The sequence below is a fragment of the Melopsittacus undulatus genome, chromosome Z, assembly GCF_012275295.1.
Source record: "Melopsittacus undulatus isolate bMelUnd1 chromosome Z, bMelUnd1.mat.Z, whole genome shotgun sequence".
NCBI lineage: Eukaryota > Metazoa > Chordata > Aves > Psittaciformes > Psittaculidae > Melopsittacus > Melopsittacus undulatus.
The window spans coordinates 3,229,694-3,296,640 of NC_047557.1; the positions used below are offsets into that span (position 1 = coordinate 3,229,694).

Here is a 66,947-nt window from a genome sequence, read left to right on the forward strand (position 1 = left end):
GGGGGACTGAACGAAATCCTCATGATCGTTACATGCCTGTTCAATAATAGCACACCCTGGTCACGTCTTCTTGCGAGCACATTTTGTTGGAATCACTGAGCAGAAGCAAAGAAGAGCTGACGAATATGTGCTTCCAACGCAGGTTGCCGGAGCCCTGTGTTTGCCATTGGCTGTAGTTCTCTGGTTTATTTGCAGCTTCCCCCATCTGGAATTTGAAAATGGGATTGAAGTAGATAATTGCTAGCAGCGGGTTTTCAAGAGAGGCTTAGAGGGAACAGAATGCCTCTTGCACAGCACAGGCTGGTTGTGCTGAAAGAGCACTGACAGACGATTTTAGATTTTACCCACATCTGAATCTCCTGGAAACTTTACCATGGAAGCAAGCCATTACGCACAGTCCTGAAGTAAACATCCAAAGGGGCAAGGAAGAGTCATCAGGGCTAAACAATGGGACACCTTGTCCTTGTATTGCTCACGGAAAAGCCAGGAAGCATTCCTCTCTACTTCCCAGTGAAAAGAGCATGAAGGTGACAATGAACTGAATTTTCCTGAGTAGCGCTTCAGTGGCTTTTAAGAAGAATGGGATACTCTGACCCTTCGTCAAGCAGGGATTTGCTGGGAAACAGAACTTTGTTCTTCATATTCATCTGCGCCTTTGCCGTGGTCACCTTGCTGCAGCAGATCCTCTATGGGAGAAACTATCTCAAAAGGTAAGGGGGGGATTTTATGGAATAGGAAAAGTTGTCTGACTGGGCTGAGCTGAGGTAGAGATCCAGCAGCACAATTATAACAGTTCAAATCACTTCTGGGTGTTGTGCTGACAGTATCTTATCACTTCAGGAAGGTGCATCAGGCACCGGTAATGTCTGTTAGATTATTAATGAAGGAGAAGGATGGGGAGAATATAATGATTACTGTGTTTCTTAGATTGTGTTTTAACCCTCAGCTGTTGTAAAAGTCCAGGTCTTATTTAGCTTAAACTACATTGACTTGCACCACCTGAGTGTTTGCCCCTGATCTGACCCTGATACTGAGGCTTTTCACCCTATATAAGTTTGGGCTGAAATGGCTTGAGAGGTTAAGGTAGTATGCTCATTGCTTGAACTTTAATGTCTTTAGAAATAAATGTGATGTGATTCGTAAAAACAAAGTGGCAATATTAATGTTTCAGGTAACAGTGGGAGTGCTTCATTTTTCACTGCTGTGTTCTCATGAATTACTGCTGAGACTGACTTGCTGTAAAGCACATCAGTCTTTGATCTAAAAGTGATGCTGCTCTTTTTACAGCAAACACCGGTGGGGATCTTCAAGTGTTTAACCTTGACCCATACAGAGTTTATTTTACCTAAACCTAGTCTGAGTTGTTACGGCTTGTACAGTTTTATAAAAGCAAGTGTTTCTCTCACATGCTTTGAGGTAAGTGGGTTTCAGTAGTGTAGGCAGCTGCTGTGGAATTTTTTACTGGATTTTAGCTGCTTTTTTGCCAGGAGAGATCAATGGTTTGATTCTTGCTTGGGTTTCAACTGATGTACTTGTTTGCCTTGTGCCAGGAGCAAGCAAAATACTGACAAATCAGCAAATGTTTCTTGCTGGGAGGGAACAGCAAGCATGATATTAATATGTATAGACAGGAGTGTTGTAGTTATCCACAAAACAATTTGTGTGCCTTGCATAGAAGTGAAGCCTTGGCTGGGGCACGCTTTTTTTGGGCACCTCACTTGCAGAAAGATGTGACTCAGCTGGAAGGAGCAAAAATGAACAGAAGTGTAGAAAACTTGTTTGTTTGGCTCGGGGAAAATTGAGAGGGGGATATAATTGTCTTGAAATACCCAAACTATTTCTATGAAGAGGAATGTATTAAACCCATCTCTGTAAAGACTCACCACATGATGAGAAGCCATGGACTTAAGTTGCAGCAGGAAGGGATCTAAACATTAAGGGAAACTTCTAAAGAAAATGGTTACCCAGGAGTTATAAAATCTTCATCTTTGGAGGCTTCAGGAACTTGTTAGGTAGATAAGGATCGTACTGATCTTCCTGGGTGTTGAGAGGATGACTTTATGACCAGTTGCCTTATTTTCTCAGTTTTTTCCATTTGACCTGGAGGTCTTGCAGCCCTATCAACACTTGCTTTTCTAAGTCAAAATGACTGCAGCAGGATTGGAGTAGTGACAAACAAATCCCAAGTATAGACTGAAATGAAAAATGGAAAACGTAAAATCATGAGAAGATGCAACTAAAACTATTCCAGTGAGTGATCTCTGTGGCCAGTCTCTGTCCTTCCTCAAGCCCAGGAAGCCTCTCCTGTTGTCAGTAGGCTGCAGGGAATGAAGAAAGTGTGATGTCCAGTTCCCAGTCTGATTCTGAGCACTCTGCCATCAAGAGTGCTCAAGCAGAGAGATGTGCATACATTTTGTCACTTTGAATGGAAAACACTATTTATTTTATTTTATTTTCAATTTCAGCTTATAATTGTTTCTTTTCCTCTTTTTTTATCAGATGAAAGAGTCTTAAAGAGGCTCCCTGCCCCACTCAGTGCAGAGAAAAAAGCATTTTATCTTTCTTCTTCGAAGTGGTAGTTCTCATCTTTCATGGAACTGCAGGATGAGTTGTCAGTTATTAATGATAGAAAGGTGATTTACACAGCAGCCTACATCGTCACCATAACATTATCACAGAGGTACTTTTCCGCTTTCTCTTCCCCTCTCTCAGTTTCATTCCCTGCAGTACATGATGGTGACCATTCCTGGGCAGTTTGATTGCCAGTCTGCTCCATGCAGAGGTAGCTGTAACCTTTGAATTACTATTTCCTTTCACAAACCTCCGGTATTAAGTCCCTTGCTAGAAGCTGATGCCAGCTGTGACGTTCCTTGGACACGTTACAGCTTGTACCTCCAGGGGCCACAGTAGAGCTGGTGGTTTTGGAGAGCATTCTTGCAGAGGGAAGCGGGATATTTATAGCTCTGGTGCCGCTGGCCAAGCTGGAGCGTGGGGACGTTGCCTAAGCCTAAAGCTATTTACTCACTAGAATTCAACATGCTGCCGGTTTTATGATACCCTTTGCTTGTATCCCAACATCTGCAATGATAACAGGCCTCTGAGCCTCTTTCCAATGCAGTGGGAAGAAACTCCCCAGTGTATTTAGAGAAACATGAAAATTGCCCAGCCTAACACAGGGATAGCTTGTTTCTCTGCAAGAACACGATGGAAATGGTTAAAGGCCAGCAAAGCAGGGGAATCTGACCTAAAAGAAGCAGTGGACAGTATAGAGTAGGGAATGGTCCAGTAAACCATGTGGATAAACCACCCTTTTCTGGGAGAAAGATGGAAAAGTTAACTGTATGTAGCTGTAAGCTGTCCCATGACACTTGTCCTTGCAAGCAGGGAACAGCCTGGTTTTATTGACATAAAAACCCACCTGAAGCTCTCCATGGAGTATGCCATGGAGGCTTGTGGTGCCGTGTTTGCCGTGGTCCCAAACCTGGCTGAGGGGTGGCAGAACTGCAGGCAGGAAAGAGATACTGCAAGACATAAACTCTGCTCTGTGAAAACTGATATGGGGCCCAGCCTCTGCTCAAGTCTTCTCTTTCCCCTTAATGAGCTATTAATGAGTTCTTGGCATTACTGGAAGAAGAGGAGAATGTAGGGATTGAATTTCTAGGTATTCACATATTTTTCACCCCCCATATAATGTTCTCTGCTGCTTCCCCTGCTGTTTGGTACTATGCCATTAGAAAGCAGAATCTTTCCCATATTTTTTTCCCCTTTTTCAGTTGTCCCTGAAGTGGGATGGATGTGGATACTCTCAGCAAGGCCAGTGCCTTATCGCTGTATCCTAATGAGAGAGTTAAATTACAAGCTGGAGAGTGACATTGGGAAGCTCTGGTCTCTGTAGCCCCTGATCCTGAGTAAAAAGGATGATGAAATGAGATATAATGAAGGGACTTTAACATGGATCTCTGGGGTAATTATTTTTATTTTAGGATTAATGTGATGATTAAAAATCCACTGCATTGATCTGCTAAAGTAGGTTAAATGCTGTGGACTTCTGCTTAAATCCAGAGCTGCTGCTTGCTTTTGTATTGACTCATCTTTCCAATGCTCAGCTTTCAGCTGAATTTCCTTTTGAATCAGATGCTCAGCTGAGGACTAGCTGGCCTTTTTTTGTGGGCTTGTGTTTGGCCAGCAGGGAATAATCCTGGATTACATCAGGAAAATGCCTCTACAGTAAAAAATGTTGAAAGAGTCCATATCTTCATCTCCCAACCTTTAGCACAGGAGAGATCAATAGGACAGTCCTTTGCCTGCTTTGGCAGGGGAAAAGTATCAGAGCAATACTTTGTTATATACTGATATTCTATTGGCAGGAAATTCACTGAATGCTGTTTTTTAACAGCCTAACTTCTGCACAGGGTGAGAATCAGCTGAAGAAGGGAATCTACCTGTTTAAAACTGCTTTTTTTTGGTTAGTTTTTTTCCAGCCAAGTGAGGAGAACACGTTTTGAAAGCTATTAAAGACTTTAAACAGAGATTACCCTGAGGTCTGTCAAAGGGGGCATTTACAATAACTCAAAGAATCACACAGCAAGAAACAGCAAGCCTTACTATGCAGGCAGCCTGTGTTATTTGAAAGCCTTACATCTTTTAAATGAGAATAAAACATCTCTCTTATGTGTGTGTACCCTATAATTAATATCAGCTGCTCATAACTTGAGGTTATGCCACCATTTTGGTATTTCTGGAGCAGATTTTCTTCAACAGTTTTAAATCAATCCTCAGACATCTTTACCCTTTTCCTTACCCATGCAAGAAAGATAGCTTTTTTTTTTTTTCCTTTTGCACACTGTAGGAAAATAAAGAATAAACCCACAGAAAATAAACCTGGACTATGACTTGAGAGATCATTTATTCTGTACCATGCTGTAAGACAAGATCATGTCTTATAACAGTGACAGCAGTAGCTACAGTGCAGACATGGATGCTGCATGTGGCCTGAGTTGTATTTTGTCCTGAGCTGGGCTCTTGAGGAACTACAGCCACATCCTGTCCCATACCTGCTGTCTGCTCCTCTGATCTGTTCATAATACCCTGTGAAGATGCTAACCATGTCCTAAGATGATCTATTCCAGTATTAAAAGTCTCTTTCCATTTAAGCATCTTTCCCAGGCAGCATAAGCTGAAGGTCACGTTGTGAGTCATCTCTCAACATACAGCTCTGTGCCTCTTCCATGTCTCATTAGAGTGAAATATTATCCCAGCAAAATACCATGGTACCTGTGAGTCACTTCCATGAATCCCTCATGGAGCTGCAGAGCAGGTCTTGGTTTTGGTTGGTTTTCTCTAGAGGAGAAGAGCACTGGAAGCTTCAGGAGACAATAAATTCTTGAAGCTGTATACACCAATATGTGTATCTGTTGGATATGGCCATCACCATAAAGTGACTGGAGAAGCTGAGATTCCGGCCATGCTTTTCTTACTACAGGGTATTCCCAAGAGCATTTCAAGCATATGGGGCACAGGGTGCTGGCATCCCCATCCTGCCTAACTGACCTTGCCAAGACCTGAACTGAATCAGCTTTCTGAGAGATCTGAGAAGCACTGAAGCCTGTGCTGGGGGAGAGCTCAGAGGAGAGGCAGCAATGGGATGAAGAAGGCAGAATGAACAGTGAGCTGATAGATTAACTCAGCTGCCTGCAAAGTCATCCCCTCTGGTCATCCCATTCCCCTTCCCATTGCTGCTATTGATTGCTTTATGTAAAGCTTCTGTTTCCTTACAGCAAAAGAGAGAGCTCACAAGTATGTGAGCTCTGGGTTAAAGCTCTGAAAAAAATTGTAAACAATCACAGCTCTACCACAGGCTGCAACAGAGACTTTCATCCTGAAAACTGTTCCAAAACCAAAATCTTATCATACGATACTTGGAGTGTTTTCCTGACCTGTTGTATAAAATGCTTTTAAAGAAAAGCATCAAGTGGCTGAAGTTTTAGTACCAGAGCATGAGGGTATGTTACTTCCTCTCTTGTGTTCCCTGGCTCTGATGCAGAAAACAGGCAGAGTTTGTGCGCCTCTTCCTTCTAGATTTGCTTTATTCTAGCACTGTTGTGTTGCACCTCTGCCGTTAAGATCATAAAATCACAGTAATGGTTTGAGTTGGAAGGGACTTTAAAACTCATCCAGTTCTAACTGTGGAAGCATTCTAGTGCTCATGCTCCACCCCTGGCAGTGCTCAAGGCCAGGTTGGACAGGGCTTGGAGCAACCAGGTCTAGTGAAAAGTGTCCCTACCTGTGTCAGGGGTCATGGAACTGCATGAGCCTTAAGGTCCCTTCCAACCCAAACCAGTCTGTAATTATATGATTTTTTTACTGGGCTTTGGGAGCTCTACAGAAGCTTCTTGACTTGGAGTAGTGGATTACAGGTGTCCCATTTACTAGCCAAAATGTGGCTTACTGATTAATACAGAGAAAATTAAATCCTAATTCTAATTCATATAATACCCTGTGGCAGCTTGCTTCAACTTTGTTGTGCAGGGATCTAGGCCCACTTCTGCCCATGCAAACAGCTCCTTAATATTTGGCTGAATATCTAGGCCAAATCTGCTTTCTGCACTTGACCCAGATCTGTTGCCTCTGTATGACAAGGTAATGGTTGAGTTATGCAAATGCCTTAGCATTCAACACCTGTGAATCAAAGGCCTGTCATCAAAAGTGGTTTAAACCCTGTGACATTTCCTTCAAAACCATCTGTTACAACCTGCCATAATTTTGGGAAAAAGAGCTGCTTCCCCTCTCTCTGTGTATGGGCAGGTAAAAAGATCAATCTCAGCTACATGTGTAGAAAGCCAAGCCCAGAACCCATTCTCATGATTTGAGCTGTGCTGACCCGTGTCTCCCCAGTGCTATGCATGATCACATCCTCAATCACTGACCTCCATGGCCAGTGTTACAGACCTCCTGGTAATCCAGTTTTTTATTTTTGACCTTATTGGAGTTTCCTGATCTTTCACTTGCTGGATTTGGTTTAGACATAAACACTGTGCAAAGCTTTGCATTTTCTTACTTTTCGACATTCCTCATTCTTACCCTTGATTGCTTTTTCATTTCATTTCTCATTCTTTAATTCAAGTGTATTCATTGCTCAGCAGTCCCTGCCTCCCTCAGGCAAACTGTGGACTTAACCTCTCATTTCTTTGAGGCATCCTTGCCCTCTGTTGCTTGCATCCATTTTGCTTTTTCATCAGTCCTGCAGATAATCACTGTCCTGCTACGTTCTCTTTATTTAGCTACTTTTATGCTTTAGTGTTCATGATGAAAACCTTAAAAGCAGTCTCTGTCACTGGTAGTTTCATTGCATTCTCTGTAAGAACAAATACAGCCAAAGCTAGGCTTTTCATTGTCCTAGCTGAAAATCTTGGGCAGTCAGCAGTTTGGAGGTAGGAGGAGATTGAGCCATTAGCTTCTGTGAGGGGGAATGCTGCCTACCCCTGTGGCTGATACTGGGTACAGGCACATCAACTCTAAATGGCATTTTGTTCATCATTTTCAGCGTGAGCCCTTAGTGCAAATGGGGCACTGTGGGTATGCTGAAGAATATATTGCAGTGTAGGGGCATTTGACCGGATAGTGAACATATTAATTCTGGAAAAGTGAGATGCAAAGTGATTAGCTCAGTCAGATGCTAATGCTATAGTGAGATTGCTTGTGGTACTGATGATGCACCAGGTTAGCTTTGCAGTGAGCTGCAATGCCAAATGTCAGAATTTACTGGTATCTATCTTAAAATGTTTGGCTTGATTATAATTTTTTTATGGTAAAGAAAACAATCTGCCTCACTGTCAGATCATTCTGTTGTGGCTTTTGAGTTGCCCCAAATTAGTACAAATAATATTTTAATAATGAATAATTCTTACAAATACAATTGATGCAGATTATCTGCTACTCATTGGATGTTTATCTTCCAGTCATAGAGGAAAAAATGAAAGATTATATTGTTTTGAAAGGTATCCTTCGATGTCCTGAAAGTCCTTGTCAACACTGTGTCCCGTTTTAAGCAGACCACTTGAGTTTTGGCATTATGTCTGTTTCATCTTTCTTAGAAAGTGATTATATATATTTTTTTTCAGATGTTGGATGTGGATATCTGATTCAAAATTTAACCCAAGCATGAAAAGTGCTACCTGAAACAAACCCAATTTCTTTATAATAGTAGTTAGAATCCAGAAGCTTCCCACCTATGTTTCCAAATCAGCTCTTCGTGCTAGTCAAAATACACTCCTCCACCAATTTAATACTATCATTTTCCTGTAACATGCAGAGCCAAGCTTGTCCCTGATATAATATGGCCAAATGTGTGATGTAATCATAGAATCATAGAGTAAAATCATAGAATAGTTAGGGTTGGAAAGGACCTCAAGATCATCAAGTTCCAACCCCTCTGCAATGGGCAGGGACACCTCACACTAAACCATGCCACCCAAGGCCTTGTCCAGCCTGGCCCTGAACACTGACAGGGATGGAGCATTCATAATCTCCCTAGGCAACCCATTCCAGTGCCTCACCACCCTCACAGGAAAGAATTTCTTCCTTATATCCAATCTAAACCTCCCCTTTTTAAGTTTTAACCTGTTACCCCTTGTCCTGTCACTACAGTCTCTAATGAAGAGTCCCTCATCAGCATCCCTGTAGGCCCCCTTCAGATACTGGAAGGCTGCTATGAGGTCTCCACACAGCCTTCTCTTCTCCAGGCTGAACAACCCCAGCTTTTTCAGCCTATCTTCATACAGGAGGGGCTCCAGTACCCTGGTCATCCTCGTGGCCTCCTCTGGACTTGTTCCAACAGTTCCATGTCCTTTTTATGCTGAGGACACCAGAACTTAACACAATACTCCAAGTGAGGTCTCACAAGAGCAGAGTAGAGGGGCAGGATCACCTCCTTTGACCTGCTGGTCACACTTCTTTTAATACAGCACAGGATACGGTTGGCTTTCTGGGCTGCGAGCACACACTGAAGCTGGCTCATGTTCATTTTCTCATCAACCAGCACCCCCAAGTCTTCCTCCACAGGGTTGCACTGAATTTCTTCTCTGCCCAACCTGTAGCTGTGCCTGGGATTGCTCTGACCCAGGTGTAGGACCTTGCACTTGTCATGGTTAAACTTCATGAGGTTGGCATCAGCTCACCTCACAAGCATGTCAAGGTTCCTCTGGATGGCATTCCTTCCCTCCAGTGTGTCAACTGAACCACACAGCTTGGTGTCATCAGCAAACTTGCTGAGGGCACACTCAATCCCACTGTCCATGTCACTGACAAAGATGCTGAACAAGACCGGTCCCAACTCTGACCCCTGAGGGACACCACTCATTACTGGTCTCCAGCTGGACATTGAGCCATTCACCACAACTCTTTGCATGCACCCATCCAGCCAGTTCTTTATCCACCGAGTGGTCCACCTATCAAATTGATGTCTCTCCAATTTAGAGACAAGGATGTTGTGTGGGACAGTATCAAACGCTTTGCACAGGTCCAGGTAGATGACATCAACTGCTCTATCCCTGTCCATCAGTTCCGTAACCCCATCATAGAAGGCCACGAAATTGGTCAGGCAGGATTTGCCCTTAGCGAAGCCATGCTGGCTGCCATGAAGCACCTTGTTGTTTTTCATGTGCCCTAGCATGCCTTCCAGGAGAATTTGCTCCAAGATTTTGCCAGGCACAAAGGTGAGACTGACTGGGCTGTAATTCCCCGGGTCATCCATTTTCCCCTTCTTGAAAGTGGGGATGATATTTCCTTTTTCCAGTGGTTGGGAACTTCACCTGACTTCCATGATTTTTCAAATATGATGGCCAGTGTCTTAGGAACTTCATTCGCCAGCTCCCTCAGGACCTGTGGATGGATTTCATCAGGTTTCATGGACTTGTCTATGTTCAGGTTTTTAAGATGGTCTCGAACCAAGTCCTCTTGGACCCGAGGTCTTCATTCTCACAGTCCCTGCATCTGCCTTCAGATGTGCCTTTTTCCAACATTCTCTATCCGTATATTTCTTCTCATGGGACCTGTATTATTGGATTTCTTTCTTCTCTGAGAATATACTATTCCTTCTCTACCACATATTTTCATGAGACACCCCTTCCCCTGCAGTCCTGCATCCAGCTATGGGGCAACAACACAAGAGGGACTTGGAGCTGCTGGAGTGAGGCCAGAGGTGGCCATAGAGATATGTGGAGCAGCTCTGCTCTGGAGCCAGGCTGAGAAAGCTGGAGTGGTTCAGCCTCAAGAGAAGGCTCCTTAAGGGGAGACCTTAGAGCAGCTCCAGTGCCTAAAGGGGCTGCAGGAAACCTGGAGAGGGGCTTTGGACAAGGGCCTGTAGGGACAGGCCAAGAGGAATGGCTTTAACCTGCCAGAGGATAGATTGAGATGAGCTCTTAGGCAGAAGTTCTTCCCTGTGAGGGTGCTGAGGCGCTGGCACAGGGTGCCCAGGGAAGCCGTGGCTGCCCCATCCCTGGCAGTGTTCAAGGCCAGGTTGCACACAGGGTCTTGGAGCAACCTGCTCTAGTGGAAGGTGTCCCTGCCTGTGGCAGGGAAATGGAACTGGATTAGCTTTAATGTCCTTTCCAATAAAAGCCATTTTATGATTCTATGATTATTATTATCTCTGTTGGCCATTATCCTTGTCTTCACTTGTGCACAGTAGTCTGTCACATTGGAGACTCCTGATATTCCCATTTCTTACCCAATTTCCTCTGGTTCTCTGATCCATTTTTGTGAGTGTTTTCAATTATGCTCATCTGCAGGTCAGTCATGCATACCACTGTTTTCATTTTATTTTCCATACACCCTGTGGACACAGTGAGTCATAGTTTCCTTATTTCGCAGAAAGAAGGAACTGGATCTTCAGCAAAATTAACCGCCTGACTTTCTAATACCTAGCTGCTAACAGGGTAGAGGCATTTCTTTCCATTTGCAAAGACAGTAGTATGGTAATTTAACACTGAAGTCTTCAGTTTCTCCTCTTAATGGCATGAGAAGTATGAAATAAGGAAACTGAGATGCAGTGAAAGGAAGTGATTTTCCATTGACTCTAGGGAGCCTATGCATGACCTGGACTGTCTGTGTTTCCTGTGTTTGGGTAGTTTGAAACCCTGTAATGCAACAACATGACGAGGCCTATAGAAATGTAATAATTACAGTATTAATGATATATTCAGAATTAATATGTATTCTATTAGCTTTTAACTGAAGTAAGAGCTGGTGTTAAAAATGCTGGGCTTGCTGTCATCTCCTAAAGGCTTTTTTGATAGGAAGACTGTGTATGGAGAAGGAATATGAAAACTGCTAGAAATAAAGAGCAGGAGTAGTGAAGGCAGGTAAGAGATGGAGCTCAGAAAGAAAATTAAGTAATTTGTCTTTCTCTTGGGGACATTTATATCTTCCTTTCACTTTTCCAGATAAGGAGTCTGTAGACTCCTCTGCTTCCCCTTGCTTGACCATCTGTGGTAGTCAAACAAGCTGAGTCAGATTTTGGCTTAACTTCACCGATATAAAATGACATTATTTTCTGTCTGGTTTTGCTTGCTTCTGGTTTTAGTCTTCCTCTGGCAGATGCAGGATGAGGGTAGTAGTAGCTGTCACCTTCAAAGATGAGTGGAAAGAGCTTGCTGGCTGGGATTATATGAGATGACCTGGTGGTTTCTGGGGAATGTGTTGGCACTGGAGTGGTGGGGGTACTTTTCCATGCACTCTGCTTGCACCACTTGTGTGATACTCTTGTTGTCACTGGGTCTTTGTTACCCACAGATGTTGGTCACTTCATTACTCAGCCACGTCCATCAAACTGCTCTTATACCTTCCAAGCACATGGGTCTCTCTTGAATAAATTCTGCTGCATAGTCATGCCTGCTATCTGGTTAAAGCCCAGACAGGACTGCCAGCTGAGCTTGGTCTTCCCCCTTTATTAGCTGTAGAATAGCTCCCTTTTAAAAGCCTTGCTTCTTGTCTGAGCTGAATTGTCACCTTGCCTTCATGCTTTAGAAAGGTGGTGAAACATCCCTGAGGTGGGATCTCAGTGGAATGGCAGCATGGGTATGAATCTTCATGCTGCAATCTATCCACTTGTTCATTCTTGCCTTACAGTTCAAAAGACTCATAATTGCTTGATATCCTCTGCTATTAAAGTCCCCACTTCTGCAGCAGTTGTCTCTTGTTTGGATTGCGGCAACAGGCTTTGCTTCCTGCTGCTTCTTGACAGCTGGTCTTGACAAGCCCTTCAGAATTACTGCTGTTTTGTTAATTTTCTGGGGTTTTTTCACCCTCTCCTGCTACACTTACATTGTGCCAGTGTTTATTTGACCACATACTGATTCAACATTTACCATTCCTAATTAGGATCAAAATATTGCTTTGACATTTACCTGAAACTAAAGGTCTTTATTGCTAAGACATCCCACTTCACAGAGTTTCTCTAATGCAAGGCACAACATTACTCATACTCTTATTTGTTAGGGTAAGTCCTGTGCTTAGTGATGCCCATAAACCTCAATGAGAAATTTGCTTACAGTGACTGGGCAGGACATAGCATCTCTGCACTAAAAAGTGTTTCTGGTTATTGCATCTTTTATAAAGCCTTTCCTTGTCATCATCATCATCACACACTGGGGAAATGTACTAATTTTAGAAAGAAATAGCATTAGGGCAAATTGAGCAAATGGCAAAGTTCCACCTCTGGTAATCACTGGTAATGATCCCATGTTTAAAATTAGCTTTTCTGTTTTTTAAACTCTTTGACATGCATTGTCTAAATTACATGGGAAACATCTATGTCTAAGTAATTTCCTTTGCTTTCCTTCTTTTATTTGTTCTGCTACTTTTTCTCTTCCTTTTTTGTTTCCATCCTGCATGTGCTTTCCTAATGCAATTCTGATTCACAGTTTAATTCACCTCTTCTTTGTTTACCTATTTAAATGCAGTTACTGCGGGGAGTGAATTTAACTACAGTAATATGCCAAAGAAATATACTGATGGAGGAGTCGAAGTCTGTTTCCTACTTTCTCAGGCTGTTGCAGATTTGGCCAGACATCTTTTATGAACATTTATGACTGACAGTTGAGAGCATTAGAAAACTTTATACTTTTAAATTGCAATCTCCCAACTCAAGGCTGATCGAAATCAATGGTAGAACTCTCAGTAATCTTGTTAGAAACAGAATTAACTCAGGTCAGTACTTTTTAAATGTCTCATTCTTGATTTCTACTCAGTCCATATACTACAAACCATTATTCATGGAAGTTGTTCTTACTAGGAGGAAGATGTTTGTTATTCCACCATGCCAGAAAAAGCAGAGCAGCAGCTTGGTCTCAGCCTCAGTCCTATAAACTGTATAGTGCTTCTTTGGTAGTGTGTTTTGTGTGTATTCAAGTCTATGTGTTCTTAACCTCTGGAATATCTGGAGTTGGAAGAAGAGCACCCTGTGGACCCCTTTCCATATCACATTCAGGGGCAGACACTTGGCTTACTCCTGACCCTAACCTCAGCTCAGCACTTTGTACTTTGTCCTTACCATGTTGAAGTATCATACCTCGATCCTTTCTTGCCATGTTAGATATTTTTGTACCTCAATTAGATCCCCTATTCTGCCATTTCAAAGCTAAGTATTTTAAGCTGTTCATCATAAGACATACCTACCATTCCTCAGTGTTAGTCTTCCTGATCTCCTCTTGGATATTACCCAAAATGTGCGTGTCCTCCTTTAAACTTGGAGCCTTAGCTGCAGTATGCCCTTTTCCCAAAAAAGGCTTGATGAGAGGAAGGCAGTAAAGAATGGTTTTATAATCTCTTTTGCTTTATGGACAGGTTCACTCCCCTCTTCCCTGGAGCATTTACGTAACTTTACCTGCAGCTGTTACCTGTGGAGATGTACAAAGGGAAAAGACTTTACTGAATGTTTTAATTCTTCATTTCATCTGCCAGGATGTTGGCTATGCTTTAGGAAAGTTCATCTCTGAAGGGTACAACGACACCAGTTATTTATCTAGATTAATGGTATTTCATATCTAAGCCCAAAATATCTAATTTAAAACCAATTAAAAAGTGCAATTCCAGCTTGTTTTTCCCACACTTCTACCCTTTCTCCCCATGTATCATTCAGTGATGCCTTAGCAATTAAAACATATTTTTAAGGCCATATATTTAGATGCCTTTTAAAGAGACATGAATATTCAAAAAATATTTTTCCATACCAGTTCCAGTATGGCAAAAAAATGTGTTAGACTGTGGTACATGGGAGATAATCACAAGTGTTTATTTCAACAAGCCTAAAAGTGAAGGTGCCTTAGTAAAAGTGAGAATTCTCTCACGTTTTCTTCACACCAATATTCTACTCAGAATTTGTACCCTGGGCAGCCTCAGCTGATTAAAAACTCTCAGAACAACATACAAAGTGTGGGACTCATGACACTGCATTACCCAATAGCCATTGTACCATAAATGCTACACCATTTGATGTGATTCTCCAAACTGTTCACCAGAGTAGCCTTCTCCAAGATGAATCTAAGAGGTAAGTATGCAATATCATCTCATTTGTCTTATGGGGATCAGCACAGTCTCTTTGGCTTGTTTTGATTTTCTTGGAAAACAGGAGAATTGCATTAATGTATTTAACTAAGAAGTAGTAAGAATGGGTCTCCCATGAGCAAAAATTTGGCTTCCGTGATTTGAAATATTCTTTTTTTTACATTTAAAGCAAAATTAGATCACAGGAGAACATGCAAGAAATGAAAATACATTTGGAAGAGTCAGAGGAAGCTTTTTTAAGATTTTCATAGTGCTTCTCTCCTATCTTTTTTTTGTGGGAGGCAGCTTGAGAAGGGAGTAGAATGGCTTAGGATGGCTCTTTAACCTGCCAGAGGGGAGACTGAAATGAGCTCTTAGGCAGAAGTTCTTCCCTATGAGGGTGCTGAGGCACTGGCACATCGTGCCCAGTGAAGCTGTGACTGCCGCATCCCTGGCAGTGTTCAAGGCCAGGTTGGATGGGGCTTGGAGCAACCTGCTCTAGTGGAAGGTGTCCAGGGATGAGCTTTAGTGTCCCTTCAACCCAAACCAGTCTGTGATTCTGTTATTTTTAAGAACCAGTTCGACTAGGTCATATGAAAATGCCTGCACTGCAGATACTTAGACAAGGTTGTCTTAAACTAGCTGACAACCAGAAGTTACATGCATACATTTCTACAATACAGATCAAATGAACTCCTACTATATGATTTTGGAACTGTTTAGAGCTATTCCACTTCTCTGCTGCGGGAAGCCAGGAGTCATTATTTTTACACCTCGTGTTGTTGTTCCTTCTTAATTTCCTGTGTTTGTAACTGCTGCCAATTGGCCTGGAGAATGGATGTGGTCTGTGAGATTCTCCAGCCATTGTAATAAGCCCGTGGACCATGAAAACTAATGGGGTCCCAGTGAATGCCCTTTAATGTGGGCAAAGCAGGCTGGCAGATTGCTTCCTGGCTGTCCCTGCACAGCCCAACTGGGAAGTTAACTTTCAGTATTGGCAGCACCAAATGTTCACAACTCAGCTGCCAGGCTTCTGAAATCATGAAATTGGGTTAAAAAGGAGAAGATTAAAAATAACAATCTGCAAGATTCTTTTTCGTTGACTTCTAAGCTAAGGGAAAGACTTGTGTTGTCAAATGTTTCTTCAGACTCAGCCTTTTTAATTCATGTGAGATTTCCTTCCAACTCTAGGTGTAGTTTCCAGATGACTATAGGCATCGTGGGTCTTGGAATGAATTTGTGAAAGTTTGGAAAACAGATGATGACTGTGATATGCATTGGCTTAAAAATGTCATCTTCCCAAACAAAGAAGAGAAGCAATATAGTGTGACTCAGAGAAGACATCAAATGAAAAAACCTTTGCTAGCATGGCCAAAAAGTCAGAAGAATGGCCCAGTGCCTACCACATTTAACAACTACTGTAGTTGTAAAATTGAAGTTTGGAAGGTTTAGTTCTTTGGCCCTGTGGTTTTCCATGTCTCCAGCTTTTTGCACCTTGCTCCACTCCATGCGTATGTATGTTGTTTATGAGCACAGATGATTACTGGCCTCCCAGTTTGGCTGGGGAGTCTGGTATTGTTTTCAGCCAATGACTTGTAAAGTCTATGGGAGGTGAAAATTGGTTCTTTCCACCTTGAGATGATGTCTTTTGGTTCTTGATATCTTATTGTTTTTGATGTATGTGTAGTAGTGACATTTCTGTGTTAAGAAAAAGGACATTGAGAGCTCATGCTGATAGACTTGATGAATGATATCAAATATAAACTGCCTCATTTTCTTGTTAGAGGACTGCAGTTTAGCTGGCAGAATGGTGAGGAATTGGCAAATTGGACCGGCACCTTTAATTTCACGGATGACGGAGCAGTGAAGAGTGGCAGTGACACAGGCACCAGGTACCAACATCCGAAGGCATGACTAAAGAGACCTCTCTCTGTTTGTATAAAGCATAACGTGAGCGCAGACTGTACAAAAAATGAGATTTGCAGCCTTCTGTGGCTGCTTGGTACTACTCCCCATGGCACAGAAGATGCCAGGGATACACACGTGCTGTGCTTTTTAACCCCTTCAAGGCTCTGGGACCATTTTGTAATATGCCATATTCATCTGCAGTACACAGGATGGGAGTTATGTTTCCTGATCTCTCCTATTTCTGTTCTCCCACCAATGCTACATGTCAATGTGACAGTGACAGTTTGGGAGGGTGGGACTTGGGTGAAGAATGTCCCAACATAACAGTATTGATGCACGCAGAGCACACTGGCCCAGTACTTCCTTTATAAGAGAATATGTATTCTAAAATACCCATAGTTTAACTTGAAATCTTTCCAGGGCCTAGTAGAGAAAATGTTCTATATAGATAAGACTGGAGTATTTCCTTTTTTGACACTACTTTTAAAATCTGAGAAGCACTGATGTGCTGTTGACCTTTTTGTACTGATTTGTGGTAGGATCTTTTTGACTGGCATGTATCTGAAGGGTCATGAAAAGCCATGTGCATAGTGAGGAAACTGGCTGTAGTCGTGCCTCAAGAGCTCCATAGCTATCACAGGCCATCTGCATAAATCCAGGTACAGGCAGAGGATGAATAATTGGAATATCTTCCTGGAACCTCAATTGTGGAAGTTGAAAGTCCTAAGTCATGTATAGTATCAAGTTCAGTAAGTAGCAGGGACATCTTAGAAAGACTGTAGGTGAAAGACCAAATAAAATTAATTAAAATAAATTTACAGTTAATACCTATGTGTAAATAAAACTCTCCCTGGTTAAATGACATATTTTGTTTAAAATATCATCGTGTTAACTGTACACCACTGCAGCTGTGGAGCTGATAGCATTTCAAAGGCAAGCAGAAGTGCAAAGTCTGACCTCCCAAAACCCATCCAGTCTCACTGAACCACAGCAATGCTGCAATTCCTGTTGCTGTAACCTGATCCTATATGAGCAGTACTTGTTGGTTTAACTAGTTAAGGTTCTTTAGAAAATGAACCAACTTAGGCTGCAATTTTTCACTCAGAGGAAGGGGGAAATGGTTAATTATTTATGTATGTTTCTATCTCTCTCTCTCTCCCCTTTTGTTGCCTTCTTTGTGTAGTCTGTAAAGTCTTCAGTTTAGGTGCTTGGCATATAAAAGTAGTGAATGTAGCATAAGATGTGAGAATATTAAGTATAGATTTTCCCCTCCATATACTCTTGTCAGAGACAGTGAAGCATCACTGCTTGAAGGATAGGGAAGCAAAATTCTTGACTGCAAAATACATACTATGTGCAAAGCACTGAATGCCAGTACTATTCTTAAAATGTTTAGGCTCCTGTGAGACAAAGAGGTTCAGGATGCAAGTTTTTTATACAAACAGTCTCAAGCTGCACAAGTTAGACAAAAATTTCTAAGGTTATAACGTCAATAAAAGATGCCAGTTTCAAAGTCTATGTTGTGTTAATGACTATGGATCTGAAAGAGGGGGATTTTGAGTTAAGAATAAGTCTGTCTGCAACATACATTGCACATGTGTTGCGGATTTTATTTATCCATTTGTCTACTGTCTGAAAGCCAAGAATATAGTAAAATAAAATAGAACCATATAAATATGGAGGTGAGACTGTGTGGTGAGTAACCTCAGAGCTGTGTCATAAATTGTTTACTATTTACCTTGAATCACCTTTCTTACTGTGTTATCACTAGACATCCTTTGAGGGTCTTAATCTAACACCCCACTTCAGGCTGTTGAGCTGAATTGAAAACAAGCCTTCCTCTGATGAATAATTCTTTCCACCAAATGGAAAACTTGCAGACTGCATTTTACTGACCTGATTTTACTTGTATATATTTATAGGTCTCCAGAGAGATGACTAAAGTGCACAAAACTATTCATACATATGTGCTATTAACCCATGTATATTCTATAACTACTCTTTATGTTTTAATTATGTAACTTAATACATAGTGTAGAGACACTGACAACATTCTGTAGGAGTGATTTTTTGGATAAAAATGAAGGACTTTGAAAGCAAAAGCACATTGAGAGAATAAAAGTGCATTAGAATTGCAAGACAGCCAGTTTTCACAAGAGTAGTGGCCATATCAAAACCAATGAACACTGAAGATTAAATGTCGCATGAAAATTATAAGTAGGAGAGAAACAAAGAATGTCATGTTATTGATCTCAATATAAGCTAATTCAGACCTTAACTAATGTACACAGTTAAAGTTTGGCTTGCAGTTGGAATGTTTTTACTGTGCAGGAGTTTTAGCCATTTGCTTGAGCCATTGCTCAAGCAAAAATACCTTTTGCTTTTTATCTTACACTGTGTGTTACAAATCCTACAGCATCCTTGTGGGGTGTCATGGCTTAAGCCCAGCTGGCAACCCAGAAACTACGCAGCTATTCACTCACTCCCTGCCTTCTTCCCCCCAGTCCTGAAGGGGTGGGGAGAAGAATTGAAATAATGTAACTGTCACAGGTTGAGATAAGAACAGTCCAGTAAATAAGGTATAACATAAACCACTGCTGCTACCACCAATAATAATAATAATGATAAGGGAAATAACAAGGGAAGAGAATACAATCACTCACCAAGCCGACCGATACCCAGCCTGACCCAAGCAGTGATCTAGCCCTTTCGGGTAACTGCCCGTCGTTTATATACTGGGCATGATGTGCTCTGGTATGGAATACTTCTTTGGTTAGTCCTACTGAACCCAGGACATGGGAAATCAGGTAAAGCATTCTACCTGGTGCAACTGCTTCCTAGAACCTTGATTCCTCTGTTTTCTTTTTGTGTTTTACAACTTACTGGGATTTTGAGTCTTCATGCTTTAAGCATTTTCTGTTGCAAAGAAGCTGCCTTAATGATATGATGATCTTTCTGCTGTATTGGTTGGGTTATGGTGTTCTCTGCCATCAGTCCATCTGAATTGAAGTTTTCAATGTAAGACTTAGGTGGCGACACCACAAAAGCCTTTGACAGGCGAGGGAAGACGTGAGCTTTATGCTTTTGGGCCTGCCAGTTTGTACCCTGAATTCTTCAGTATGACAAATCTGGAGCTCTGTCCCCAGTGGCTACAAAATAGATGTGTAATCAGTTGGATTCATCAAAATCACATTTTTTCAGACAAAATCACATTTCTCAGTAAGGCCTTGGGCCATCAGACCTCATTGGCCAGGACAGTAGCTGAGAATGTACCCACTGCTGCTTGTCAGCAACCAATGTTGTTTTGATACAGCTATTGTGAAAATAAAGAAACACCAAAGTGTACCTAAAACTAGAATTCAGTATACAAATTCGATATACTCTCCAATAAATCATTCTAGATGACACACTGTACAGTAGGAAAACCTCTAAACAAAGATAAATGACAATCTGTGGGAGAGATGACCTAAAAAGCACAGGGGATAGTGGTGTTGATTCGGAAGTATGGTCTGCAAGGTGGGCTTATCACAGGTGGGTGAACAACCTGCAGAGGTACCCTGGACTTTGCTATGTCATTTAGGGCTGTTTCTGCTTTATCTCCTGCTGTTACACCTGCAGCTGTTGCAGCAGAGCTTTATTGGGTAGTATGTGAGACCGGTTGTAGAGAGAGTAAGTGGACAGATGAGAACAACATTAGTGTTAGCTAATTAGCTGGAGCGACTGTTTGCTCAATTCATACTGCTAATGTGGTATTGGGCAGCAGAGCCAAACAATCCCCAAATGATAAAAAGAAGGCTCTGGGAACACCTAAGAGCAGCTTCCAGTACCTGAAGGGGGCCTACAGGGGAAGAGGGGCTTTGGACAAGGGCCTGTAGGGACAAGACAAGGGGAATGGCTTTAACCTGCCAGAGGGGAGATTGAGATGAGCTCTTAGGCACAAGTTCTTCCCTGTGAGAGTGCTGAGGTGATGGCACAGGGTGCCCAGAGAAGCTGTGGCTCCCCCATCCCTGGCAGTGTTCAAGGCCAGGTTGGACACAGGGGCTTGGAGCAAGCTGCTCCAGTGGAAGGTGTCCCTGCCCATGGCAGGGGGCTGGAACTGGATGAGCTTAAAGGTCCCCTCAAACGCAAACCACACTGTTATTTTATGATCTGTGTGTTGAGATGTGAAGACAGATCAAGATCAGAATGTCAGTGCCAGTTTGCCAGTCAAAGTCATTATGAAAAATGTATCCTCAGGGTATCACAGCTGTGGTCAACTGTACAAACGTATAAACTGTGTGTGAAGTCACACGAGCAGATCAAACAGGGAATCTAGAAACAGAGCACCTCTGAGATTTGATGGACGAATACACTTTTCTAAGGTTACTTGTGAGCTACATATAGCTATCAATGAACTGCTTTTAAAGGACAGAAATACAAAAGCCACTCCTCTTCTCTGGAAGATCACATGAATTTAGAGCTGGTTCATGGAAACACTTTTGTTGTTTTGGGTTTTTTTAATTAAAAATCTTTAATTTGGAAGATAAGCAGGCTATCTTGGGGAGCTCACTTTGTCTCGATGGATGGACATTTCTGATGCTGTTTATTATGAAAATCCAGACAGATTTGTCACACTGTAAAGAAACAAATCTAGCCAAGCATTTCAAGATATCCTAGGTGGATAATCAGGAGGTTCATGGGTTAATAGCTTTTAACCTCAGTTACTTGAATCTCCTGGGATGTATGAGCTCTTGTAGGAGAATTACAGCTCTTGATTTACTTTTTTTTTTTTATTATTACTCTGGTTCTCCCAGAAAGAAGACCAACCTTGCATTAGAAATGCCATTTCTGTCTTTAGCTTCCAGCCATTGGATTTTATTTTTCCTCGCTATACTGTATTAAAAAGCTTCCTGTCACTACTAATTGCTTCCTGGTACAGTGTTGCCTTGCTCAGTCACCATATGTTTAGATTAAGCTTCATACGCCTCTCATACTTTTTAGAACCCAGCTAATTTCTGCAGGTCCTTTTGTAACTCCCACCAACATCTCAAACCCTCAGAGATGAAATAATCAGAACTGGATGCAGTAATTCAGAAGAGCCATTACCACCTAGTGCATACGAAGATGTATGACCATTTCTCTTGCTTATATTTTTATTGTTTTACATGGCAATTTATAGTGACGCATTTTATTCACAACTGCAACCATATACTGAAAGTTCATGATCAGTTAGACATCTGCTACATCAGGTAGTATTATAGACTAAGATGGTAAAAGGTTTAAACGATTTAATGCCAGTGACATTGGCATCAATGGCTGGCCACCAGAAGAAATAAAAAACATCTTTTTTTGTATTTGTTGTTGCCAAGGATGAGGTAGTTGAATAATTTAATGAACCTACGTAGCAGAAGACTGTTGCTTCTCCATCTTTCTTTGTGCCCACAGCACCTTCTCTTTCAGCTCAGTCTTTCAAGCATCATCTCATAGTGGACAAGTCAGCACAACTCTCAAATGGCAGAAACACACATGCAGCAGTGTATTTTTTTTATGCCACAGCCTGAGTGAAGTGTAAATTAATCTAAGGACATAGAACATTTCTGCTTCACTTGCCAACTGTGAGAGCAGGGGGATCTCATTTAATGTCAGTATGTCCACATGTGTTTTCTTTTGCAAAGTACAGCATGAAAGGTTGTTATGAGTCCCATAAACTTCAGAAACTGCTCTTGTTCTTGGTAGTAATTATAGACACTGTGGAGCATCTATGAGAGTAGAGCCCAAGGTCTCTGTTTCTGCCTGCCATGGACTTACCTTCCACTCACCGAATCATTGAGGTAGGAAAGGACCTTCAAGAGCCTCTACATCAACTTCTTTATCTGCTAAACTGGGATTGTGCCTTCCAAACGAGGTCAAAGTAATCTTAGGAGAATATGCCATGTGAAGTGGTAGGATCCATTCTTTGAGGGGAAAAAGCTCACCATATTGATGTCAGACACTTAAACCTTTTGACTAAATCTTGTAGGTTTTGATGTTGTTACATACAAATAGTAGAAGCACTTGCTATGCTCCTGAGTAGTGGCGGTGAATCTAGACCTGGCCATGGATCTGCCCATACTGATGAGCACAGGCACTGCTAATTGGACAGTACTCTTATTATTTAGCAGAAGCCTGCATGACTTGGTTCATTTATTCTCATCTCTTAGTCACTGGATAATGTATATTTTTGGAAAGATCTTTGTTTTTCCTGCAGGGTAGGTGGAATCCTTCCTGTTACACTCTGTTCTCTTGCAGCATGTGCTGCAGCCTCAGTGCAAACCGTGCAGAACTAGCACTGCAGGAATGAACAAAATGGAAAGGCAGCTTGTGCAGGAGAAAATGCTCTTGTTTAAAAGATGCTTAACACTCAATTGTACTTTAAAACCTTTGTTCATTATATCAGACAAATCAGTGCCTCAATCCAAGTGTCACTTGAAGGCAGGATTGAAGTCACAGGCTTTTAAATTCATATAGCCATGATCAAAAAAAGCTTACTTTTGATCAAAGCAGGAGTAACCCAGCTGGAGATGATCAAAGACCTAAGAGTTAGCTGGTGTACTGGGAAACCAAATATTTCTTTCACTAGCAAGCTCAGTAAGCTGCTCAGCTGGAAGTGAGGTTGCAATGAGAGACATGAAGGATGCAAAAGAAGTAAGGCTCAGTCAAAAAAAAAGGAAAATTACAGAGTGAATAGCACCTCATTTCTGGGCTTTCAGTGCTGAGCGCCATAAAAAAGTGGTGTCCTCTCTGAGCACTTGCAGCTTGTGTGGTGTTCAGATACAGCATCTGATGTTTGGATTTAATGTTTATTTGAAAGCAACAATTGACTTGCATGGACACAGAGCATTGAGCCATGGGAAACCACAATCCCACGTGCAACTGTGCTGTTTGCTGTGATTCCTTATTGTGAAGAATCATGGATTATTGTGTTGGTTTTCCAGTAGACTTATGAACTTCTATGGGTAAAAGTAGTTTAGATCTCAGCAGGGGAAGTGAAGGCACTGCAGTGACAGGATATTCTGTTGGAAACACATCAACTCTGTTTTATGGATATAAAATATGACTGTCATTCTTATAAAGGTTAAACACAGCCCTTTTCTGTAGCACAAGGAGTAGTGTAGTCAGGTTTATCACTTGTCACTAATCAAGAGCATAAATCAAAATAAACTGCACTATACCCTTGTATCTTAGCTAGATATCACACTGAGGAAGATGATGATGAGGACAGTTCCCATTTGTGCTAATTAAGCTTTCTGACAGGCAAATGTATCTTCGTTCACAGGGAACTACATGGTTTAGAGTGGGAGTTAATAAGCAGAAGCAGCACTCAGAGCCTAGGGAGTGGGTGAGACTGATGCTTCCTCTGGGAGAGCCTGTGGGGCTGGTCTCCAAGCACTCCCAGCAGGACCAGACCCTGCTGAGTGGAGGAGCTGTATTTAAAGGACATCTGCAGGAGCTGAGGGAACCTATGTTCCTTGTGCTAGAACCTGGTGTGCAAAAGCTGCATTGCCCAGGGAGGTTGTGAATGCTCCATCACTGGCAGTGTTCAAAGCCAGGTTGGATGAAGCCTTGGGTGATATGGTTTAGTGTGAGGTGTCCCTGCTCATGGCAGGGGGGTTGGAACTAGATGATCTTAAGGTTCTTTCCAACCCTAACTATTCTATGATTCTATGAAGCACTTCTGCTGGAAAAGGTTGGCCAGTGCTCCAAGAACCTGCCTCTACTAATTTGCTTCAGTGTCTGTAGCAAGAGGGGTGATTGCTGTGAAACAAATAAATAGCATGAACAACTCTCCTGGGGGAAAGAAAATAACCTTTTCTTAATAGTCTGACCAGATACTGCCTTGCAAATTCCTTGATGCTGATGTAGCATCATTAATGCTTGCAACCTTGGTGCTGCAGCTTCAGTAGCGTTAACACTAAGGAGGCGTAGTGCCTGACTGTCTGCTTCAGATGTGATTCTGGGGCTTTTGAGTGACAGCCCAGATGATGATTATTCAATGGCTTAGGCACACTGAGTTAGTTTCAGTTGAGCTTATCCTGTGTCCAGTAGCATCCTCTCCCCACTCAGTGCAGAAGTGACGCTGCCTTTGCTGCAGAAGGCATGTGTCCCATTGGCAGTGTGTCATCTGGCCTGTTTCATGGATCCTCCTGCACTTCCATATTGTGCCAAATGATGAATTTGACACTCCCAGTGACTCTGCTGGAAAAGCTGGAGCTACTGTGGGAGTTTGAGACTTGCAGGACAGTTCTGTGCTTTTTGAAGCTGTAGGGTAATGGAATAACTCTCCTACAAGTGTAATGCTGCCTTGTGGATTTCCTTTCAGACCCAGAAGTTATTTATTTTTACCTTGTACTTTTGTCGTTACCCTTCTGCCTCTTTGGTAACATGTCTTTTCTCATTTCTATTTTCAGTCTGTGGCTTGGGTATAGAGGCAGTGATCAAAGGGAATGGCTGAGACTCAGGAAATTTCATCTCTGTTCCATAAAATGGCATCATTGTCTCCAGTGCCATGGACTGAAGCCAGCTTTCCCCTGCTGCAGCATTCCCATGTGATAGCATGTGCTGTCTAGTATCTGAGCTGCAGTTCTCTAAGTGAGCAGCAGAGCAAGAATTGCGCAGGAAAGATAAAAATACACATTAATCTAGATGTCTACCATTCTTACCTGTCCTTAGACACAAACGGGTACTGAAATCCAGTGTTATGTGGAAGAGCAAGAGCAAGGTCAAGGCTGACAGACGTTGCTTATGTCCAGAGAGGTAGGAGTGGTGTGTAGTGTGCTGAGTGTTGAATTCAGATGTATATCTGCCACTAGCTAACACATAGAACATGCACATTCAAGGTCCAAGCCTTGTCTGACTGCAAGAAATAAAGAATGGTTACACCAAAATATACTAGGAAAACTGAGTATTGCAGAAGGACAAAAATGTTTGTCTGCACTAGTAGCCAGACTCCTTCACCACTGTAAAATCTTGTGACCAGGAAGAAGTCCTGTGGTGTTGGCTCCTGAGAGAGGGTTTTCAGTTTAGTTTATTAATTTTATCTGGAGTACATCCCCACAAGGCTTTGGCCTGGTGCAGCCAGGTGAGTTCTTAATCTAATCTCAGTTGGAGCAGCTTTCAGAGTACAGAGGTTGCTCAGGTCCAGCTCAACAAGCCATACACACAGGAGATGTGCCAGTGCAATGGGTCTCAGCTACTCTTTAGTGAAGGCTGAATGACCAGGTGAACGATTGAGTTGGAAGAAGAACCCAAGTCTTTTGGTGAGAGTCCAGATGAAGGTTCATGTTATGTGAGATGTATCTCCTTTCTGGAGGCTCTGGAAATCTCACAGATTTGTCACTGTTTATGGAGTGCTATAAGTACTATAATTTCATAGAATCATGGAATGAGTTTGGGTTAGAAGGAACCTTAAATCTCCTCTTGTTACAAGCCCCTGCCATGGGCAGGGACACCTTCCACTAGAGCAGGTTTCTCCAAGCCTCATCTAACCTGGCCTTGAACACTGCCAGGGATGGGGCAGCCACTGCTTCATTGCCTTGAAGAATATGCCAACACATTTCCAAATAGTCACATCTTTTAAAGATTGCTGAGCTGTTTGGTTTGGTGTTTTTTTTCCAACAGTAATCAGATAACTTCTTTATTGGGAATTTATGATATTCTTCTTCTGCCAGATTCTAGGCATAGGCTTCCTCCTTTCAGTCTCAAGGTTTTTGCCCCTCACTAGATCACAGAAATGGTTGGTTTACGATTTTTAAAAGCTGAGGTGGTGAAAATCTCAGGAAGAGGTGAGGGAGACACTTCCTAAAGCAGCCTCTGACAAGATAGAAATGTTCCTAGTTGGTAGCAGATTGCTTTGGGAGGCTCTTTCGCTTCTTCCAGTCACATACTATAGTCCTTTCTCCCTTTTATGGGCTTATCTCTGCCCTGCTTTATCACATTGATGTCTGGATATACTTAGGAGGCAAAATTCAGAAGCTGTTTGCTTTTAGATGCTTCTGGCCTTTGGATACCCTGTTGCAGACACCTGGAGATGTTTTCTGGACACTCTCCTTTCCTAAAGCTCCCATGGAGTGTGTAAGTGCTTAGCACTTCTCCAGAACAGATCAATTTTGCATCCCCCAAAATTTTGATATTAACTACAAACATGAACTACTAAGGAAGGTAAAAAGTCTTTCCTACTTAAGGATCATATATTCAGAACTGAACAGACATTTGGGTGAAACATGATATTATTTTAAAATGACACAAACCCAAAATATTACATTTCCAGTGATAGTTTAAATAAAGCTCTTCCAGGAATCTCATGTTTTTCTTTCATGTTGAAAATTCAAAGCATAGTTTGAAGTTACAGTCTCATGAATTCTGAGAATTTAAAGGATTAATCAAAATTACTTGTTCTAACCTTTATCATAATACCTGCTCCTCCAGGTTGTTTCCATGTATTTCTTCGTTGTGCTCATAACTGCTGTGTGGGTATGCACAGGTTTTAGGTATTAGGTTTTAATACAGACTTCTGATGATAAATGCTGAAACTGATACAGAGCTTGGTTTAAACCCTAAATATTTTTGTCATTTGAATACAATCTCTTTGAATTCACTGCACAGCCTGGGCTTTCTCTGGCCCCTAAACATGAGTAGCTACCACTGTGTTTTGTTTCCCCTTCACTCCAGTCTGATAGCCGAGGTAAAGGAATTTAACAACAACAACAACAAAAAAGTCAATATTTTAATTAAGAATTGCACTGTCATTTGTTCTGAGCATTCAAATCCTTTCATTCTCAAAGCCAGCTCAGTTTTTCGGAGAAGAAAATCCCAGGTTCCCATCCCCTCCAAATACACCAAAAGAGTAAATCCCAATTGAAATTTCAAATGCGTAGAGCTATGCAAATCTCCACAGACTAGGTGCAACCTCCAGCACTTTGCTTTCTACCCAAGAGCAAACTTTAAGATACTCTTTTCAGCATATTCAGACACCAAGGGATGATGGGAGCAGTGTTCCTCAAGTGATAGGTGCTTTTCCCTGACTTTCAGTGGCAGGTGCCACATGTTGACTGCTGGAAAGCTATTTGATCCTTGTTGGTGCCTACAAAAGAGATGAACTCCTGTAGAGATGGACAAAGTGGACATGGGTGGCTGTTCTACCATCAGCAATGACATCTGTGTTTTCATGTGGAGTAACCTACGGGTCAGACAGCATAGTGTAAAGTTAGGCAAAAATCATAACTAACAACATTAAGCAAATTGCTGTTGATGGGTAAAGAAGTATGCTAGTCTAAGCCTTACTTGTAATCTTTCTTCTTGTTTTTCTTCAGGTATTTTGAGTTTTATGAAGGACCTTTGGAATACAACTCAACTAAATGCTTGGAATTACGGCATGACATCATTGAGGTGAAGGTTTTATCTATGTAAGTATGAATGAATGCTTGCTAAAAAGAAACACAGAATCATAGAATCACCTCTTTTGGAAAAGACTTTGAAGATCATCAAGTCCAGCCATTACCCAGCACTGCCAAGGCCACCACTAAACCATGTCACTAAGGGTCTAATCTACGCAGTTTGTAAACACTTTCAGGCATGGTGACTCCACCATTACCCTGGGCAGCCTGTTCCAATGCATGATTACCCCCTCTATGCAGAAATTTTTCCAAACTCTACTCTAAACCTCCCCTGGTGCATCTTGAGGAGAAATGGTGAGTAAATGGTGAGGAAATTATGAGGTCATTTCCTCTTGTCCTGTCACTTGTTACCTGGGAGAAGAGACCAACCCCCACCTCACTACAGCCTTCTGTCAGGCAGTTGTAGAGAGCTATAAGGTCCACCCTGAGCCTTCTCTACTCCAGACTGAATACCCCAGGTCGCTCAGCCATTCTCCATCACACTTGTGCTCCAGGCTCTGCACCAGCTCCATTGCCCTTCTCTGGCCCTTCTCCAGCACCTCAATATCTCTCTTGTAGTGAGGGGCTCAGAACTGAACACAGGATTCAAGGAGCAGCCTCACCAGTGGCCAGTACAGGGGGATGATCGCTACCCTGGCCCTGCTGCCCCACTGTTGCCGACACAGGCCAGGATGCTGCTGGCATTCTCGGGTGCCCGGACAAAAGCTGTGCATGTTCAGCTCTGTCAGTCAGCACCCCCAGGTCCTCTTTCATGAACAGCTTTCCAGCCACTTTTCCCCAAGCCTGGAGCATTGAATGGGGTTGTTGTGACCCAAATGCAAAGGTTACTTTTCAGGTAGGATGAAAATTATAACTTACAATGACATTGTCAAAACACAAGGCTCAAGAGAACGCACGGATAGGTTTTGTATCAGAGATTCCTGAGGTTATCTTATATGTACAAGTAGTGACATCAAAATTTGACCTGAGGTCCCTTTAAGAAAAAAAGGAGGCTTTTCACATACATTGAGGCATTTTAATCAGACCCGTTATCATTCTTTGGAATAAAAACCAGTGTAATACCCAATACTAGGTAATTAAAGAATAAGAATAGCCAGAATGACTCACAGCAAGAGTAAGAACAGCCAAAATGACTCATAGCTCTATCATTGACAATGGCCAGTAGCAAAGGCTAAGAAATTAAACTAAAAGGTTAGCTGTACCTGATAACATATAGCGTCATGGGGACTTGCTGGGTGGTAGATCGTGACTAGACTACGGTAATCAGAGCAGAAAATAGACTTCTCTGTTAATTTGTTTAGATCTTTTCTGAGCCCATTTGTACTTTTGACTGCCTCAACCAGCAATGAGTTCCACAACTTAATAACACTCAGTAAAAATGATGAAAATGTAATTAAGAGAAACAACAAAATACCTGGAATTTGTCTTTTGTGGTCCTTTCATCAGGAAACTAATGAGTTGAATAAGATGCATCCATGAAGCCATAGTGATGGAATAGGGCCAAAAAGTGAGGTTGCCAGTGAAACTCATTGATCAGAGTATAGCAAAGTATTTTTTGTGTTGTCCTTTTGTATTTTCAGCATTGCACTGAGTTAAGGTGCTGGAATTATACCTAATCCCTTACATATGTAAAACCACTGGTTTAGTAATCTTACAATCTACAAACTTTATTAAGTTCTGTAAAGCACACTGAGAATCTCAGTTGAAAATGCAGCTATGAAAGTGCATAGCATTAAGCAACTGAGGCTACAGAAAATCAGTTTGTTTCTCCAGGTGTGCATGATTTAGAGCATGTTTCCCTCACTGACTTCATGCACAGAAAAATATAGGTTATGTCCTTATCTTCTGCATTTGGTACTGGATGAAGGGAATACACAACTAACAAATTTGCACTGCTTGCTGACTTGCAATGCTTAAACATAAATAGAAAGGGTGAGAATGTCGCACTTCTGCCAGCGTTTTGCTGAAGATGGGGAGTTTTTAATTGTTTTTCTGCATACTTATCAGATGGTACAGTGAATTACTAATTTTTCTTCTTCATTTTATCCACTGGCACGTAGAAGGTAGTGTACTCCTGCTCAGCTAGAGCTAGCCTTGCTTTTATGGAAATGCCATTTGACACTAAGCTTTTTTATTATGCTGAATTCTTCTGATGTGCTTGTTTCTAATGTGCTACATTTCCTAACTCATTCCTCACAGTAATGGAAGATTTCCAAGTTAATGTGCTCTGGTGGGCTACAGAAAGTACAGTATGACCTAATTCCTGGGAATTCCTAAGTTCTACTCACTTTAAATATATAATTATCTTTAAAGTCTTTGCTTTATTCAAACATCCAAAGCCATCCCTGAAGACAACCCATTAAGACCTATCAGTCTTCAAGTAATTTCAGACTTCAGAATTTCCTTGCTGGATTATGAAATTGCTCCCTAACTCTAGATATTTCCAAGGCCTTCATTATTCCAATTGTCCAAATACATATATGAACTCTAAGGCTGAAGTGGTTGGAATTGATGATATCACCAAAAATATGTCATCTTGTATCAGCCTAGTAGACATTGGAATGTCATTGGATATAATTAAAAGTATATTTGCTAACAGAGAGGGAGGGAGAGATACTTATGTAAAGAGCTTTTCATGTCCTCTTGTGATCACAGATGCTTATCCCTACATGTGTGCTTTTGCAGTTTATAAAATGGATTTAGCAACTGTGCTGTTCTGTAACATCTCACAGATTAAGATAAACTCACCAAAATATAATGGTAGTTGGCCAAATTACCTGAACTATCTTCTTTTCTAATACCTCCTCTGCTGGACCCATCTGCTAGGTGCAGCTTTCCTTCCCAAAGCTGCTGTAGTTGCCAGACACTCATTAGCTTCCCAGCAGACTGTGAACAGACATACATTAGATGCTTCTTGTTTGATACTGCTTTTTTTTATCCTGAAGTATTGGAGAGTGCCTATCAGGAAATAGAAATCAGGCCCAAATATCTGAAGAGGTCCATCTGTACTTGTGTTTTCATGGTTTAGAGATGCTGTGTCTGAGCAGAAGAGAAAATAAAAATACTAAGATTTTGCACTCACTAGACTTTCAAAAGCATGGTCCCCTGGCTGCAGCTGTTTTAGGAAATGAAACCTTTGTAATGAGCTGAAATTTAATTTTATTTCTTTCTGTATTTTAGGGTGAAACAAACTGAATTGTTTGACAGATGGAAGAACCTACAGATGTGCAAATGGGAGATGAATGTCACAGAAGCTAATTTATTAAAGTAAGAATGGTCCACATTAATAAGGCTGAGTAAGATTTACTTTAGTTGAAATTTAGCTTCCTGTAGAGAGATCAAACCTTTGTATGGATATCAAAAGCAAGCATTTAATCACTGTTAACTGTTGGGTGTCATCCTTTTAAATAAATACAGACTTTTTCCTGCTTTAAAAAGTCAACATCAAGAGTGAAAGGGGGGCTGTTCTGGCATGTGGAACAGTCTTATCAGGAGAGGCAGGGAATTTGTTATGGGAAAGACTTCCAGGTATGAAACCAGGCAGAACTGAGGAAGAAGACAAGCCTTAATGGCTGTGCCTAATTCATTAGCCTAACTCTCTGGTGATGTAAAACTGGTAACATCATTGGCAAGACATCTAATTTGTCCCTCAAAATACTCAAATGGGATTTTCCTGTGGTGGTTTAGATACTATCAGATATAGTTTGTGACTTTTTTTTTTTAATTAAAAGTTGTTACTCCCTGACTGTCTAGATATTTTTACTGGTCTTTGAAGATCTCTGCGGTCAATTACTGTAGCACTCTGTCTTCCTTCATGTGACTTCCTCTTTGCTGAAGATCCACCATGGTGCTATCAAAATATAACTTTTGAAACTGGAGTTGTGAAAGCAGTAGTAGAATGAAGCCAAACCAATATTTGAATATTGATATATTTGAGGCCAAATTTGAGCAGGTCTAGAGAAAATACATTATTTCAGAGTAAGTGGAATATAGATTGGTGAAGTCCCTAAGTTACTGGCAAGATCCAGTTCTGTTGTTTAGAATAAGGCCCCACAATTTTCTCCTGAATTGGCTTGCATGATTCCACGAACTAGCTGTCACGAGTTAATGAGAGAATGTGAAAATGCATGTGCTGAGTTAGTCATTAACATCTTTAAAAATAACTAATTGTTAGTCCCAGGCTCATAACAGTTTTTCCAATGTGAGCTCCACACAGAAGTTTTTTAGGGTTTTTAGTATACTTTTTTTTTTCTGGAAATGACTTGATGGGCAATTTTCAGAGCCTGTTTTGAAGACAGGAGCCATTCAGGATTAGAGCCTACAGTCTTGAAGACTGGTTGGAGTAAGGGAACTAGTGATTGTACTCAGAATAAGAGAAGCACACTGAAGTGTGGAGAGGAGCACATTGAAATTAGGTGGCCACCCCAGAGGTAGGGGCAATCAAAAAGGACTGTCTAAGGAGGACCATCATTCTGCCTCAGGGCACTAGCACCAGCACATTAAGCAGGGTGCATTGTGCTATACATCTATATAGTGCATTGAGACTTGTCTGCTTAGCATCCATCTGTTGGGGCCACATCATGTTCCTGACACACATATACAAGGTCAAAGGCAAAACTAAGACCTTTGAAAGTTTTTTTGTAATCACAGTTTTTGTAATTCACAGTTGTCTGGTAAATGGGGTAGTGTCTTTAGGTACTGCTACGTTTAAGTCCCTGCTGTGCCAAGTTTTCCACATTTCCAGACAAATACTTTAACCCCTATGTTTCCTGTCCAGTGATGAGTAAACAGTTTACAAAAGGTGAAAGACCTCTAAAGCAGAGAGGGACTAATTCATTAGGATGGTTTGCAGGGACAGAAGCTCAGCTTCAGGATCTGGAGCAGGGCATAATTTGCATGTGTATTTCCTGCAGGCTAGAAAAGGCAGGTATAGAGGTCTCATTTCTCCTTTTTTTTTTTTTTTTCCTCCTTTTTTTTCCCCATAGATTACTCACTCAGGGAAAATTTCACTGAATCTAACGGAAAATCCAGCAAACTAGCCAGGGTTGGAACATTTACAACCTCTCTGGGCAACCCATTCCAATGCCTCACCACCCTTACAGTAAAGAACTTCTTCCTTATATTCAATCTAAACTTTCCTTGTTTAAGTTTGAACCCATTACCACCTGTCCTGTCACTACACTCCCTAACGAAGAGTCACTCCCCAGCATCCCTATAGCCCCCCTTCAGATACTGGAAGGCTGCTATGAGGTCTTCATGCAGTCTTCTCTTCTCCAAGCTGAACAGCCACAGCTTGCTCAGCCTTTTTAGGAGTAATAGTAATTGCAAATCCTAAAGCATCCTTGCTCTTGTTTCTCTCTTTAATTTTACAGGTCTACTTTGTCGAAGTGTTGCAACGCCCCTGCCTTTCTGTTCACCACCCAGAAAAATACTCCCTTGGGAACTAAACTGAAATATGAAGTGGATACTAGTGGAATCTTCCACATCAACCAGGAGATCTTCAAAATGTTTCCAAAGGTGCCGCATTCTTCTGCCCATTTGAAGAATCAGCTTCACTCTACTTGCTGCATTAGATACTATAGCCAAGCATTTAGCAGTTGGCTGATTGACATTTCCTCAAACTTCATTGCTTTTACTTGGAAAATGTTTATTTTTATATGATATTTTAGCTGATTATCCTATTGTCTATTTGTCATCTGCTCTAGTATGCAATATATAGATATTTTCCTGCAGTATATTACTGACCTCGTTGCAAAATGGCTAATGAAATAAGTTAAGATTGCTGAATAAAAGAGGCACTTATTGATCAGAACTTTTTAAAAGGCAATATTCATGTATAGTAAATCCAACATTTGGGGTAGACCTGCTTTTTTGAGGGCATGATTATTTTATAGTTCATATTCACAAAGACAGACTATTTTATACTTATTTCTTTTTGCAGTTTATCTGTGAACGGGCTGCACAATTTTTAAATATATTCATCATAATGATTATTCAAAACCTTTTCATTAAATAATCTTTGAATTTAGAGCCATTCAAAATTATAACCAGGTGGCAATTCCCATTGCACATAGTGAGTGATGTGCAGAAATGGGTTTATGTGACTGCTGATTTATCATGGGGCACACCTCATGAATATGAAATGGCATATTTGGAGGGGATAACTGAAATATATCCTTTTCAGAAAGTCAGAAAAATACTTAAGTACTTCAATTTGTGCCATTAAAGTTGTCCTTCAGGGTCTAACCACTTCTAATCCATTTGCTTTTTGAGCACTATGAATAGGTAGGGTGGTGCTGTTATCTAAATGTACATGTGGAGCAGAGCAGGAAAAAGGCCTATATCCAGGAAAGCACTTTAGCATCTGAAAATATGCAAAGAATGGATACATCTAATTCTAGGAGTATTATCCACAAAACCCTGCCTGACTGCACAGATGAATGCATGAAAGAGTACATAAATGCCTACACTTCTTGTTAGGACTGTCTTACAGCTGCTATTATATTTAACCAGGATGCTTTGAAGGTGCTATCATGTGCCAAACTACCTTTGGGATTCCCTAGGCAGCTCCTATGTGGCTAAAGCCTTTCTCTGGCTAGGAGCACAGCTGCAGCATGGTAAATGTAGGAGATGAAGGGTTGAAAGCATGGGAGCAAGACTGTAAAGACAAGAGCCTTGTGCTTAGTGCAGAGACAGGGCTTCTGACCTCTTTTTTAGTACTGCAAAGGCATTTTGTGTTATGAAATCACCAGATAAAACAGAAACAACTCTATATTTCCTCTCTGTGAGGCAGCTGCCGCTTTTCTCAGACAGGTGTAATTGCATGCCCTTTTGCCTCATGGCTTACGAATGCTGTGGAAAGATACTGGGAATACACACCCGGAAATGTCATGCCACTATTGCATCTCTCTGTAGTTTGTGGTATGAAATTACTGATAAAATATGTATGTACTGAAACAAGTGCTCTCATGCTTACATAAGCACATCTCTACATATTCATAAGGTGTAGCATGGCTCGATTCTGCGTCACAGCCCTCTCACCCTAACGGCCCACTTCTCAGAGATGTGATTTCACTCTCTCTGGCTTCAGCAGCAGCTGCATGTCTGCATATGAAGACAGAATTTTGCTTGAAGATTACAGAAGGATGCATCCTACACAAGTCCAGAAAGGTGTCTGATTTTGGGCTACAGGCACTGCTGTTAGTACAAGTGCTGATTAATAATCATGGGTACTATTAGTACACTTAGTAGTAGCAAGCATTGAAATCTGGTCTAGTGTGACATGCTGTCTGACTTAGGGTTCTTGGGCTCTACTAGCTGGTCTGGAGTGAGCAGATGTCTCAAAAGCAGGACATTGGAGCCCAAGGAGTGAGCAATTTGTAGGCAGCTCAGAAAGCAGTTCCTGGGTTATGCTGATTTTATGGTTTATGCCTGCATGTGGAAATCAAAAGGGAAAGCAAGTTTCTAAAATTACTACATCCATTATTAAGTCTGGACAAAATTAGGTTATTGTTTTTCTCCCCCTCTGAGTTAGTTGCCTATACAATATCTAATTGCAGAGAAAACAATCCCATTCATATGTACATCATGGGAATATTGCGGGACAGGACCAGTGTCAACTTCCTATGATTAGTGTGTCTGCAGCAAGATGCAGCTGCACCAAGAAAAAAAAAAGGAAGAAGTAAAAAAGAGACTCATTGCCTCCATGTTCCAGGATATTTAACTGATTCCTTGCTGTGATCTTGCAGGACATGCCATACCACCGCTCCCAGTTTAAGAAATGTGCGGTGGTTGGGAATGGAGGAATTCTAAAGAACAGCGGATGTGGCCGGGAGATTGACAGTGCAGACTTCGTGTTTCGGTAATCACCACAGCACCAATTTCATTTTTGCTTGTTTCAATGACAAATAAAGACTGAAAAGTTATTCTCTCTCACATGGAAACATAGGATTTGCCAAATCGCCAGTATCAAGCCTGCTTTTTGCACAAAAAGTAATGTTTAAAAAAAACCCCACCTACTGTATAATATTTATTTTAAAATTTGAAGAAGTATTTCTCCCTGACTCCATATGGTTAATCACTGGTTTATTGTTAAAGCATGATGTCCTCTTTTGGAGCATCCCCTGTAATCAGGTTATGATTTATCCTTCCATGGACTTTAGCCTGTAAGCAACATCCTGTGGACATGATGGTTTTATTGTGCGGTTCTAAACCAGAGGCAAAACCTCTGTTATGTGACAAGCACATAATATCTTGGCCAGTTGTTAATTGCTCCATGCTGAGCATCTCACATGTTTCAGAGCTAGATAATAGGACTTACAGTAAATGGAGTCTCCAGGGTGTACAGGGATGCCTGAATAACTTCGAAGGCCGAGTGTCTCCTTATTGTGCTCCCCAAGATATGTGGAGTTATCCAGGTTTTGCATAAACTAGGATGTTCTACAATATGTGTCCCTGGATAGCAGAGTTCAGCAGCACTTTTATCATCCTTAATATATGGGAAAGACATTTTAATTATTCATATTCACGACTAATCCCTCTCTAAATCCTGTTTAGCTCTTTGCCTGGGTCATGCCATATGACAGCTAGATCACAGATTCATGACCTGTTCTGTAGAAGAGAAGAATACTGGCCTATTTTCTGGTCTTTGCTATGTTACTTTAGTTTAAAATAACTGTGCATAAATCAGTGAATTTATCTGATTTCATACCAGCAAAAATTTGGCCATATTTTGGCTCATTACATTCTTAATTTAATTTGGCATCAAATGATAAATAAAATTGTACAGGTCTTCCCTGATGAGTGGAAGTGGAAATGTGGGCAGCAAATGTCATAATTCCTGTATAAGAACATTCAGTGGAGGTCCCTTTTTACCACCACTACTCTTCCTAAAACTGTACCAAAACCAGATTAAAAAAGAGCTATCGAATCACTATAGAACTTACTTAGAAATAGGATTGCTGTTGGTACCAGTGACTAACTAAATAGAGGCTTAAGTAGAACTGAAATATTAATAAATACATCCAGACTTATGCAAAAGAAATACCTGGTTCCCCATCTCCAAAACGCATGGAGCCAGCATTTTGCACAAAGACATGCTTGTGTTTAAAAGCCTAAGGTCTGATAACATCAATTTTAAAAACAAGGCCTGTGTTTAAGGTTAGGTCTGTATATATCTACTTTCCAGTCTAAAACCAGTCCACCAAACTGTCAGGAATCACGATTTTGGTCACCAATGAAATAATTATTTGAAATATTTCAAAACCAGCCCATGGGGCACTGCTAACATTCAGTGATAACGCCAGGATACCTGAGAAAATCTTTTGTAATGCAGAAGGTTGTAGCCAGCAGGACGCAAACTGTATTTTTCTATGAAATAAATTCTGATAGCAATTAATTATAGTACAATGGAATAGATAAACTACACATACATGAACTGCATTTACGGGTTGTTATTGTCTATCTCCATCTACTGGCCAGAGTAGAGATCTATGATGGAACATTGGGTGCATTTAGAGATCCTTTTTGCAGGGATGAATTTTTGGTCCGAAGACAGAAGTGCAGTGTATGAAGATTGTATCATTTGTGTGAGGAATTATCACTTTCAACATATTTAATCTTTTTTAATCATAGAATCCCAGACTGCTTTGTCTTGGAAGGGACCTTACAGCTCATCCAGTTTCTACCCCCTGCTACGGGCAGGGATACCTTCCACTTAGAGCAGGTTGCACCAAGCCCTATCCAGCCTGGCCTTGAACATTGCCAGGGATGGGGCAGAGTTTAGTGTTCAAAAATATTGAAGCGAAGTATTTGAAAACCTATTCCAAATATAATTTAATGAACACAGTGCACAGTCCTAGGTGGAACTGGGGTTGCTAGAGGACTTAAGAAGGATGTTGCATGACCTAGCAAAGAAGAGTACTGGAAATAGCATTGCCTATAAGAAGGATGAGAAGGCTAAAAAAAATTATCTGACCTGATAAAGAGGGACTCTCCAGAAGATACATGGGAACCTGCTGAATCTGAGAAGGATTTTGGAGGATTTTTGTGCTTTCTTCTCCTCCTCACTCACCTTGTCCCTGTGAGTGAGAAATGATGCTGACAGCTGAACAGTGAACGGCTATTGTGAAAACACTGAGCATCCCTTACTGTAAATACCTTCACAGGTTTCTCCTGTTCAGCTTTGATCTTAAGAAATATGGACATATTTGGGAATTAGGCACAGCAGTATTTTTGATATGTGGTGATCTTAACAGTGATGTCTTTTATAGAGCCTTGTAGTTCAAAAGTTTTAAAAATGTCAGCAGGTATCTAACTGGCTTAACATGAGTGTAAAACTAGTTGCAAAGCCACTTATGTTGCCTCTGATAAAACACTGAAGTTTTTTTTTTTTTTTAACTGGGTTTCCTATAGAAGTGAAGCTTCTGTGATAGGTTGCACATACGTGTGTATGTTTCAGTAACTTCAGCATCTCCTGAGGGATGCTCCAAATTTTGTATGATGAATCTAGGTCAAGGCCAAGGTGAGTGGAGGCTGGGCAAATTCAAGGTTTGCAGATCTTCACAAGTTTGCTCCTATGAGTTTTTACATCCTCTGGTGAATCTGTAGAGTCTGAATTACTGCTTTTACACTGCACTGGGAGATGCTTATATAGGGAAAGGGAAGGAAAGCCAATAGTTTTGGGTTAATTAGGACTGGACTGTTTTGTCTCTTGTGGAGCATTTCTTCTAAATTCTGTTGGGTATGAAACAAAGCATGTTGAAGGCAATGTTATAGTTTTTCTATTAATTATTGAATACAGCTCAGCTGTTGCTGAGGAAGTCTTTGATTTTGTAGGCTACTTATCCTTCAGGCTTCACACATTTCTCATCCTAAATTGCCGAAGAAAATAACTGAACTACTATTAATGAATCAAACCAAGTGAGCATTGGCTACACAGAATAATAAAATCATACAATAGTTAGGGTTGGAAAGGACCTTAAGCTAGAATCATAGAATCATAGAATAGTTACAGTTGGAAAGGACCTTAAGATCATCTAGTTGCAAAGCTCCTGCCATGGACACCTCACACTAAACCATGTCAGCCAAGGCTCTGTCCAACCTGGCCTTGAACACCACCAGGGATGGAGCATTCACATCTTTCCTGACCAACTTATTCCAGTGCCTCACCACCCTTACGGTAAAGAACTTCCTCCTTATAGAATCACAGAATCATAGAATAGTTAGTGTTGGAAAGGACCTTAAGATCATCTAGTTCCAACCCCCCTGCCATGGGCAGGGACACCTGTCCTGGGTTCAGCAGTGGCAGTCATTTTTTCTCCTTCTTGGTAGCTGGTGCAGTGCTGGGTTTTGACTTTCAGCCTGGGAATGGTGCTGATAGCACCTATGTTTTTAGTTACTGGTCATATGCTTACTCTGGCCAAGGACTTTCTGAGCTCATGCTCTGCCAGGGAGGAGGGGAGGCCAGAAGGAAGCAGAGACAGGACGTCTGACCCAGGCTAGCCAAAAAGGTATTCCATACCATAGCACATCATGCCCAGGATGTAACTGAGAGTTACACAGAAGGGTTAGTGCTCTGGGGGGTTGGAGGGGGTATCGATTGGTGCTTGGTCAGGTGGGGTGGGTGAGTTATTGGTCGGTGTCTGGTGAGGTGTTGCCTTCTCTTCACTTGTTATTTTCTTTATCATTATTATTATTATTGGTAGTAGCAGTAATGATTTGTGTTATACCTTAGTTATTAAACTGTTCTTATCTCAACCCGTGGGAGCTATATTTTTTTGATTCTCCTTCCCAGCTTCTGGGAGTTGGGGGAGGAAGGGGGCAAGTGAGTGAACAAGCTGTGTGGCTGGGTTTAAACCACAACAACACCTCACACTAAAGCATGCCGCACAAGGCTTCGTCCAACCTGGCCATCAAAATGTTTTGATACACTTTTAAATTCTTAGCGTGTTTCTAGAGCTGTTGCTTGGAAGAAATGCTTAAATCAACTCTCTAGTCCTGAAAAGGTGCAAGGAATTTTCTTTCTTACTAATTTCTTTCCTTTATAGATGCAATTTGCCTCCTATATCTGAGAAATACTTAACGGATGTTGGAGTGAAGACGGACGTTGTGACTGTCAATCCCAGTATAATTACTGAGAGGTATTTCTGTTTTGGTTTTAGTTTTGTATTGGTGGGTTGTTGTTTTTTTTTTCTGTCTCTTGTTTTTCCAGATCTACTTTTCCCTTAACTCTATCTATTACAGAGTTTTCTTCCCCCAGTATTACTTTCAACTAACACAAGGAATCATACATTTCATTCTGAATTGGTATATGGAATCAGTAACAACTGACAGAAATTTGTTACACACTTCAACTTGCACTTTGGTGATAGAAAGTGGGAAGCTGATGAGCTAAAATTGGAACGGCAGAGGCATCCTTCCTCTGGAAGGTTTGTGCTGTGCTTGCAAGCCTCAGGCAAATGTCTCAGAAACAGTCAGGGTGGAAGCAACCGAATCTCACCCTAAATGCTTAAATAAAGTAATGCACATTGTCCTGTGCTTTAAAAAAAAAAGCCAGTTAAGCTTCATAGACAGGATTGTCTGGGTGATTTTAATTTTAAATTTGTTAAGGCCTTAATGATACCTTGCTGGCAGGTCTGAGATCATGGGACTAATTAGTGCCTTCCTTTATTGCTGGGGGAACATGCTTCTTTTCTCGAGCCACCTAAAATAATTTGCTTGCATTTTGGACTTCTTTTGAATGTTACAGTTAGACATTTTAGTCTTTTACTCTGCTTTGGTGTTTGCCACTTTCTAACAGAGTTGTGCTGCATAGTGCAGTATACAGCTGCAGTTTACATCCTTGTCATAATAAAACGAGAAGCGAGACATGATCATAAATGTTTCCAAAGTTTGTCAATTGTTAATGAATGTATTGCAAGGAAGAGAATGCGTATCTTTTTATCACCTACATTTTTATCCTATTTTTGACACTGATGTTTCAGCTACATACCTAAATATATTCCCCTGTTAAAACTGAAATATTGTTATCTCTTTATCAGAATTATCTCTTCATCAGAAATATTTCAGTAAAAGCCCACTGGAGGTTTCTTGTCTACTGGGTCCAGACTGAGTCCATGCCGATCTCACAATCTCATGCATCCTTTTCCCTTCAGATTTCATAAGCTGGAAAAATGGAGGAAACCCTTCTACAACGTGCTCCAGGTCTATGAGAATGCTTCTGTACTCCTACCCGCTTTCTACAACACTCGCAACACGGACGTTTCAATCCGGGTCAAATATGTCCTAGATGATTTTGAATCTCAGCAAGCTGTTTACTACTTTCATCCCCAGTATCTCATCAATGTCTCACGCTACTGGCTTGGCCAAGGGGTGCGGGCCAAGCGGATTAGCACTGGGCTGATCCTGGTAACTGCTGCCCTGGAGCTCTGTGAAGAGGTCCACCTTTTTGGCTTTTGGGCTTTCCCCATGAACCCCTCAGGGATTTTTATAACTCATCACTACTATGACAACGTGAAACCTCGTCCTGGTTTTCATGCTATGCCCTCAGAAATCTTCAACTTTCTCCACATGCACAGCAAGGGGATCCTGCGGGTGCATACTGGCACCTGCAGCTGCTGTTGATGGAGACACTTCTTATTCTCACATAAAATTAACAATAACTTGATGCCTATGTATGGTGTAGAAAATTTTATTACACCCTGAGATTATGCAATAATTGTTTGATATAAATTTCACGGCATTGCATCCCATAGGATCTAGGATACCAGCATTTTTCCTGCTACCAGAGTTGGGTCCGTAACAGTTTAGGAGAAGCAAAACTCTTCTGCACCAGGGTATACACTGCCCTGAAAAACAAATCAGATAAGAAGCACATTCCCAAATAGGTTTAGGGATAAACAGAGCACATTGATATATTCAGCATTTCCCTATGAAGAAAAGAACCAAACTTTTGAGGAGAATCAGTGATCAAGAATTTTGGTGTAGACTGAATGACTTTACATAGGTTTCTGAATCAAATATCCTGGGGCATTGCCAGATTTTATTGAAAACACTGTTCTCTGCCATTTTGGCGTTTGAAAATACTGCTTAGCATTGTAGTTTTAAGGGGAAGTTTATAGCTTGAGGTCTTTCTTCTGTAATGTCACAAAATATTGGTGAAAACTAGCATATAGATGTGATTGATAGGAATAAACAAGATCACTTTATGAATATTTTCAGCGAGGATAGAAGAGAATTAAACTCCCATTCACAGCAACAGGTAACTGTTGATCATGGTATGTAGTTGTAGAGTTTCTTCATCCTCCCTGTGTCTTGTATTTCTGATCTCCTTTGCAGATCGTGTTTTCTTTTTCATTGCCTGTGATGCTTTCCTTCTAGCTAACACATGAGCCATGTGTGTACTTCCTTCTGCAGTGACTATCTCAGCTTCAGATTGTAATTCTTGTTGACGAAATGTGCTCCTTCACACTTCTGTGTGCTTTTCTTGGGCTAAATAGCAATGAGATTATGTAGTTATATTTTCTGAGCTGATTTCTTTGGTTCAGGTATCACAATATAAGATAGAAAGAAGCATTTTCTCATTGTTTTTTGTTAAGGACTTTTATGAGTATGCGAAAGTTGACTCGCTGATGTGCAGGTCAAGTTAGACACTTTCAGGTATCTGTTCAGGAAATGAAGTTAAAATATAGTGAAAATACTTTGTGGTTTAGATTATGATGCTTATTTTAAAATTATCTCAAGTTGTTAGTTGTCTTAACGTTGCAGTTCTGTATGTTAAGAATGTTATTAGGACAGTAAAAGGGCTGGTGTATTCTTGAAAAAGTTACTCTGTCAGTTTTGCCAAACTTAATTTTTCACCTGAAACAGTTAAACTGGCAAAATCCTGACGAAGAAAAGATGCCACATATTGCTGGATTTTATTTTGGCTGCCAAGCCATGGTGTTGTAGGCTGCTGATATATGCTTTTTCATACTGGTATGACTGCCTACACACAAGGGTGAGGTTTGCTGTTTCAGCTGTGCTGGCATAGTTAAATGAATAGAGTTTCCTCTTGTATGTTCTTAGTGTGAAGTACTTGGGCTGTTGTCCAGTGCCTTGTCGTGTCTTAGATTACAAGATCTTTGATCAAGGATTTGGAGTTTAAAGTGCTAGTTCTATATGAAGGATGCTTTTTTTTGGGGGGTAGGGAAAGAAGAGGGTATAAATCCAGAGCTAAACTTGAATTTTGATTTTGTAATGCATGAATGCACAAAGCTTCTTCTAAAAGCCTCTGTGCTATGCTGAGAGCTGTGAATGTTGCTCACGTTACAGATAAAATGATCAGAAAGAAGTGAAGCATGATGGTCACCGTCTCAGAAGTTCCTGCTGACCAGCAGTGACCTGGATGGTATGTGAGAGTGTATTTCCTTAACTTTACACAACACTCCAGAGGTCTGATTATGTTAAAAGCAAGCCATATCCTTGATAAAGGTGTCAGAACTCACTTGAGAAATAGCAGCCAGGGGTAGGTGAAGGACCTTTGCTTAAGCTTTATATATTTGTGGTGTTGTGCTTTTGGTCTTAGAAGTACACTGTGTGTTACTGAGCACCACCTTGTATTGGCTAGCTGTGAAACATGCAGCCTGCTAAGAATGAACTTGTAGAGGAAATGGCTTCCTTGATTTATATGCAAAAGAGATTTTGTCTTTGTTGTGTTTTGTACATTTATGTGCAAAGGGCTTTGATAATGAAGTGCTGTAATAAAAGTGGTATTTAGAGAGCAATGTGACCCTGAGGGTTGGCCATCTTGCTGTGCATTAAGCTTTATGATAACAGTAATGATGCTGGAGCTGATACCTAGAGCCCTTACTCATTCTGCCTGAGTATGGGACTAGTAGTGACTTCAGTTACTGCTTTGCTGCTGCTGCTTTGCTAAGGTTACCTTCTTTAGTACAGGAATTTTTTTACTGTTGTGGTTGAAATGAAGAAAAACAGCCAAAAGGAGTTTGGTATGTTGTGAAAGATACTTCAGAAAAGATGGAAAGGCACTTGAGAAGCATGTTGGAAAGAAATCGTTCAAATCCCTGTTTTATAGTTGCAAAAATCCTTTTGGGCTTTTTGGCCAGGCAAAAGGATAAGCAAAACTGTAATTACAAAGTCACTGACATTTCCTTTTCTTTATTTGTTTAATATAAATGAGCAATGTAAGTTCACCTAGGCTACACCATGATAAGTACAGTTTTACTGTGTTTAGATTTTGATTGGTAGTAAATCTATAGCTACTATATTTTTTTAATGATTTTAAAATGTGTGTGCAGGATACATGCACATATGCACCAAAGGCACGATCTTGCCACATTTATTAGACAAGACCTCCCATTCAAGGGGGTGAGTATTTTATTTGTGTAGGGACTGCAGAAACAGGCCCAGACATGTCTGTGAAGGTGTACATAGGTATATGGTTAGGTGTAAGGAGTGATTTGCAAGGCAGAAAGAGATATATATGTATATAAAATACTCCTTGAGATGAAATGCATGTTGCAGCATGTTTACTTTCTGATTGTTTTTTCAGGTGTTACTCAAAAGATGATTGAAAAAGTGAGGCATTTGTCAGAAATGCCATATGCAGAAGCTTTCAGATATTTTTGGCCTCTTTACCTTGCACTGGTTGATGGAAAATCAGGTTTCTGCTGCTGTACTGCAGCATCTGTGGGGCTGAGTGGAAACAGTGTGGTCTGAGGGTCTGTGGATGAACCCTACCTGCTGCTCTCTTCTCCATGGCTAGTAGATAAATACTGCCTGGGAGATTTTAGCTGCTTGGAGGTCACTACCTGTGCCATGTCACTGTGGGGTGTGTGAGCCAGCTTTGACCAGCCTGAGCTTCTGCCCGTCCTCCTTAAACGGGTGAAAAGAAGGGCTGTTGCAGAAAGAAGGACCCTCCTTGTTTTCTGCCATCATTCTTTTGTGTAATGACCATATAAAAATACCCTTCTGACATCAAGAATATTTCTGAATTTGGGGCTATTTTGGTTTTCCTTCTCCCCTGCAGTCAAACTTCCAAATGTTGAATCTTAACCTTTGAACAATGGGATACATGAGTGATAAGAAATGACTGTAAGGACGCTGGGTGTGTTTGCTGCACACTCTTATGGCAGGTAAAGGGTGTGTACAGCATATTGTGCTTTCCCACAGAAAAGGCTGCAAACTCCAGAGGTATCCCCCAGTACAAAAATCTGATCCATCCAAGAAGAAATGCAGTCAGCTGTCTGGTATGACATCCTGAGCTCAAGCTGTAATCCTGGCTTTCTTGCTGAGGACATTAAATCTGAGACAGGGAGAGAGAAAATTATAATATCATGGTTTAATCTCCAACTCCTCATATTATTTAAAAGAATCTCTTAGGAAATTCCTGAGATCTGCATACACTGGCAATGCAAACTGAGTTGGAAAATCCAACTTCTTGGATTTTTTAGAGAAGAAATGCTTCTCCTTTATTGTCAGGTCAAATGAGGAGGCTTATGAATCTTTCAGTGCTTTCATCAAAGGGAAGGAAGTATTTAGCTGATATAGTTTAGCTGCTTGCTTTTGGTTTGTGAAATCCAACTTTGCTGATGGACAGAATGGATTAAATACTGAAAGGGCCATTATAATTTAGCATATTTTCTGTGATTGCAACAGAGTTGTCACAGCCAGCTCATGAATTGCAAAAAGAGACATGCCTTGGCAGCTCCTCCTGCTGCGGCCTTGGAGAGGAGAGGCACCATGGTTTCCTAGAAAAGAGGTGTAAAGGGAGTACAGGAGATTGCAGCCAAGATTCAGAGCCTTTAGCACTGTGGAGTAACACCACAGAAATGATAGATGGAGTTTCAAGCTTGCAACGGTCAGGAATAGCTATTTTGGTCTCTGACAAAAGCTGCCCCACGCAGCCTTGACTAATGGTAAATGAAAGGTGATTCTCACTTGGGATGGTTAGGTGTAGTAGACGGAAGGAAATCAACTCTAGGAATAGTCCACTCTGCGGGGGTTTGGTGAATCACTGGAAATGTTGCTCAGACCTTGAAGGCAAAAACACTGGTGGTGACACAACTATATGGGTGTGCTGCTTGTTCTTGGCTCTCCAAAGAGCAATCTCTGGTTTGCATGTGAGGAAAACCAAGGTGGATAACACACTGAGACATGGAGTGAATCTGTCCTTTTTCATTTTCTGAGGCCTAGTGGCTCCTCAGCAAAGCTCTGGTTGTAGAGAGCACAAACTTGGGTAGTGAAGATGGAGAGCTCTGAAGTCTCCCTTTAGCCCTATCTCACTTGCATCTGAGTGTGCAGAGAACTTTGGAGCTTTGACAAGTGTATGAAGAAGGAAACAGAAAAATTCAGCAGTTCTAAGGGCCAATTCCCTGGAAATTCTGGAGTGAGCTGGGTTTTCAGGAATAAAAGAGTCAGCATTTATGCTTGGGGCTTTTTCCAAAATCCAGTGGAGCCTGTGGAAAGTTCAGAGTAAGCCTCCAGAAAGTGCCCTAAACATGGGCAGGAAGATCAGCCTCTTGTTTCATACTCACTTGATTTCAGATATGGTTTTTAATATATTGTAGATACTGTGCAGTAGTAATACTGTGGTTTTAATGTTGTGTGTAAAGAGCAAATATATCTGGAAACAAAAATGTTGTAACTATCACTCTCTTTTCCAGATTATAGCACTTTTCATCTTTTCAAACTCATCTATGCAAAGCTTCTCATTGTGATAGTGTAAATCACCATATGAAATCACAAATGAACCCTCTGTACATGACTGTACGTATGCACATCACATGCCTTGAGAAAAGAGATTTTTCTCTTTGTTTTCAAATACCAGCATGGAATTCATCAATGATGTGAATGTGTTCAAGGCAGGATTCCTCCCATTCCCTTTGAAACCATCACAACATTCACTTTGGCTTCAATAGATAAAAGACATCGAGTCCAGTGCCTGTAAGTAAAATCAGTAAGCTGCATCTCCCCAGATTGCCTCCCAAAATATTATCATTTTATGTCTTGTGATTATCCTGTCTAATGTGGGTCAGGCTGTTGGGCATCCCTGTGTTGTCTGCATGGTATTCAGAATCAACAAACAGTTGTACTTATGTGTTTCTTTTAAATGAAATTAAGGGAAATCCAAATTTATGCTAAGTGTTAAAGTGAGGGAGCTTGGGCCCCAGGCCAGCAGCACTTCCAACAGTCCCCAGAGCCCTGAGCATCTGAGAAACATGAGAAAAGATGGACTGGGCCATAGTGGGAAATTTAAAGAAAGGTAAAACTGCCTCAGCTTCAAGGATTGAAAGCTGTAAATATGTTACTGACATGTCTGACTTTCCATTTAGAAACCTTAATGTTCTTGGTGTTTGATCTTTGGGTAAGCTGATGTACATTTTTAACTGTACTAGTCACTGTAAAATGTGTTAGCATGTACAATGGTGACAAATTAAGCCAGCATAACCAGATGCTGTGTTGGCTAGTTCTGGAAATGTCTATTCTGTCTGAAACTGTCTAATGGACCAAGACACTGAGGTATCTCCAGTGCTCCATGTGGCTTATGAAGACTCTGGTTATTACCTATTTTATCAATGGGGAGGAAGCAGAGTTGAATTAATCTCAATTTTTAACCATGTATTGGTCAATTGATGACACACTTAGGTGTGACACTAAAGCTGTCCCCTTAGAGACAAGGAAAACTGCCTGTGCCTGCTCTATGTGGGACAGGACATGGGGATACTGCATCATTTCTGGGTCCTTCTTATCAACAACCATGAGATCCCAGAGCAAACCTCTGCATTCAGCCCATGTAAGTTGTGTTGGACAGCTGCTGTCTGTTGAATGTGTCCCCTGTTCTCACCTAATGGAAAACAAATGCTTACAATGGAAATACTGAAGCAAAACTGTGTGTCTTCATGCCAGGGGAGCTTGTGGCTATTAGAAATATAAAGCTTATTTTGTGTTTATTATTCCTATGAGGCGGTGATGGTGGGGGTGAAGAAATCCAAGCAGGGTCATGGCTGTTTCATGTTGATGTTAATCCCTCATGTCCATGGACTCACCTGTTTTTTCAGCCTACTACCCTGTAGTTTTTGCTTATTGTTTGTGTAGCTGTATTGTGGTTGTAATAGAAAGCCTACCAGTTGATGTAAGCCATAACTAAAGCAGTAATCAGGGTAATTTTTTGGTCTATGTCACTGTGTTTGAAAGCTGATTTAATTCTATTGAATAAACCACTTTAACAGTTTTATGGGAAAGACAATCTTTGGGTCATTTTTTGTGCCTTCAAACTCATTTTGTATTTTCTGCTGTTTTGTGTGTTTGAACAGAGAGAGCTGGAAGCTCAACTGATAGAAATTGGTTCATGTAAGTAGAGAAGATGATATAACATCATATATGTTTACAGATATATAAAATATATGTAGGGCTATACAATTATATAAATTGAGACTCTGGTGTTTTGATCACTGGACATACAATGTACGTTCCTCATATAGCATAAAATATACATGGGCAGAGAAGAGTAATATATTATTGGAAGTAGCAATCTGTGCACAGACAACCTTTGAAAATGCTGTGCAATCCCTGGGTTTTGCCTGCTTACCATTTACTAGCTTCTCTGTCCTTTACTCTTTTCAGCCTTTACATAAACTCATCTTCCTCGGGTCTGGTCTGTCCTACTGAGCTGCAGTCATACAAACTTAGACTTCCATCAATATTCTCAGCACCAGGAGAATTAAATCACAAATGTAAGAATATTTATTGGGATATAGAATAACAGATGGAACAACCATAAATTTTTTGAAACTGGGTATTTTCCTATGGCATTCCTATTGTTCCTAGATTATAAACTCAAATAGGAGTAAGTAATAGAAATAATACTATCTTGATATTAGCACTGGTATAGGGAAAATGTAAAATGTGAATGACTTTGAAGAGAGAAAGCTGTGGTGAATGCTGGAGGAATCAGTTCTCATTCTTGCTGACATTTAAACTGGTGGGTGTACTTCCTTCCCCCAGCTGCTTGTGATTATTGTTAGTGATTATTCAATCAAGAAGAGGAAACGTGGAGAGGGAAAAATGAATAGACAAACTGACACTGGATGGCATAATTGCTGTCTATCACATTGCAAACTGTTCAGCTAAGCAAGCAATCAAAGAATGGTTCATTTCCTAAAGACTGCAGCATCTGTCATTTTCCTTAGTGGCGTTTGCAGCCTTTCATCTGAGAAAGTCTCAATATGAATCCATAGTGAATTACAGGGATGTTTTACCACAGTCTGTCTCTGAGACTGCCCAGGGGTGGGTGCTTAGAGAAAATAACAGGAGAAATAGGGAAAGTAATAAATGACCCTTCTGCTGGTGTTCCCTCAAAGGGATGTTTGTGGTTTTGGCCACAACAATGCTATATGATACCAAGGATCAGACTTTAGCTCAGTGCTTGTATGAATAAGTGGTTCCTTTTGCTTTTGTGAGCTACTTCATTCTCCTGAAGGCATCCAGCATGTTGTCTTTGTGTTGTGGGACCTGCTTAGATGAAGCCAGGGCAGATACTGGCCTCCCTTCTTCCACTATAAACATTACCTCTTGGAATAAAAGCTGTATGAATCTCCATTTATCTTCCCCCCTCCTTTTTTCCATCCAGCTCTAGAGCTGTGATGAGCACTGCTAATCATAATCTACTCCCAGGTGATGAAGTGCTAGCAGTCAGGTAATTTTTATCATATAGTACCTTGCTCTAAAGCTTCAGTCATCTCTAAGCCCTCCTACTGTGTCTGACTAGAGGAATAAAAGATTTAAATCCATAAAGGAGCTACTATCAATAGCAGAGGAGAACAACGGAAGGTGTTCCTGCCAGTGACAGTGGTTGGAACTAGATGATCTTGAAGGTCCCAGCCAACCCAAACCATTCTGTGATTCAATGAAAATAGCCCAATATGTGTGTATTATTGCAGCCACATTTTTGGATGGAGAAGACACCCTAGTCATAAGGATGTCAAAGCCAAAGCTTCCTAGAGTGTGGAAGTTCAGATCTCATTAATTCTTTTCTACACCTGAAAACACTAAGATAGCAAGTACAGGTCTTGACCAACAGGTGGGACGACGAGTGTTCTGTTGAAGAAAGCAGATGTTTCTAGAATCATAGAATCACAGAATAGGGTTGGAAAGGACCTTAAGATCATCTAGTTCCAACCCCCCTGCCATGGGCAGGGACACCTCACACTAAACCATGCCACCCAAGGCCTTGTACAACCTGGCCTTGAACACTGACAGGGATGGAGCATTTACAACCTCCCTGGGCAACCCATTCCAGTGCCTCACCACCCTAACAGGAAAGAATTTCTTCCTTATATCCACTCTAAACCTCCCCTTTTTGAGTTTTAACCTGTTACCCCTTGTCCTGTCACTACAGTCCCTATTGAAGAGTCCCTCACCAGAATCCCTGTAGGCCCTCTTCAGATACTGGAAGGCTGCTATGAGGTCTCCACACAGCCTTCTCTTCCCCAGGCTGAGCAGCCCCAACTTTCTCAGCCTGTCTTCATACAGGAGGTGCTCCAGTGCTCAGATTGTCTTCGTGGCCCTCCTCTGGAATTGTTCCAAGAGTTCCATGTCCTTTTTATGTTGAGGACACCAGAACTGCACACAATACTCCAAGTGAGGTGTCAGGAGAGCAGAGTTGAGGGGCAGGATCACCTCCTTTGACCTGCTGGTCACGCTTCTTTTAATACAGCACAGGATACGGTTGGCTTTCTGGGCTGCAAGCACACACTGCCAACTCATGTTCATTTTCTCATTGACTAACACCCCCAAGTCCTTCTCCGCAGGGCTGCTCTGAATCTCTTCTCTGCCCAACCTGTAGCTGTGCCTGGGATTGCTCTGACCCAGGTGTAGGACCTTGCACTTGGCATGGTTAAACTTCATGAGGCTGGCATCAGCCCACCTCACAAGTGTGTCAATGTCCCTCTGGATGGCATTCCTTCCCTCCAGTGTATCAACCGAACCACACAGCTTGGTGTCATCGGCAAACTTGCTGAGGGCACACTCAATCCCACTGTCCATGTCACTGACAAAGATGCTAAACAAGACCAGTCTCATAACTGATCCCTGAGGGACACCAGTCGTTACTGGTCTCCAGCCAGACATTGAACCATTGACCACAACACTTTGCATGCACACATCCAGCCAGTTCTTTATCCACTGAGTGCTCCACCTATCAAACTGATGTCTCTCCAATTTAGAGACAAAAATGTCATGTGAGACAGTATCAAACACTTTGCACAAGTCCAGGCAGATGTCATCAACTGCTCTACCCCTGTCCATTGTTTCCGTAGCCCCATCATAGAAGGCCACCAAATTGGTCAAGCAGGATTTCCCCTCAGTGAAGCCATGCCAGCTGTCACCAAGCACCCTGTTGTTTTTCATGTGCCCTAGCATGCCTTCCAAGAGAATCTGCTCCCAGATTTTGCCAGGCACAGAGGTGAGACTGACTGGGCTGTGATTCCGTGGGTCATCCATTTTCCCCTTCTTGAAAATGGGGGTTATATTTCCCTTTTTCCAGTTGTCAGGAGCTTCACTTGACTTTCATGATTTTTCAAATATGATGGCCACTGTCTTAGGAACTTCATTTGCCAGCTCCCTCAGGACCTGTGGATGGATTTCATCAGGTTTCATGGACTTGTCTATGTTCAGGTTTTTAAGATGGTCTCGAACCAAGTCCTCTCGTACAGTGGGTCTATGGTCTGGATTTTCATAGTCCCTGTGTCCTCCTTCCAAGACTTGCATGGTGCGGTCAGAGCCTTTGCCAGTGAAGACCGAGGCAAAGAAATCATTCAGAACCTCAGCCTTCTCCAAATCCTGTGTAGCCAGTTCTCCCGAAAGCTTTCGGAGGAACCCTACATTTTCCTTAATCTGTTTTTTAGCCACTACATACCTATTAAATCCCTTCCTGTTATCTTTAATATCCCTAGCAAAGTTTAGCTCTATCTGGGCCTTAGCTTTCCTAATCTGGTCCCTAATTTCCCGGACAACATCCCTGTATTCGTCTCAGGCCACCTGTCCTTGCTTCCACCTTTTATAAACCTCTTTTTTCCTGTGAATTTTTCTAAGCAGCTCCTTATCCATCCAAGGGTATCTCCTGGTCCTCCTGCTGCACTTCCTTCTAGTTGGGATGCAACACTCCTGAGCTTGTAGCAGGTGATCCTAGAATATTAACCAAGAGTCTTGGGCCCCCCTGCCCTCTAGGGCTATATCCCATGAACCTTGCTAAGCAGGTTCCTGAAGAGGCCAAAGTCTTCTCTCTTGAAGTCCAGGGCACTGAGCTTGCTGCACGCTCTTCTCACTGTCTTGAGGGCCTCGAATTCGACCATCTTGTGATCACTGCATCCAAGACTTCCCTGGAGAGTCACATTTCCAAGAAGCCCTTCTCTGTTGGTGAGCACGAGGTCAAGCAGGGCACCCCTCCTTGTCGGCTCCTCTATTGCTTGCAGAAGGAAGTTGTCTTCTACACAATCGAGAAACCTCCTGGATTGCTTGTGCCAGACCGTACCACTGCTCCAACAGATGTCAGGGTGGTTGAAGTCTGCCATGAGAACAAGGGCGTGCGAGTGTGAGGCTGTTTCTATCTGTCTATAGAGTTCTTCATCCACAGGTTCCTCTCAATCAGGCAGTCTGTGAAAGATCCCCACAGTAGTATCTCCCATCACTGTTTTCCCCTTATCCCTGACCCACAAACTCTCTGTTGACTGCTCAGCTGTCCCCAGAGAGAGTTCCATACTCTCCAGCCTATCCCTAACATAAAGGGCAACTCCCCCTCCCCTCCTACTGGGCCTGTCTTTTCTAAAGAGCCTGTAACCTTCCATTCCAACACTCCAGTCAAAGGAGTTATCCCACCATGTTTCTGTGATTCCCATTATATCATAGCCCCATAGATGTGCCCACATCTCTAATTCCTCTTGTTCCTCTTGCTACGGGCATTTGTATAGATGCATCTGAGCTGGGTTCTCAATGAAGCCAGCTCATTGGCTGGAATGGCTAGAATATCACTACCTTGCTCTGAGCATTTATTATAGGTGCTGGCAACTGACTGTGTGTGTTTGGATGGAATGATGCCCCCCTCCCCCAACACATCTGGTTGAAAGCATCCTTGATTTCTTCAGGAGAAGGGTTTGAAGAGAAGACAGAGCAAGACACACACACCAAAGCTGATGAGATCAACAGTGATGAAGGCAACATTAGTCTTTGAACTCTCAGTAGAGTAGGTTAATACCTTTGCAACCCATAGTCCAGAAATCATATACATATATATATAAATTTAAATATCACCCTGCAGAAAAATATTGGTGTGGGATTTCAGGTAGTCTGATTTCTTTCAAAGTGAAATTACAGTCTGGAATGGGCTGGGAGGAAGTGTAGGAACTTCTTTAGCTTAAAATCCAACTAACATCTAAGATATTCTCCCCAAGCCACTCAGCTTTACTCAGTTTGTACTGCCAGGTTGAACGGGGCTTGGAGTAACCTGCTCTAGTGGAAAGTGTCCCTTCCTGTGGTGGGGGGTTGGAACTGGATAAGCTTTAAGATTTCTTCCAACTCAAACCAGTCTGGGATTCTATTCTATGATTTAGGTAGGTTCTCAATATAAATGAGGGTGGTGCAGCAGAGTTTCTCTGCTCTTTGCTGAATTCAACAGCTCAAGATTGCAATGGCCTTGTTATGGGTGTGAGGAAACATCATCTTCACCCACCATTATCTTGCTCACTGGCTTGAATGAGGGTAGTCCACACACTTTTCCACATTTCCATGGGTTTGGGAGTTTCCTCAGGTGGTTCATACACATATCTAGAAGGGGTAGCTGTTGATAGATCAAAGGGATAGCAAACGAACCACTTTTAAAACTTCAGGAATTTCTAAAGCATTAGTTGTATTATTCAGTGAAGATATTAATGCAGCATCTGAATAGCATGTTCCTTCTCATCACCACATTCAGTGGGACTGATATGAAAAACACCTATAAAAACAGAAGGACCCAATCCAATGGTTGGCCACATACAAGAAGCCTGGGGTGAGAAGATGGGCAGGCTGGTGCTGGGAGCTTGCCCCATGTGATTGGAATGTATTTTCATTCATAAGAATGAAAAGACCTTTTCCTTCATAGATTATTCCTTTATTTGTTAATTAGGTTCCTGCCTCAAAGTCACATACACACGTGAACACTGGTTTCCATTTGATAAGTTTTAGCTCATTTATTCTCCTTATGTCTCCTCTTCACTGCTCAACAATATTTGAATCAGTCCACACCTTCTGTAGCTGAATTAAATAATGTTCCACTTTGCAGATTATTCCATAACAGACTAACTTGCAAATATAAGAAAGCTGGCACATTTCCTCTTCTTCAAAAACAATGATCAGGGAGAGAATTCAGGTTAGTCATGCATCCTCTCTCATGCATCCTCTCTGTTTAAAAAATCCATGTTGCTATATATCATATTCTTTATTAAACTCTAGTGTCTAACTCAGACTGACTTTTGGAGTATGTGTACTGTCACCACCTTAGCTTATGATTAATACCTGAAAGAGCAGGCTTTGAATTTCTGACTCAAAACATTTCAAATACTTTGGTTCTTTGGCTCTTTGAAGAAATCTTGTTCACTAAATGGCTACATTATTTGTTCATGCTTTGGTGTTTTTCTGAGTTTACAAAAACCAGTAAAGCAAAAACTACTTCAGTGTTTACACACATATGCACAAGCTCAGACAACTGGGCCATTTATTGTTCATAAACAGCCATTTGTGGAAAAGTGCTTTCTTGTAATAACAAATACACCACAAAAATGTTTAAATTAAACCTTTTCCCTTGGAGGTATGGTGTGCTGTAGGGTAAACATGCCCACTGGTCCATGCTGCATAGCTGACTGGCAGTGCAGAAACCCTAACATCCCCCATAGCACCCTGTGGCAGGGTTGGTATATTTAATGTCTTCAAGGTTCAGTATTATAGCTTAGAGGTTGCTCTTCAAAGAGACTTCATAAGATGTCACTTGCTCTAGTTTGCTGGTGGTCTGCAGTGATGGCTGGATCTTCATGAAACCAGCTCTCTAATTCTTTATGTATTACTTTAATTACAGTGAAATGTTTTCCTTTTTCAAAGGGAAGTGCATCTACTGAGTTGTGACCTGAGAAAACACTGCAGATGGTGTCCTCAATGTAGGATTTCTGGATCACGTTTGCCTAAGACTTCTGCACTGACCTAATCTTGTTTCTATAGCAAAGCAATGGTGACCTGCCCTTTGGTCGAGTGCAGGTCCATCTGGCCATCATGCTCCCCCCAGTTATCCTCTGTTCCTTTCCTCAAGTAGTAAATGCCTGGGAAAGAGGGAGGAAATCTGTGTTCAAGATTGAATACTGAAACTCAAAAGACTACCTCAAGATCCATTTAACTTCAGCACTGAAGGTATTCTCAGTTTATGACAGACTCCATCAAACACACCTGGTTGTTGCTTTGAGAAGGGGATTTTACTGTTCTTTGTACTGATGTTGAAAGTCAGCAACTGGAGGTTTTTTTCTCCTTTGTATAAAAAGACAAAATTGATCTAGTCTGTAGTATATGGAGAAAGTTGAGGTGAGTTAAATGGCAGAAATTGTATTATGGGTGAAACATGCAATGGCAGAACATCTGCTTAACATGCAGCTAGTTATTCTTCCTTCCCCCTTGCCCTTCCCGCATGTTATCACCCCCCACTCCCCCCATAGTCTCTCAGAGGTCAATAGGTCCTTGCTGGTTTCTTATTTTGTTAAAGCCCTCATTAACTTCATCAGGGCTCTCAGCTGACTGCCTTTGGCACGTACATACCCTGGCTCCCCTCATAGCTGCCTCTGCCAGTTCCTCTGCTGAGGACACCTAAGACCCTGGGAATAACTTTTTCTCTCCTAAGTGGCTTTATTTAGCAATTTGCAACCAGGTCCTGATGAGGGGAACTGACTGATCACTTCTAAAGCAAAAGCAGTCACCATGTCCTGTGGGAATATGTTCCAGTCTGCTGCTGGGTGTGCTGATAAGGTAATGATTTTCACCTTTCTGTCTATTATATGCCACACTAGATGTGAAAAGATGCCTTCTCCAGGTGGGTTGCTCACCTATAACACACATCTAGGTGAGATGAATCACACATCAGGTGTATGCCTATGTGTGTGTGTGTGCCCAGGCAGCAGCTGGACCTGCAGAAAGAGCAAGACTCATAGCTTCGTAGATGACCTACTGATGGGAAGGACCTGGCTTCTCATTGAAGTGTTCATCTGTGAGGATTTGGCTGATGGTAGGTGAGCTGTGGCTGGTTCTGTCATAGAATAGAATCACAGAGTGGTTAGGATTGGAAGAGACCCTGAAGCTCATCCAGTTCCACCGCCCTGCTGCTTGGTCAGGTTGCTCCAAGCTCCTGTGTCCAACCTGGCCTTGAACACTGTTGGGGATGGGGCAGCCACAGCTTCTCTGGGCACACTGTGCCAGTGCCTAACCACCCTCATGCATGTGAGAGGTTCCCTGTCACCCGGAAACATTCAAGGCCAGGTTGGATGGGGTTCTGAGCAGCTTGTTCAGATGAAGATATCCCTCCTGATGGCAGGGGGGGTTGGACCAGATGGACTTTAAAGGTCATCTTGCCCACTTGTTACAGCACATAGAGAATTTGTGCAGCCATGATGGAGTCACTCATAGACAAATAATTAAGAGGATACTTGGGGATGGAATTGGTGTGATGCACTTTGGGGAAGCTTATTTGCATGCCTTCTGCTACTTACAGCCATATTCAGATAAGGTATAGAATGCAAAAAGTCCTACAGGAAATAATGGGATCAATTCTGACAGCCTGAGAGTAAATCCATGGCGGAGAAAGATAAGGGGTATTCCTATTTCTAGAGTTAGGTCTGGATCCTGGTAACCCAGAGAGCTTTTATATTTTTGTGTCAGCTTAAGAGAAGTTTTTGTGTTTATTTGGTGTTATCTGGGCAAGTTCAGCTGCAATGATTTTACTTTTATCCTTTCCCAGACACACGTATATACACCTGCATTCTTACTTCTTGGCAGCTTGTAACAATGCCTCTAATCCTCCTTGGCAGAAATCTTCAAAACTAGTTCTCTTGGCAAAAAAAAAAAAAAAGTTGGTGTAATTTTATTGGTAATGCAAGAGTGGAGGTGAAAAAATACTTGAGAGAAGAAACTTTGGCCGGAGCTTGGCTTTCTTTCAGTGCCTTTCTTGAATAGTTTGTGTGCTGCAAAGTCTAAGTAATCCTTCAGGATAAGGATCCTTGGGTGGAGGAGGAGGATTGTATTATGAGTGGAAGTCTTATAAGGTATGGTACATTATAGATATTGTATATAATGCAATAAATAATATTGAAAACTCAGTACTGCTTGGATGACTTGGAGATTTGGTGTGAATAAAAAGGGAGCATTAAACCTATTCAGCCCAGGTGTGTGGATGCAAACTCACAGATACCACCTGAAATTCAGTATCACAGTTTGGATGGGGGTTTGCAGAACTAATAGAACTAATCTAGAGTCTGTGGAAGAAAGTCAAAAGGCTTTATTTGGTTCCTTCCTAGCAACAGGTTTTGGAAATTCATCCATTACCAGTGTTTGAAACATTCTGGGGGTGATTAGTGTTTTACAGGTGAAAAGATGAAGATAATACATGTGTTTTTACAGCATTGCAAAAACAAAGCTTTGTTGTTTGTTGTGTTTATTTTTAATTTTATTTTAAAAGGAAATAAAACCCAGCAGTCTTGCAGCTGTTCTCAGATCTTGATCCTCTCTGATTTCTCCTACAACAAAGGTAATGCACAGGATTTTCAGCTGTGGTCAACCAGTGGCTGATACATTGTGCTCAATACCCAAAACTGAAATAAAAGTATTTGGTGTGCTTCCCTTCCCAGGTGCTGTGGGAAGAAGTGATTGTTTTCAACAGCTGAGACATGCACTGAAAAAAGACCCTAGCTTGACATTTGGCAGACATTGGACCTTCCTCTTAGAGGCCATGTATGCAAAGAGCTGGTTATTGTGTTTTCTGGGATTTAGTGATGAAAGTAGCTGTGTCACTCTGGGTTCTCCAGCAGGTGCTAGCAGATGTGTGTAAAGTATTAGAAGGATTTCCTACTTTCCTTGTAGAATATGTTTGACAACTGTGTCTGCCTGTGATCAGAGCTGTTATTGCAAGCTGCTGCCTCAAATCACTGATGGAATATTACTCTGTTCGTGGGGAAAAAGGAAGGAAGGACCCAATCCATATAGCAATAGCAGAAAACCACTGGTAGGTTGGAGAACAGCATAAAAATGTGTGATAGACAAAGTAGTTCGTTCAGTAGGTGTCCACAGCATTGCAAGTTCTTAATTTACACTTCTACATCCCCTGCACCTGGAGAAGCCAGCGCCACCCTTGGATTCTCCTGAGTGGAATTCATCCTTGTGTATGGTATGGAGACACATCATCTTGGTCATCCACCAGACTTGGCAGAGGTGTGGGGAGGGTTGCTGGGGTGTCCATTCCAATCCAAACCACTCTATGATTTATCTATGAGCAGGTATCCCTTGCTGGGGACAAGTCTACTGATGGGGCAAGTGCTGCTATGTTGTAATTGGTGCGAAAGATCACTGGATCAGGCCCTGAGAATGGTGGAGTGCCATCAAGACAGACACAGCCGAGAAGTCAATGCCAGGATGATGAGCCCTGGATCATCTAAGAAGTATTTGTATTGTGACATGCCTCTGTAGCATCACCTGCTCACAAAGTTATTATTTTGGAGAATGCAGCGTTGCAGGAGATCATGTGTGTCAACAACTTTAGTCCCAGCTAAACCCATGAAGTACTTAATCCATGAAGGCCGCAAATACAGCTGAATCTAGCTGTGGGGTTTTGCCCATTACAGTTTTTCAGGGACCGTTTGAGAATCTCCCTGCTGTAATGTTAAGAACCTGAAACTTGCTCATGATCAGCTTATTCAGGAGCCACCACTGCTTGAATAGTTCTTTGGTTGTTAGGGAAGAGCACCTGCTTGTTAGGGGAGAAGTGCATGCATGAGCGTTCACACACCATTCAAGGCTTATTTGGGGTCTTCAAGCTCTTTATTGGATTCTTTCTCTGTCTCCATACAGGCAGGCCATGAGCTGTTCTTATCTTGTTGTGTTGCAGCTTCTGATGGTTCTGGCCTCCATCTCCTGTGATTTGTGGGTTTTGTGTCCCTACTCATGGGCAGAGCATGGGAGACTCTGTCCAGGACACTTCTTATCTAGGACATACATGTTGTAGACCAAGGATAAACATGACTCAGAAGCAGCTAAAATATCAGTGTGTTAACTATATTCTTCTCACACTAAAAACAGGGCAGAACACTGTGCCAGCTCCTAGGAAAATTACTAAGAAAACCAACTATTCCAGCCAAAAGCACGACCAGATGAAAGTCCACAGCTTATGGCCTAAGGCTTCAGCACATCTAGCTGCTCGTACTAAGCGAGTAAAGCTAAGTAAATAGCACACTAAATCACACAGTACTGTAACTCTAAGTGACTCAAACTATTTAGAACTTACTTATTTAAGTTACAGTTAATGTCTCTCAAGATACTACACTCCTGACTCTATTTCCCTGCATGCAGCAAGGAAGATGTGAAGACAGTAAATTTTGGGGTTTTGGCACATGCTGTTGCTGAAGACTCAGTGAGACCTGTCCTGCATTCAGCTCTGGGACAACAATACAAGGGGGATGTGGAGCTGTTGGAGTGAGTCCAGAGGAGGCCATAGAGATGATGCGAGGGCTGGAGCAGCTCTGCTCTGGAGCCAGGCTGAGAGCGCTGGGCTGGGGCAGCCTGGACAAGAGAAGGCTCCTGAAGGGGAGACCTGAGAGCAGCTTCAGTGCCTAAAGGGGCAAGGACAAATGCCTGCAGGGACAGAACAAGGGGGAATGTCTTTAACCTGCCAGAGAGGAGATTGAGATGAGCTCTTAGGCAGAAGCTGTTCCCTGTGAGGGTGCTGAGGCGCTGGCACAGGGTGCCCAGAGAAGCTGTGGCTGCCTCATCCCTGAGAGTGTTCAAGGCCAGGTTGGACCCAGGGACTTGGAGCAAGCTCCTCTAGTGGAAGATGTCCTTGCCCATGGCAGAGGGTCAGAACTGGGTGAGCTTTAGGATCCCTTCCAAATATAACTCTTCTGTGAGTCTGTGATAATTGATCATTGCAGCTCTTCTGGTCTCTGGTATGTGGATAAGATAGAGAAGGCCCATCTTTCCTCTTGAAATCTTAACTTTGTTGAAGTTGGAGGACATGCATTGGGGTATGGCTATTTACTGTTATTACAACAGTTATGGGTCTGAACTCTGAAAACACTTGTGAGCACTTTCTATCTAATGCCAACAGTGGTACTGGCATCACACTTGCAGCACTGAATTCTCATAGGACTCATACTGTTTGCATTAAATATTAAATGTACTTAGATGTGGTAGCCTGTGCATATATTTATATAAAAAATTAAAAATGGTGTCCTTTAGTTGCACAACTTTTAAGTAAACAGAGCAGTAGAAACATCTGTTAGCTTTGATTTTTAATTTACTGTGTAATAGCTTACATCATAATAAATGATGTTGTGTGATTTGGATATAATTTTGAATTTGTCAGGAAGCTTCCAGCCAAATCACTGAAGCTAATCGTAGTTCTGCAATCAGCTGCACTATGTGTGAGATCAGAGGAAGTGTTATTGAATTTTAAGAGGCTGAATTACTCTGTTGCTTGTATTAAATCTTAATGCCATTTTGGATAACGGTAATGTTTTCCCTTGGAGGTGTGTAACAAGTAGGGTTTCTGTTCTTGAATATAAAACCCAGACAGGGTTTTGGTGAAATTGTTGACATTCCAATTTTAAAGGGGTTAGATGTATCCAAAAGTAATTTCAAAGCTGCTCTAAATGAAAGTATATATTTCCCCTGCTGGATGTAGTGTTACAGAAAAGTCATTCGTATGGATTGCAACAATTTAATGGTGCAATTTAATCATAGAATCATTGAATAGTTAGGGTTGGAAAGGATCTTAAGATGGTCTGCTATTGGCAGGGAAACCTTACACTAAACCATATCACCCAAGGCTTCATCCAACCTGGCCTTGAACACCTCCATGGATGGAGCGTTCACAACTTCCTTGGAGAACCCATTCCACTACCTCACCACCCTCACAGTAAAGAATTTCTTCCTTAGATCCAATCTAAGCTTCCCCTGCTTAAGTTTCAACCCGTTACCCCTCAGCCAATCACTACAGTCCCTAATGAATAGTCACTCCCCAGCATCCCTATAGCCCCCCTCCAGATACTGGAAGGCTGCTATGAGGTCTCCACGCAGCCTTCTCTTCCCCAGGCTGAACAGCCCCTACTTTCTCAACCTGTCTTCATATAGGAGGTGCTCCAGTCCCTGATCATCCTCGTGACCCTCCTTGTTCCAAGAGGTCCATGTCTTTTGTATGTTGAGGACACCAGAACTGCACACAATACTTCAAGTGAAGTCTCAGGAGAGCAGAGTAGAGGGGCAGGATCACCTCCTTTGACCTGCTGGTCACGCTTCTTTTGATGCAGCCAAAAATACAGTTGGCTTTCTGGGCTGTCAGTGCACACTGCAGCTGGCTCATGTTCATTTTCTCATTGGCCAACACCCCCAAGTCCTTCTCCGCAGGGCTGCTCTGAATCACTTCTGCACCCAACCTGTAGCTGTGCCTGGGATTGCTCCAACCCAGGTGTAGGACCTTGCACTTGTCATGGTTAACCTTCATGAGGTTGGCATCAGCCCACCTCACAAGCACATCAGGGTCCCTCTGGGTGACGTTAATTACAAAAAGTAATCTACTGACATGGCTGATCTTTAAGGGGGTAGAGGGTAAAAAATGTTTAAATTCATCTAGATATAGAAAAGGAATGGGAACTGCCCTGTTCTTGCCTGTTCTAAGGAAGACTCACTTCCACAGACCACTGCAAGATGTACTGTGAGCACTATGAGAGCAGGATCTTGGACTCCTCAGGATGGGCTGGGACCCAGTAGATGGGGATATGTGTATATGTATATATGTTCCGAGACCTTCTGGAATTGATGGTAGGAGTGGTTTTCTTCTTCTCTCCCATGGAAAGGGACACCATGTTCTCTAAGACACCATGACTTTTCATGGTGTTTTAGGCTGATTGGTACTGGCAGTCTCTTGTCATCCATAAGTTTCTATTTAAAAATACATAAGTTTTTAAAACATCTCTTCCCATAAAGCACATCTGGAGCTGAGAGCTTGCCTTGCTGAGTGAAAACAATCTTTCTAGCTCTGGGCATGTGCTTTTCTCCACTGAATCTGGTGCTTTGGAATTACCTGCCTGGTCCCTTGAAGGGAGAGGCTACGTCAGCCCAATGTGCCAGTGTTAAAAATTTGTGCAAGGAAGGGGGTGAGATAGGACTCCTTTGCTCATACTTTGCTAAGTCAGCTTGGGGAAGTGCTGTAACAAGTTCATTACATTTTCCAAGGCCTAAATTACATGTTCAGATGGTGGCAAACATTTTTGCCTTAACTACTTGCTGTAAGGATTGATTTGTGTTCTAGTTCTCTGACATGTTTGGAAGAAAACCAGAAGTGCACAGCAAAACAACAAAGCTTGATAGTTTCCATCACTTTTTATGTAGATGATGGCTGGAATGTCACCTGGCCAGATTTTTTTCTTATTGTTTCCCCAAACACAGTCCAGATGGGGCATCTCTTGGCAGGGACAACTGACCCAGCCTCCCTGTGCATTTAACAGGAATTTAAAATAATTTCTGTTGCCCTTCATCAAATCAGCATTTCATGGGCATCAACATCTTTTAGAGGAAATTTATTTGACTTTTTATGAGCCCACAATTTCCCATGGCAAATTACTGTCTGGTAGGTTTTTCTTCTTCTTCTCTCTGAAATCATTGACTCACTCTGTGTGGTGTCTATGCCAGCAAAGCCTCTCACCTGCAAGAGAGCACTGATCCATGCCATAACAGGTGAGCTGGGAGAGCTTTCCCATCTCCCTCAGGTGGTATGTGACAGCAATAGATATAATGGACTCATCTGGATAATTTAGTACGTGCTCAGTGTATTTGGTTTCTCTAGTGACACCCTGGCATTCATGCTTGACTTACCCACCTCTCAGATAATAAATGAAAGAGGTTTCACCTTGTTGGCAACATTGGCTTTTGGCCCATTACTTTTTCTGACACTGTATACTTGAGAAATTAAATTACCTAGTTTCCTGGCTATCTCCCTAATGAATGCCATTAATTAATGTATTTTCAAAGGAGGAGGTGTTTTTATTCTTGAACTACAGGAGAATCTCTTTTCTTGGCAGTCTGTGAGCAGGGAGGTTACGCGGTCAGGAGCAGGTTGATCTCTCTGTGGTTGACTCTGCTCTGCAATATCCCATAGGTCTGTGCTTGTGGCTCTGCTCCCCAGGGAAATGCTGACTGGAAATGTGGGAAAGTGAGAGGTCTAGCATTTTTCCCATGTGAACCACAAGTGGAAAGTACTGGATGATTCCCTCTCTTTCCCCCATCTTCTGCATCAGCCTCTATTGTTATGAGCAACCTCTGTCCCAGAAGGACTGTTGATGTTTCTGCCCTTATTCCTCATAGCCAACCTTAAAATCCTCTTTGTTGTGCATCTTAGGCTAATGTTACACAGTCCTATCATCTTTTGCTCTCAGGCCTTCCTCAAGTACACTTTGCAGAAGACTTGTCCACCTCAGTGCTCCCTACACATGCCCTTTGGCTTGTAACTTGTTTTATTGCACTTCTCAGGGGAAGAGCTAATCCCATAAGTATCCAAGTTAATGAAAAGGATTATTATCTCTGCAGGTGGTGGACCAGTGTAGTAAATATGTGCTGCTTAGGGTGTAGCTGGAAGGTGGATAGAAATGCAAGCTAGTCCTTTGGTAAGAATTAGCAGGAGAGTCTGGATCTGTCACTCTCCCTCTTTCTCTTGTTTCTCTTTAAATCTCCTCTCCTCAGTGGAAGTGGCAGCCCTGCATATAGATGGACATGAGGTTATAAACCCAAGTTGGGCAGAGGTGTGAAATGAATACACTTTGGAGATCAGGGATTAATTTGGTTCTTCTAGATGAAGAAAAAGACACTGAGCTAGGGATGAAGATCAGGGTCGGGGCAGTGGGCACTGGCATGGTTGCAGTGTCCATCTGTCCTTGTTAAAGATGGAACTGGAGTGAGTAGGGGGAAACTCAGGATATTAGGGATGGGCTGGAACAGTACCTGGCCTCCACCACAGATTCAACAGGGTGATATAGAATGACTTGATACAGGCTTAAATTCCCACTTCTGAGCCTTCCAAGGGAGAAGCTGGGTAGGACCTTGGTGTTGCAGCTGGTTTATGGGTTATGGAGTCTGGGAGCTGTGTAGGAGCAATCAGAGATGTGCTTGGGTGCTGCAGGGAGAAGCAGCCATCTGTATGCAGGCAGCAGTGACATGCTGGGTGTCGTTGGGATAGGAGAAAAGCTCTCAAGTTTGCTTAGAGCTACTCTGATTCAGGTGGCAGTTCAAGCATTGATTGATCCCACTGACTTCAGTGTTTCTATTCATGCTTTAAACATCACTGTGCTCAATACTTTGATAAACGGAATGCTTTTAGTTCTTTACCCTGCTGCAGTGTCTGAAGATTGCTGCTTTTCTCCTCATAACCATACCATTTAGTCACTTCAGCTGCTACCTCTTGTGGTCCATAGCATTCTTCATTGGGATGAAAGAACAAGGCCCTTTGAAATACTTAAAGCTGATGTGAGTCACAGTATTTGTAAGGAATGCTGGATTTTCATAAGCCTTCTGGTAGAACAGATATGTCAGAAAGTTTTTAGGAAGCAAGGAGGTAGGTTGATCCCTCCTGGGGGAAACTTAAGATAACTCCTGCACAAGATGATGGAGCTCACCATCTGTGGAGATGCTCAGTACTTGGTACAGAAGGGGTTCGTGCTCTGAATCCCTCTTCCCACTTTTGGAGGCTGGGCTAGTGTGTATTATGATCAAAAGGAATAGGCGAATTACACTCTTAGGGCTGAATCTCTCATTCGCTTGATAACAGTTCGAGTCCTGCAGATAGTCCTTAAGGAAAAAGTCTCTTCAGTAAGAAACCATATTCAATACTAGTGATTGTAGCTAATGCCTTACTTAGGGCTGGCTGCACAGCTGGTTTAATAGAAATAATGTCCTTTAAGTTGTTCAGCTGATAGTCTAGTGCCTCCTGTGCTGCAGTGTATCTAGGTATGCTTGAAATTCCTGATGTGGGTCTTATTTTCTTATCATCTTGCTAAAAGGCAGTTGGAGAAGCATGTGAAAATGCAGTAAGCTCCTTTCCCATTTTTCATGCTGAAAAACTCCTTTGAACAAGAAGTCTTAGATTACATTCTTCCTAACCCCATGTTGCACAACTCCCTTGGTGAGAGAGCTCGAATTCTCAGCTTTGAGACCCCTCTGTTTTATGCCAGAAGCTTGAAATGCAGATTTTTCTTGAGCTTGTGTTTGCTGAGTACATGTAGGCCTAGCTTGACTTTCTAAGGACACATAATCACAGCTGTAATCACGGCTCAATCTATTTCTAATGTTTGCTAATTAATTCTTAGCAGTGCTTAAACCTTGTGAATTAAATTGATAAAAAAGAACAACTCTTTTGCAAGGCTTATGCACATGTTATTCTAAGGACTCTGTTTTATACTAGCAGCATTAAGATGCTGTTTCATCCCAGGCTTGTGGCTTTTAAAACAACTCATGGGTGTGAATAAGCTTTAGTGGCTTACTGCACGTATAACTTGCCAGCTTTGCATATCTGGGGCATATAATAAGTGTTTGGCAGGGGTCTCCAGATCAGAGCACCAGGGAAAAGTAGATGAGGGTGTTACACTCTCCCATCACCTACTTATTTGAATTGGAAGCCTCATCCAGTGAAAACCTCGGGGAAATGCTTGGGTGTTGAACCTGCATTGATTTCTGTGCTCCCACAGCTCCTCTGGACCTGAAGCTGGGTAGGTAATGTTTAACACTTGCTTGGCTGTTCCTGGGAGGTGACAGGGATGCTGGTGGGGTCTGTGCTCTGACGTCTGTCTGTTCAGACAATGGGAGAGACTTAATTCTGAACTGTGGAATAATATCATAGAATCCCAGGCTGGGCGGGACCTCAAGGATCATCTGGTCCAACCTTCCTTGGCAAAGCATGACATGGAACAGATGTCCCAGCACCCTGTCCAAGTGCCCAGCTTTGGCAGAGTCACACAAATCCCTGCCCTGACATGGACTTCCATCTTCAATCACCTGTTCTTGAAAGAGCTGTAGTAAATATATGCATAAATATATAACTAGTTTCTCAGGCAAATTCTGGTAAGAGCCTTCATGCTTTATCCTTGTTTTCAAGGCTTATTTCTTATTACCTTGTATAAAGCAGTTTCATAGAATCCCAGGCTGGCTTGGACATTAAAGCTCATCCAGTTCCAACTCCCTGACACGGGTAAGGACACCTTCCACTGGAGCAGGTTGCTCCAAGCCCCTGTGTCCAACCTGGCCTTGAACACTGCCAGGGACAGGGCAGCCACAGCTTCTCTGGGCACCCTGTGCCAGCACCTCAGCACCCTCACAGGGAAGAGCTTCTGCCTAAGATCTTACCTAAATTCACTCTGTCAGTTTTTCCAGACCCGAGCTTGGGATGTATACAGGAGCTGCTGCTTTGAGAGCTCAGGGTCTATAATCACGACCCTGCTGATGGGTGCCTGCAGCTCTCTGGGGACCAGGAGCTGTTGCTTCTCTCGTAGTGGGGCATAGCATCTCTCGCTGCATTTTGCTAGAGAAAATACTTCTCTCGACTAAACCCCATTTTACCAGCAGAGGCCGTTATGTCCATACGCTTGAAGGCAGGGAGCTCCTACTGAAGCCTCTGGGCACATGAAAACCTTTCCAGCCTGTCTGTGAGACGGATTGGGCTGTGTATCCCAGTATCCCAAACTACCTCTTGCTGAGCTGTTGAGCTGATGAGAGTGCAATGCAGATGCAGATTTTGTTATTGGAATTAAAAAATAGAAAGGAGTAGTGAGGAGC

At 41.9% G+C, this 66,947-nt stretch overlaps 1 protein-coding gene across 3 annotated transcripts; it reads left to right on the top strand.

Moving 5' to 3' along the window:
• Nucleotides 1–215: 215 nt before the first annotated feature.
• On the top strand, nucleotides 216–41,483 carry ST8SIA5 (ST8 alpha-N-acetyl-neuraminide alpha-2,8-sialyltransferase 5). Of its 3 annotated transcripts, XM_013128107.3 has the most exons (8): nucleotides 216–710; nucleotides 16,326–16,433; nucleotides 27,777–27,869; nucleotides 31,041–31,127; nucleotides 33,233–33,377; nucleotides 35,609–35,721; nucleotides 39,908–40,000; nucleotides 41,015–41,483. In XM_013128107.3, the coding sequence occupies exons 1-8, from the start codon at nucleotides 580–582 to the stop codon at nucleotides 41,481–41,483; spliced, it is 1,239 nt and encodes a 412-aa protein (XP_012983561.2). In that variant the 5' UTR covers nucleotides 216–579. The 3 variants fall into 3 exon arrangements, with proteins under 3 accessions (XP_012983561.2, XP_005145443.2, XP_012983562.1); XM_005145386.3 differs by lacking the exon at nucleotides 16,326–16,433; XM_013128108.3 differs by lacking the exons at nucleotides 16,326–16,433; nucleotides 27,777–27,869.
• Nucleotides 41,484–66,947: the final 25,464 nt, after the last annotated feature.

What these genes read in the sequence shown, in the direction of transcription:
- ST8SIA5 (XM_013128107.3), top strand. Translation starts at nt 580, where the DNA reads ATGGGATACTCTGACCCTTCGTCAAGCAGGGATTTGCTGGGAAACAGA. An exon ending in ACAGAAGCTAATTTATTAAA is followed by an intron (nt 31,128 to 33,232) that starts GTAAGAATGGTC and finishes TTAATTTTACAG; the next exon opens with GTCTACTTTGTCGAAGTGTT. An exon ending in AGTGCAGACTTCGTGTTTCG is followed by an intron (nt 35,722 to 39,907) that starts GTAATCACCACA and finishes TTTCCTTTATAG; the next exon opens with ATGCAATTTGCCTCCTATAT.